Source organism: Pistacia vera, unplaced genomic scaffold (assembly GCF_008641045.1).
Source record: "Pistacia vera cultivar Batoury unplaced genomic scaffold, PisVer_v2 Contig63, whole genome shotgun sequence".
NCBI classification, from domain to species: Eukaryota; Viridiplantae; Streptophyta; class Magnoliopsida; order Sapindales; family Anacardiaceae; genus Pistacia; species Pistacia vera.
The window spans coordinates 339,023-409,766 of record NW_022196479.1 but is presented as its reverse complement, the minus strand read 5'-3'; the positions used below and the strand labels follow the sequence as shown (position 1 = coordinate 409,766).

Sequence of the window (70,744 nt, the reverse complement as noted above, 5' to 3'; positions counted from 1 at the left end):
AATATTAATCTCCAAAACGCATAGATGGATTAATTGCATGCATGATGATGATAAGCAGTAACAGTGTCCGTCTTCATCTCACGTTGTCTCTTCTTTTATTCATGTTTAGCCCCAGTTTTCCTACAGTGGCCCTCTAATTAGGTTTAAACTTTTCTCTTTTGGTTTGCTTGTAACATATTTTAGTTGGCTAACTAAATACTTTATAGGGGAGATGCATCCCAGTTTCTCATCATATTTTTGGGGATAAAAACAGTCTGCGTCCAGATTCTTTGAAGCCATTCAAAATTGATGGCTGGGTAGCTTTGGTGATGAAAACTAGTGTATCTTCCTCTTTTCAATAAAAACTCTCTCTTGAACCAGAAAAAAAAAAAAAAAATAGCTAGCTGATGTCATGTTAGAAATTGGGTGTCAATAATCATACACATTAATTTTCAGCATTTCTTAATGCACGAAAAGTTAAGCTAACCGAAAGATTCTTCAATTTAGTTTAAAATTTTGTCCTATTTTAAATATTTTTGATGCATCAGTTTAAGTTATAAATGCCGAGTATGGATAGATGTAGGAATATATAATATAAATCATAAAATGGAAATTTTATAATAATATTATATAACTAGGATTACCATAATATACTCTGAAAATTAAATGGTTATTATCAAAGGAACCGGAAAATTTGGTTTGTATAATAATAACAATGCCGGTTGTTAAGTTAATCAAATAAAACAAGTTACTTATTCTTTGTTATATTTTCAACTTTTTTATTTTTAAACTAGAGTTAATTACACATACGTCTCTTTAGATTTCAATGTTTCTGAATGCATAGAAAAAATCATTAGATTAACATAAACACCCCACTCCCTTAATTTTCATTAAGGCTCCATTAGGGTTATTATCATTACACCACCTTCAACATAAAAAATTAACACTTGCACCCATAGTTAGCCACTTTTAGCTCCTATCATCAAGTTTTGGCGTTAAATTATTTGAGAGAAAAGAGACTGCAAAGAAAAAAATATATATAAAACTGAAAAAAAAAAATTAAAAGTATATTTTAAAAAATATAACTTTTTGTAGGCTGAAATTCAATAATAATTTTTTTTCAAAGAAAAAAGAATCGTCGTCCCGAATATCTATGATCGTCTTACACCTCTTTTAAAGTTTATTATTATTTTGAAATAATTAATATATGATTTAGTAATCTGATGTAAATGCCTATTATACCCTTCCCTCAATTAACTTTAAAACAAAAAAATCGCCGACACACCTAATGATCTTTTCTACGCACCCATGAAAGGTTGACGCTTCAGGGGAGGTTTATATAATTAACTATTTAAACTACAATTATTTTAAGTGTCCAGAAAACTTAATATTTTGTTGTTGATATATAGGTTACTGATTCTAAATATTTTGTTTTTTTGGGGGGGTGTTTTATCATGAACCAATTATGCAGGTAATGAAAGTTAAGCTCAACCAAATCAATCATAGACTTAGAGCCCCAGTACTTGTTGGTTGTTGCTATGTCCGCAAATTAATATCATATAAAATCGAATTAGGTAGGGTCGATCTTCAACTTATCAGTAAATTAATCATAAAGTAATGTAAATGAACATATAAAACAATAAATGACTAATTAGCCTAAGCTCAAACTAATCATTGTGTATAACCACCTTGACGTGCCCCAAAAATGGTATATTAATTTAAGTTATAACTCAATTTGTATGGCTTGGCATTATTCTGTAATCTGTACCGCCTTGGTAGTCACATGAATAAAAGACAAAACAAGAACGATATATAAATTTTCTATTAGATTGAAGATGATCTATAATATATATGACATCCATCAGCTTATAAATGCTCAAATAATTAAAATAATAAGCTTCACCTTGTATACATCTATACACTTAAACAACTACACGTATTTGCATCCCGTTGATGTAATTACTAGGCATCTCAAAGACACTTTTTTTTTCTTGCTATAGCTTATTGGAAAGAGAAGATGAAAAATTGGCTAATCAGGAGACCAAAATTTTGGCTTTCTTCCAGTGGTTGGTGTCACAGCTATGCTAGACACTTTCGCTTGAGTACCATGAATAGTTCAACCCTATTATCACATTTTTCTTCCAATATGGTGAAGATATTCTCTTCAAACTTTGTGTTAAAATAATTGAATACTTGATCTGCAAGCTCGTTTCCAAAGTGCTGCTGAATAACTCCTTCATAAACAGCTCGTACTTGTGAGACACCAAACTGAATAGACACTGCTATGTCCTTCATTGGAATAATAAACAGGCTTGTTTTCTCGATGGTAAATTTTCCATTTCTTTGTATGACTGCCTCAAACTCTTCAGGAGATGGATAGTATATAGGGAAGTTGAAGGAGTCTACTTTTTCTTCACTAATTAATCCCTGCATTGTTAATACAAAGAACTTTAATTTACTTTTGGATTTAAAACAAAAGTCAACGGTGATGACTTACAGATAAGAATAGAGATTTGAACTTAAAGAAGACCACTAAATACATATAAATAGAACTGGTCAATTTATTTTTACCATCTTCGCCATGTCATTGAGGCATGATCCCAGCAAATCATAAAGTTTACCCTTGAAAGTGTTAGAGAAATGGACTCCATTTGGTAAAGTAGATCGTAGAATGATCAATAACCCTCCAGGTACAAGTTCTTCTGCTCTTGCATTCAGAAATGACTCCATATCAATTTTGAACTGACCAAAATATGCCTCCACAACTTCTTTCACAAAGCCTGTGCACTGTATATTACCTTTATTCCATGCAGGAGATTTCCTATTCACAATTTCTTCTGGAACCTTGGATAGCCAGTGCAGAGCACTGGAGGAGTGTGAAATATGCAGAAAGGATTTGGGAAACAAGCGGCCATGAAAAGAACCTGGCACTCCAGCAGCAAAGTATTTTCTCGAGGGAGGAAGGGTCCTGAAGAGAGTGTTAAAGTCATTGTTGGAGTGATCATTAAAGAAGACTTGGAATTCTACGGCTGAAGGTTGGTGTTCAGCATTGTTTAATTTTTTCTCAACAGCATCTATGATGTTTTCCATGGCAATGAAAGTGTTAGGTCCAACAGAGCAACCAAAATCAGCTATTCGAAAATCGTTGGAAGTACCAAATTGGAGTATCTTCATGTCAAGCTTTTCAGATATTGCCTCACTCACCAATTCGTTAGCACCATCCACTACTCCCCTCTGTAGCCAATATAATTTGTGTCACTTATATCAAGAAATGCTTATATGAAACGGTTTTATCACATCGTCATACTAATCAAACAATTTCATTGAAATTAATTAGTCAAATATTCACATATATGAAATAGATTCTTTTCAACTATAACCACCATCATGGTTTACCAATAATCACTTCTATGGTGAGTGTTCCTAAAAGACTATCACTTATGTAATCAATCATATGTGGATGACCTCAACACATCCACATACATAAACAACTATAAAGCACTGGTTGATAGATAGGAAAACATTTTCAAAGAAACTATTGAACAAGATTTTAGAGTACATAATATCTTATAACAAATATGCAGGATAAAAATTAATGGACAAAGGTATTGAAAGTTATTAGCGGTATATCAACCTAAATTAAAGGAGCACACACATCAGACAAATTACAAGAAACAATTAATTGCACAGGCTTCATGTTAGCAAGCCAAAAGAAGATACCTGAATCTGAGAATTTTTAGTATAGCTTAGAGGGCCATCTGCACCCACCATGGGATATGATTTGGACAAAACATTGGCATCCTCATTAGCCATTTCTGTTTATCTCTCCCCAAAGGTAGAAATAATCTTTGTCTTTAAGGCTAACTTTCTAGTTCAAACGTTGGTCTTCTCACACAAAATAGAACTGCAGCTTATATATTCCTAGAAAGAGTGAAAAGGAATGAAAAAAGGTGCTCTTAGTCTTAGTCATGATTAGAGTTTAGAACCACGAACAGTTGAAGAAGTGATGGAGAGAAAGCATACTTTGGGATAAGGGTAATTAAGCTTGCCGTTGAAGACTATCTGTGCCACAACCTACATTAATAGTTAAATTGTAATAACCAATAAACCACTAATAAAACCACTAACAATCAAGAGAAACATACCGAATTGCTAGCATTTATAGGAATATGTCTATATGCTCTTTGCTTGTGTACTTATGCATAATAATTCTTAATTCGATTGAGTTCGTACTTAATTTAAATATATGAAAATAGGTTACTCTTTAGAAAACTCTTTATTTAGCATAATACAAAATCAAGTGCAACTTCTATAGTTCTCTCAGGCATTTCATCGAACAATTTAAGAGCTAAAACATCAAATGAGTGAGCAAATTTCGAAATAAAATTTGATTATAAACCTAAGGTAGAAATAAATGTTTAATCACCTTCAGGTACAAAACAAAAAGGAATCTTACGAAAATTAAATATTAAAAAAACACCTCAGACAGTTAAACTTTGCAAGAAAAAAAAAAAACTGAAAAAATAAACAAGTCAGCATAAGTTTCTGTTTGGTTCCCAAGAAAACAAAAGAAAAACAGAAGATAAATTCATAAAAATCTTGGGTAGCTTTTTCAACTGCTCACTAGAAAAAAATTAAAATACAACTGATGTCCTGAAGGACCAAAACGGATGTATATACACACACAACAAACAAAAGGTATTACTAGAATAAATATTATCAAACATTATTTAATAATCAAAGATGTTGAAATCAAATCAATTTATGTTTCTTACCTTGAACGATGTGAACCGCCGTTCCCCGGCGTCGACAAGTTGAACGATAACGAGACTCAAATGATTTTGAAACAAGTATGTTTAAATTTTAATACACTAATGGCTAATGTTAAATGACCCCTGTATGGATGACCTGACCTCAGCCCACAGGGGTGGCTACTGTCATTGACCCATTTAATATTATCCCAAATTTAGAAAATAGTAAAGGTTTAGCAAAATGACAAGTTTTCACCCTCGCTTTATAAATTGTAATTTTCTACTTTTAAATCTGAAATAAAAATAAAAATATTTAAAATAACCCTTCACATTTAAAATTTCTTTCATAAGCATCCTCTCTCTAAAATTTCTTTCATGTGGCCAAATTTAGCCTTCACATGGGCCAAAAGTAGTGGCTAAATGGCTGCTTCTTGGCCACCGCATGTTGGCTTGTGTCGCAAGTCATAGGTTGTGAGAGAAATTTGAGATGTAGAGGATTATATAAAAAATTTTATTTTTATTTTAGATTTAATATGGTAAAAATGACCACTTTACCTTGACCGTTACATTTAAACAATTTTATGTTAATTTAAAGATATGAATCTGGAATTTATGAAACCAAGGGTGAAAACTTGCCATTTCGCTAAACCTTGGGTGGGAACATGTCGTTTACTCTTGTCCCTTATGGTTTTTGTTACTATCACATTTAACCTTATAACTTTTAAAATTGCCTTGATCATGTGAATTTTCCTAGGGCAGTTTTGTATATTTCCTACGGTAATTTTGCCCTAAGAACTAATCAAGTGTATTTTTGCCTAGTTCTTACCGGGACTTTTTGCCTTTGAGAACACCCCTTTATTTCCAAGCACATTTTAGAGCCCTGGAAAATTGTTGATCGGAAATGAGACTTGTTTGATGACTGAGTTTAGAATTCCTTTAATGAAATTTGTTTAGCTTTTACGTGATGACTTGTTTGATACATTTTGTTTAGAGAAATAGAAAATTGGGTTGTTTTGATGAATTTTTTTTTCTTTTTCGGATTTTGAATTTCATTAAATTTGATCTTTTATGAATATTAATTACTTTGGAAAATAATTAATTCTTTAGAAAATTAATAAAAAGGTTAAAATAGGTATTTCAATAGTCAATGTCGGTCACATAATAAATCAACAAAAGCTGCATGCCTTCTTATATATACGCCAGTGACTAAAGCACGCAACTAAAACTATTTAAAGATATCGATATCCCATTGATTCAATTACAAATTAGGCCGCCTCAAAGATTTGTTTTTTTTTGTAGGTTTTGGGGACACTGAGAGGAAAAGAAAATGGGTGATGAAGAGACCAAATTTTTTGCAGAATCCAATCCCATGGTTGGTGGAGATGGAGCTCAAAGCTATGCTAACAATTCTTGCTACAATGTATTTCTTATATATGCTAGCACTTAAAACCATGCATATATTTATGTTATTATTATTTCATTGTATATTTACATCTTAATTTCTGCTAACTTATTGTTAACGTACTTGGTTATTATAAAAAAAAAAAAAAAAGGTTGTCATATAGGTTTATTGCTATAGAGGTCGATAGTTGATGCTTCAAGGGAAATGGTAGCTGAGGCGGTAGCTGATAAGCTCAACTCAAGGAGCCTGGGATTTGACTCTTCCAAAATTATTAAATGAAGCTCAAAACGGTGGCGTTTGAGGAAGTGAGAGTTTTAATCTTGGCCATTGTTTGTTCAAGAGATCTTATGGCTACCATTTGTCCAAGAAAGTCAAAGCTATATAAGAGACAAAAAATTGTAGATTTGTATTTTTTCTCCATCTCTCTCTTTACGATCAACATAGTGCTCTGCAAGGGTTTCTAATTGAGTACAAATTTCTTGTAATCAGACTTAGATTTCTATAAATCTTGGGTTGAAGGTCGAGCTTCCTTCAAGGGTAGAAAATCTAGGTTTTGATTTCTCTTGTGAATAAAGGTTATAGTTAGGATTTAGGGATTGATTGTGTAAGGATTTAGAGTTGATTCGTTCTTGTAATCTTCTAATCTCTTAGTGCAGTGAGCCCTAAAAGTTCTTGGAGCTCAACGTGGATGTAGCTTATTCCCAATTTTGGAATAAGTGAACCATGGTAAACTACTTGGTGTTTTTGATTGTGTATTCTTGCTTCTTTGGTGTGTGATTTAGATTCTTTGAAATGTGTTTGATGTTTGTTTTGGCAGATTGAGTTCTAATTTTAACTTAACAGTGGTATTAGAGCAAGGTCTAGGGTTTCTTGAAATCTAGGGTTTGTCTTTTTGGTTTGTGAGTCTCAATTGCAACCTAAGGTTAGAAATTCCTAAAATCAACAATTCAATCTCTTGAAAAGGGTCAAAAATCGTTTTCAATTTCTAGGGTTTCTCTCGGTAAAATCCCAAATCAAACACTAAGTCTTTAGAATGACTACCACACGTGTTGAGATCACCCAATATGATAGGAAGATCAATTTTAATAGTTGGAAGAAGAAAATGAAGGCATTGCTATCTCACAATAAGGTAGCAATTGCACTGGAGAAGGACGTAACAAAGTGGATAGAGGAAAAATTGAAGAAGAAAGCTGAGGTGGATGAGGAAGCCGACAACCTCATCATCATGAATCTCTCCAACAGCGTCTTAAGGAAGGTAGATGGCTTTGAAATGCCTATCAAGCTCTGGGGTAAGCTTGAATCTCTTTATGCTTTGCAATCAGCACCTAATCTTGCATATCTTAAAGGTGTTTTATTTGCTTACAAGATGGATAATTCTAGGACAATGGATGAGAATTTTGATGAGTTCTTGAAAATGACCTTAGCGCTTAAGGGTACAAATCAAGAACTCGGAGATTCCAATTTAGCCATGATACTGTTAAATTCGCTAATCGAGGAATATCAGGTTATAAAAAATGCATTACAATACACTAGAACTGTCCCTAGTCTAGATTTAATAATCTCAGGATTAAAGGCTAGGGAACTAGAACTTAGAGTACAAAAAAATGAGTGGTAACGTTCTGTTTGTGAAGGGAAAAGGGGGAGTCAAACATGTTGGGTAGTAACACACAATTTGAAAATGGCCCTAGGAATAAAAAGAAGGATAAAACAGTCGCAAAGCAAAAGGGGAGACTAGAAAGTGTTTCTTTTGTAACAAAACAGGACACTTAAAGAAAAATTGTTTTGCTTGGATAAGAAACAAAAGCAAGGAAATATAGAGAGCAACCTAGCTTCCACTAAAAACAATATTGAAGAGTCAGAGGTCCTCACTGTCTCTAAATCAGATAATGTAAATGAATGGGTACTAGATTCAGGTTGCTCATTCCACATGAGTCCTAACAAAAACTGATTCCAGGACTTTGAGGCTAATGAACTAGAAACTGTATTTATGGGAAACATTAATGCCTCCAAAGTCTAGGGAATTGGTAGTATAACCTTAAGGCTTGAAAATGGAAAAAACATTAAATTAACTAAGGTTAGATACATTCCAGAATTAAAGAGGAATTTGGTCTCTCTAGGAACACTAGATGAGTCTGGGTGTTCTTATCAAGCTGAGAATGGGTGCCTAAATGTCTATAGGAATAAAAACATAGTCCTTAGGGGAGTGAAAAGAAATGGATTGTACATTTTATGTGGGAAGCATGATTTTGAATGCTATAATACTGCTTTGCTTTCTACTAACTTGACTGTTCTAGAGAAGTGGCATCTTAGGATGGGCCACATGAGTCAGACGGGCTTGGACATCCTAAGCAAAAAGGGACTGTTTGGTAAGGACTCCATTGAAACTCTTAACTTTTGTGAAACATGTGTAATGGGTAAGCAACATAGACTAAGTTTCCAAAAGGGAACTCACCTTGTTGAAAATTGTTTAGATTACTTGCATGTTGATTTATGGGGGCCTGAAAGGGTAACATCCATTGGGGGCAATAGTTATTTCCTTTCTATAGTTGATGACTACAGTAGGAAAGTGTGGGTTTACTTGCTTAGGATTAAGGATAAGGCTTTAGGCAAGTTTAAGAGCTGGAAACTATTGATAGAGAACCAAACTGACCGAAAGATCAAAGCCCTTAGAACTGATAATGGGTTAGAATTCTGCAATTTAGAGTTTGATAACTACTATAGTGATCATGGTATTATGAGACACTGAACAGTTAGGAAAACTCCTCAGCCAAATGGAGTTGCTAAGAGGACGAATAGATCCCTATTAGAAAAGTTAAGATGTTTGTTGTTTACATCTGGCCTACCTAAAACCTTTTAGGGGAAAGCCTTAAACACTGCTGCATACTAAGTCAATAAGAGTCCCTCAAGTGCCATAGAATTTATGAACCCCAAAGAAAAGTGGTCAAATAGGAAACTCAACTTAGGTCACTTAAGGGCTTTTGGATGTGCAGCATATGCTCACACCACTGATGGAAAATTAGACCCAAGATCCTTGAGGTGTGTGTTTCTAGGTTATTAAGAAGGAATCAAAGGGTATAGGTTGTGGGAGAGGAGTGCACCTGGAGTGAGGATTATAATTAGTAGGGATGTAATATTCAATGAGAATCTTTTTCCTTGCAAATCTGTTGATAATGGTGCAGATACTTCAAGTAGTAACCACATAAGTCAAGAACCACTAGAGAATGTTCAAATTGAGGTGGAGCCTCTAATAACCCAACCTGAATAGGAAAATCTAGGAACTAAAAATGTCGCACCAGATCTGAATCTTGACTATGAAGAGGAACATGTTGAAAATCCTGAGGTTTCTCAACATGATTCACTAGCCCAATACCAACTGGCCCGAGATAGAACTAGAAGAGAGATCAGGCCACCAGCAAGGTTCTCTTATGTTTAGCTCATTTACATAGCCTTGGTGGTTGGGGTTGAATTGCAAAGGGCAAAACCCTGTCACCTATGAAGAGGCAATCAGATCCAAGGACAGAAGCAAATGGCAGACTGCAATGGAGGAGGAAATGCACTATCTAAAGGTAAATGGAACCTGGTCATTGGTGCCAAATCCCAAAGACTAGCAATAATTGAGTGTCGATGGTTATTCAAGGTAAAAGAAGGTATATCTCTCTCTGATCCTCTTAGTTATAAGGCAAGATTGGTAGCCAAAGGCTACACACAAAGGGAAGGAATAGATTTCAATGAAATCTTTTCTCCCGTTGTGAAATATAAGACCATAAGACTTATGTTGTTTGTTGTTGCATGCCATGATTTGGAAGTAGAACAACTTGATGTTAAAACTGCGTTTTTACATGCAAATTTAGAAGAAAAAATCTGCATGAAGCAACCTATTGGTTTTGTGGATAAAAGACTTCCAAATCATGTATGTTTGTTACACAAGTCCCTTATATGGTTTAAAACAGTCCTTTAGGCAATGGTACAAAAGATTTGATGCCTTTATCATGAATATTGGTTTTAATAGGAGTCAATATGATAATTGTTTCTATTATGCCTTGAATGATAACATGCCTTTGTATCTTCTTTTGTATTTGGATGATATGCTTCTAATTATCAAGTCTAAGTCTAAAATAGATGAATTAAAGGAAAAACTCAATTTTGAGTTTGATATGAAGGACTTAGGGTGTACTAAAAGGATTTTAGGGACGATTATAACCAGAAACAGAAAGTGTAATGAGCTGAAAATACATCAAAGTGCTTATTTGTAAAAACTGGTTTCTAAATTTGGTATGGCTAAGTCTAAGAGTGTAAATCTACCTTTAGCTAGTCATTTTATGCTAAGTAAGTCTCCTAAATCAGATTCTGATTTGTTAAAAATGGAAAATGTTCCCTATGCTAATGTAATAGGACCAGTCATGTATGTTATGATTAGCACAAGACCTGACCTTGCTTTTGCCATCTCACTACTCAGTAGATTCATGTCTAACCCAAAGGTAGAACATTGATCTACCCTAAAATGGTTGTTGCAATATATAAATTGCACAACTCATTTTGGTTTAGAATATTCCAAAAGATGTGAGTCACTTGATCTTGTGGGTTTTGTAGACTCTGATTTTGCAGGTGACAAGGATTCAAGGAAGTCAACTACTTCCTATTTCTTCACTTTGGGTGGAAATTGTGTGACTTGGAAGTCCCAGCTCCAACCTATTATGGCATTGTCTTCGACAAAAGCTGAATATATGGCATTGGCAGAAGTATTCAAGGAAGCATTGTGGCTGCAAGGACTTCTAACAGAGGTGAAATTGATAGATGGGGCAGTGACTGTATTTTGTGACAGTCAAAGTGCAATACATCCAAGTAAAAATCTTGTCTACCATGAGAGGACCAAGCACATGAACGTGAGGTTTCATTTTGTCAGGGATTTAGTGGCGCAAGGAGTGATAAATCTGAAGAAGGTAGCAACAAAGGATAATCCAACAGATATAGGGACAAAGGTGGTGACACCTGCCAAGTTCAAGCATTGCTTGAACATGTTGTCTGCAAAGTAGAGCAGCAACTGAGCTGTGAAGAGAACTTGGATAGGTAAGTTGCACTGATGAGATCTTGAAATTAAGGGTGTTCAAAAGTTAGATTAACTACTTTTTTGAACCGAACTAGTTTTTCGATTGGGAAAAATTCCCGAACTGAAACCAAACCGGTTTGGAGGAAAAACTGGTTTTTCAGTTAACCATTTTAAAAAAGCGGTTAACCAGTTTTGAACCGGTTTTCCCTTTTTTTTTAATAAAACTTTTATTTTTTCCTAAATTAAATTGTAAATATAAATAATACATATCCAAATAAAAATTAAACATTCATACATATCCATTGACCACTACGAACAATACATTAAAAATATTATTATTTTTTTATTTAATATATAATATAATATTTTTTTTTTTTTATTTTATATATATATATATATATATATATATATATATTTTTGTAAAACCAGTTCAAAAAACCGGTTTCGGTTAACTGCTTTTTATTTTTTCCCGAACCAGTAACCGAACCAGAAATTCAGTTTTTTGAATTTTTCTAACTGTAACTGAACCGTTTTTTCGGTTAACCGGTTTTTCGGTTTGGTTATCGGTTCGGTTCGGTTTTTGCATTTTTTTGAACACCCCTACTTGAAATTGGTGAGTTTTGAGCTTCAAGGTGGAGATTGTTAAATAAAGCTCAAAACGGTGGCATTTGAGGAAGTGGGAGTTTTAATCTTGGTCATTGCTTGTTAAAGAGATCTGATGGCTACATGTGTCCAAGAAAGTCAAAGCTATATAAAAGGCAAAAAATTCCAGATTTGTATTTTTTCTCTAGCTCTCTCTTTACAGTCAACATAGTGCTCTACAAGGGTTTCTAATTGAGTCCAAATTTCTTGCAATCAGTCTTAGATTTTTGTAAATCTTAGGTTGAAGATCGAGCTTCTTTCAAGGGTAGAGAATCTAGGTTTTGATTTCTCTTGTGATTAAAGGTTACAGTTAGGATTTGGGGATTGATTGTGTAAAGATTTAGAGTTGATTCATTCTTGGAATCTGTAAACTTTTAATCTCTTAGTGCAGTGAGCCTCAAAAGTTATTGGAGCTCAACATGAATGTAGCTTATTCCGAATTTTGGAATAAGTGAACCACGGTATCCTTGGTGTTCTTGATTGTGTGTGATTTAGATTCTTTGGAATGTGTTTGATGTTTGTTATGGCAGATTGAGTTCCAATTTTAGCTTAACAAAAACATTTAGAATAGTGGATTTTGGATGCTCCACTGGACCTAACACCTTCATCGCCGTGTAAAACAGTATAAAAGCTGCTGAGCAAAAATACATTGCCGAGCACCAAAACCCTTCCAACTCTAGAATTCCAAATCTTTTTCAACGATCACTATGACAATGGACTTCAATACTCTTTTCAAAACCCTTTCTCCCTCACGAAAATACTTCGCGACGGGTGTGCCAGGTTCTTTCCATAGCCGCTGCTTGTTTCCCAAGTCCACTCTACATTTTGTGTACTCCTCCTATATATGCGTTGCATTGGCTCTCGAAGGTTCCAAAAGAAATTTTAGATAGTAAATCTCCTGCATGGAATAAAGGCAGTATAAGTGTACAAGGTTTCTGAAAGAAGTCAATGAAGCATATTCAACTCAATTAAAAAATACATGGAGTCTCAAGAACTTGTTCTTGAAGGCTTGATGTTCATTGCACTACCTATTTTACCAAGTTTAATGTCTAAGACTATTACGGGTAAATTTCATGACTTGCTAGGATCTTGCCTCATTGACTTGGCCAAGATGATAAGAATTATATATGCCATTTAATTAAGAAAACTTTGAAACAACCAATGTCTTCTGTAATTAACTAACTAACCTTATCTGGGGGTTGCTGCCGGGATTAATTAGCAAAGAAAAAGTTGACTCCTTCAACCTCCCTCTATACTTACCAACATCTAAGGCGTTTGAGGCCATTATACAGAAAAATGCATTATTCACTATCGAGAGAACAACACATATTTTCTCCCACGTTTAAAAACACAACAGTGTTTGTCAAAAGTTCTACGCAGCTTAGAGTTGTCTTTGAGGGACTCATCAAGAAGCATTAAAATATTGGTATGAATTATGAAATCCCATATTTGTTGTAGTTATAACTTCTATTATTTTTATATACTATAGCCATATTATTTATGTAAATGTAATAGAATTTTTGTTTAATACACAGTATTGCCGTGATGAAATTTTTGTCTCCTAAAAGATTTTGGTATCAAATATTTGATAACCTAATCGTCAATACACGGTTAGGTTTAAATAAATTTTGATAGTAATGGTTAATACTTGAATATTTGAATATTTGAGTTTCACAATCACATGAATTCAGCGAGGCCTTAAAATATATTTATCCATAAGCATCATTTAAAGAATCAAATCTCAATTTGGTGAAAAAGAGCATATAAACTAACGCAATTAAAAATATATTGTCATCCCATAATTGAAGTAATTAGAAATTAGACAACTAGCATCAAACACATTTGTTTTTGTCGGTTCTGAAAAGACTGAGAGAAAGAAAAAAAGGTGCTCAAGAGACAAAAAATTTGACAGATAATCCTAGGCCATGGTTGATGGAGATGGAGATGGAGCTCAAAAGTCAATGCTATGCTAAAAAATTTAAATAAATTATTTTACCATTTATAGAAAAATATTAAATTTTGAACTGCACTCATTTGTTTTTAAGCGTGCTAAACAATTTTTTTGTTGGCTTTTAATTAAACTCACGCACAGCAAATAGAGAAACAAATATTCTTGTGTTTAAACTAACTGAAACAGGATATAAATCTGCTTAATAAAATACAAATCTAATTCCCTTTTCATAGACATGTAAAGGGAGAAGACTTCATAACTTACATAACTTGAATAACTTATTAAGATAAAACCATAAAACTAAACATCGGTTTATTTTAGTTTAGTAGTTGTAACTCAACTGAAAAACAAATGTCTATTTGAACAAATCTGATCGCATAACTTCCTTAGCAAATTGCCCAAAACTGATCGCAACATAACACATATCACATGACACTCATTGTGGTGACACTTTTCATCACCGCAGTGAACTCCTGTCGTTGCAGCGGTCGGTCTTCAACTTCACGCTTGTCATCTTCTTGGCACAACATTCCCTTTCTTATGCCAAGGCATCTTCAACTTTTACCAGAAGATTCATACTTCAACACTCCTCCTTGAATCTTTTGGTAGAAACTTCAAAGCATGTTTATTTATTTTATTCTCTTACCCCTCCTTACTTCTAAGATGTAAGACTCACAAATACAACCAAACACTTTTACATGCTTTAAGTGTTGGTTCTTTCTACCTCTAAATTTCAATTGGAGTCCTGAAAGCATGTTCTTCTGCAACAAATACAATCGAACACTTACATGCTTAGGTGTCGGTTTCTTCTCCCTCCAAATTTCTTATTGGAGTTTTGAAAGCATGTTCTTCTTTAACAAATACAACCGAACACTTACATGTTTGGGTTTCAGTTTCTTCTCCTAAAAGCATGTTTTCATTAACAAATTCAACTAAACACTATAAATGCTTGAGTGTTGGTTTTTCTACTCCAAGCCTAAAATAATAACTCTTCATTTTCAGCAACACTAGCCTGTAGTTGTTAATGCTGGTTAGATTGTTGTTGCTATTGTTCTCTCTACTTTCGGTAACAAAACTTCTCTTTATGAATGGTTATGTTGCTGAATCTACACTTCAGGGGTGGTGGAGTCTTCCTCTTAAACCAACATTCAGCCTCTAATTGGTTATCCTTCTTGCAATTTCTACAAGAGTATTGATTTATGTCCTACTTCTTGTCTTTCATATCTCACTAACCTGTAGTTTTGCTTGCAAAGCACTTTCTACAAAACCTTCTTCTCTAATTTGTCTTCGTTGTTCTTGAGCTTGTAAAGTATTCATTAACTCAGAAAAAGTGATTGCTGACATGTCCTTTGTCTCCTCCAACGCCAAGATTTTGGACTTATATTTCTTAAGCAACATCACTAGGATTTTCTTTACAAATACTTCTATTTGGCAACTCTTCTCCAAGACGTCTAATGCGGTTCACTATCACTTGTAGTTTATCAAAATACTCCTTTACAGTTTCAGAACCCTTTATTCTTTGAAGTTTAAACTCTCTTCTGAGATTCAGTACTACATACTCCTTGCCCTTGCATTTCCTTGAAAATCATCTCTGAGATAATTTCAAATCTAATATGTTGTGTCCAAGTTCATAATCTTGGTGAACAATGCCTCTAATACTACTGACTATATACAAGTCTTTGCTTTGTGCTTTTTCATAATTCTCTCCTTCTGTGCCTTCATTTGCTGCACAGTTGGGTTGTCTGGTAATTGTTCAACTTCATAATCTTCTTTAATAGCCTCCCAAAGATCAACAACTTGCAAAAAAGAAGTCACCTTAATTGCCCATGGCTGATATTGATCACCTTTGAAAACTAGTGGAGCAATTGGAGAAAAAAAATTTGAAGTCATTGCTTATACTCACATAGATCCCTCAAGACCCTTAACGACTCTGATACCAATTTGTTGGCTTTTAAATAAACTCACACACAGCAAATCGAGAAACAAATATTCTTTGCATTCAAACTAACTGAAACAAAATACAAATATGCTTAATAAAATACATCTCTAATTCCCTTTTTATAGATGTAGACAGTAAAATCTATGATTACAATTGAGAGGTCGAATCTAGTGATGCAAGCCACTGGTAGTCTGATGGACCTACAGGGAGAACAATGAAGGTTGTGGAGGCTTGGGATGGAATAATGCTGGAGTAATGTTATGGTTTGAGAGAGAAAATGCTAAAGTTAAAGGGCGATTTCTCCATCAATAATGAGAGGGTTTGCCTCTGTTTATATTGTGAACCCAGAGGGTTAGAATCCTAATGGGATTCTGAGTCCTACCTCATGAAGGAATTCCTCCTTAGGAAGGAATATAAATCCTTGCCTTTATCGGATCAGGCTCAACAATTTTGGTAAGATTCTAGATCTCACCAGAATAGGAAGTAGAATTGGATTTTGATTCTCTATTTATTAGACTATTGTGGGCTAATGGGTCAGAATCCAATTAAGCTTAATTTGCAGGGTAGCCCAACTTATAGAGAGGGTAGTTCACAAAGTAGGTTTAATTGTGGGCCCAACTAGAATTAGGCTAAGGCCTTGGTCCGTAACTTGTTTATTTTTTTATTGGGCCTCATCAAGTCCAATACGATTTTTGGCCCATACAGTTTTTCCCCCACTCTCTATGTTAAAGGGTATTTAGCTTAGAGAGTAGATTCATTCACCCGTAGTGTAATGCGAAAAAGTCATTATCCTCTCGGAGAGGGTTTTATTCAAAGCACTCGTCATTGTCATGAGACGCAACCCATTCAACTTGATTCGTATGAGACCACTCAGCTTGGCTCACAATGTTGGATGGAGAGGGATAACCGAACAAGATTGCTCGGATATTTGAACGTCTCCGTAGAGTTTTTTGTGGCATATTCATCCTAGATCAAATGGTGTTGCAGAGCTGAAAAGTGTGAAAAAGCAACACTATAGCACATGATTTTACAATGGTTGGAACAATCGGTTCTGCTCGGTCAGGCAGAGCCGAGCCAAATGTTGTGGCTTTAAGATAATACCGGGTGATCTATATAGGACAAAAAAGACATGGATGCCTTTGCTCGGCTTTGCTTGCTTGGGAAGGGGTGATAACCGAATGAAAGGTGGTTTTGTTGTCCTCTTTATTAATCGTTAGGCAGAGCTGAGTGGACAACCAAATTGGGTAATTTATTCTAGAACTCTTAGGGGAGTCGTGCCGAATGAAGGGTGAGCCTATCATTTTTGTTGGAAATCCGTTTAGGCAGGGATTTAAAAAGATTAAATTTTTAAAATTTCTCAAAGGTTGCCACATGTCACTATTTTGACTAGATTTGCATATATTGTGTGTCAAATAACCTTTTCTTTTTAAAATCTTCTCCTTATAAACTCATTTTGTCTTTCTTTTCACTTACTTTACATTTGGCGAGAAATCTTCCTTTCCCTTCATCTTTACGTGCGAGATTTTCAGCCGCTATTTTCAAGATAATTTCTTATCTTTTCTTCATCTAGTTGTTGCCTTTTCATCTCTATTTGGTGATTTCAATGAGTCTCAACTGGTTTCAATCAGTTTTGAGAGATTTTTGGAGGGGAAGAGCAGATTTCTGGAACATTTGTGATTTTACGAGCGGTCACAAAAGTTTGGCGATTTCTAGAAAATTTGTGATTTTTGTTGAAATCGTTCTTGGGAAATGAATAGATTTAGTGATTCAGTTTTGGTGAAAATGACAAGTTTGGAGATATTTGGGAGTCCTGTTTGGCTCCTTCCTGTGTAATCTACACAACTGAGCCGAGACATGTTAAACTGGTTTGTTATCTCTAATGTCTACGATTTGAGTCTAATTGTTTAGAGAGTGGCAGAGCTAAACAGGTTGGGTCTTGCAAAGTGGGGATAGTGACAACATTTGTAGTGTCGTTTGTGATTTAGGGGCTGATTTAAATAGGGCTGAGCTAAATTCTTATTGGTTGTATTTGGAGACCAAATTGAGTGACAATGTCCAGGGGTGATGAGTACGAGAGGGCTCCCACCAATGTCATGCTCCCCAAAAGTGATAAGCTGGCTCCAATAGAAGGTGTGAGTATAGCCTTCCATGTGGGGCATATGCTTAGAGATCCAAGTTCCAAACTAAGCAGCGGTGACTCAAGAAGTGTGGATTTAGGTGATGGCTCCAAATCTAAGAATGAACCTAAGATTGATCATGCTATTGTGGGTGATACGCCATTTACTAGTGGTGGCGATGGGGATGAGCCGAGCCGTCCTAGAGGTGGTATGTTGAATGATAATCCACCATCCAGACTTTTCAAGGAAGAGGTGCCGAATCTCAAGTATCTCTACAAGATACTTGAGTCTATAGAGATTAGGGCTCCCACTAGATAGGAGAGAGTGGATTGGTCCGTGCTGGGTTGGATCAGTATGTATGAGCAAACTCTTATTGAGGGAATGTGGTTTCCAATACCGAGATTGGTGCCGGAGGAGCTAAACCATTATTTGATTGCTCCCAACCAGTTGATGTCGAATGTGTGGAGACTGATGCTGTCACTAGAGTGCTTATGCATGGGATTAAAAATAGAATTTGGAGTGATGGATTTGCTTTATACCTATTACATTAAAGAGTATAACAAAGAGAGGGGTATATATCTTTTTATGTTGCGGCATGGTTGCAAACACTTGGTTACGGGGCTCAAGACTTACGATAAAAAGTGGAAGGACGTTTACTTCTTTGTAAGGGGGGGTTGGTCTTTGGGGAAGTGGCGTCGAGGAAATTCCCTTCTTTTGGCAAGCAACGGGTAAGTATCCTTTGAGGTTTTTTGATATTTATTGGCATGCTGAATCTCATTGTTCCTTCATTTGTAGATTTGTCTTACAACCAAGCTTTGTTAGGGCTGCTTGCTGAGGAGAAGAGTAGAGCCATACTTGAGCTTCCTGAGTGGGAGAGAGATCATCGCTACGTGCTAACGAAGTTGAATCTGAGGTGGAGCCACTTGTGGAGATACATTATGGAAATACAAGGTATCTCATTTCCACCTTGGGGGCTATTGTTGTATACCTTGTTGGTTTGATACTGCAATTTCCTTATCTTTGGTAAGTCATCTCTCCACCCTCTAACTCCTGAGGAATTCTCCCTTGCAAAGCAGAGAATGAAAGGGACCTTCCAAGTGCCAAGCGCTAAGGAATTACGAGAGAAGCATCTGGCCGAGAAGAGAAAGAAAAGGAAGAGGTTGAAGTCAGTTGCAGGTTCGTCTACTGCCAATGAGGTTGTCTTGTTCAGCTCTGGACCATCGTTTACTCAAAGGGTGGAGCCATCTCAAAAGGTTATGATTCTTGACAATGAGGAGGCGTTAAAGATAGTCATACCTTCAACCGCCTCAGCTTACTCTGACACATCCTTTGTCAGTGGGGTGATAGATTCGTTGTTGTTGCCAGAGGATGAGTGCCGATTGAGCAAGATTGGTATCCCCTAAACAACTGACTGGTTTTCTACTTGTTTGTTCCAGGTACTTGTCTCTTCTTTTGTTTTGCCACTTTTTCTTTTAGTTTTATGTAACTTACTTGAGCCGATTGCTTTGGTTGTAAGTAGTTGCTGGCAAGATGCACTTGAAGAAATTGGCGTCCGCTTAGGAGAACCGGAACCATGATATGGCCAATATGAACTCTTAGCTTAGGAAACAGTTGGTCAAGGTAGGAGAAAAAGAGAAATTGTTACGTGAGAGTCGAGCCAATGTCACGCCTCAACTACAACATGCCCAAGTTGAGTTGGAGTCTGGCAGGCGAAATGGGAAATTTAGAGAGCTGCCTTGTTGAAGAGGCTAGAATCTATGGCCACTAAAGCTATATTAAAGACCCACGCCGAGTTAATGGAGGATTTCAAGCCGAGCAAGCAGAATGAATGGGATCTAGAAAAGAAGATCAAGATGTATAAGTCCTTCCTAGCAAATCTAGAGGAAGGTGTCCAACGGGGGAAGGGTGGTACCGAGCCAGTAGTATAGCAGGATGATTCAGTTGGTTTGGAGACTTAGCTGGAGGGGCAGAGGGATGAGCCGCGTGATTCTAAGAATCAACTGTCGCAGCTTGAGGATGAGTCGGTTATTTATGAGACTCATGAGGTGGTTATTTATGAGACTCAGCCATCAGTGGATGAGACAGGGTCGAGTGGTAGGAGTGATGCGGATGTATTGCTCTAGATTCCTTTGTACTTATGTTTTGACTTTATGATTTTGTATTTGAAGTGCTGAGTGCACTAGATGATGTATTCGGTCTTTTGAGACTTACTTTTGACTTACATGATGACATTTCTTCAGTTGTTTCCATTTTGCATGTTGATATTTTTCTAAGTGTTTTCATATGTTTTGTTTATGTGATTTAGTCAAGTGTGGCACTAAACGTGTGTGAAGGGTATGACCCTTATTGCCCTTAAGGCGATTTTTCATAAACACATATTTAAGACGCTCATCTTTACTGAATAATACCTCATACATCCATTTATTAATGAATAAAAAGAACATAGACCTACCCTAGGGCGGAGTTTATTTGAATGAAACCAAAGGGAGTGCACAGACGCACCCTGTCCCCCGTTCAATAGAATTTCTAAGTCTACGGGTTGTGGAGTAGAGCCGAGTGCTATCAGAAGTGATAAGCTTTCAGGTGGATCGCATTCCAACTATTGGTGATGTTCTTTTCTTCCAGTGTTTGCAATTGGTAAGCTATTTTCCCAACAACCTTAGTGATCTTGTAGGGCCTTTTCCATGCCGACTCCCAACTCCTTTGTATTTTGGAACACTCAGCGTAAAACTCAATCGCTGACTTTGAAGATCTTCGCTCGGATGTTCTTATTATAATGTCGAGCCACCTTTTGCTGATAGTTGGCGCTGCAGACGAGGGCTTGGTCTCTTAGTTTGTCAATGGTGTCGAGGTTGTGTACAATTGCTTATTATTGGTATCCACGTCTGTCCACTATAGCCAAGCCAAAGCGACAAACACCTTTGCTGAGATCATGGCTTCTAAGCCGTAGGCTAGAAAGAATGGTGTTTCGCCTGTGGAGGACTGGGTTGTGGTGCGATATGACCATAACACCCTAGGGAGTTCATCTGCCCATGCTCCCTTAGCTTTTTAGTGTCTTTTCTTCAAGGTTTGGAGAATGGTCTTGTTAGATGATTTGGCTTGACTGTTTGCCTAGGGATATCATGGTGTGGAAAAGCTTAACTTGATCCCCCACATTCTGCAAAAGTCTTACAAGTTGGAGCTGATGAATTGGGAGCCATTGTCGATACTATCTCTTTTGGCAGGCCGAACCGATAGATGATGTTCTTCCATACAAAGCTTTTTACTTCACAGTCCCTAACTTAGGCAAAGGCTTCTGCTTTCATCTATTTGGTGAAGTAGTCAGTGACCACGAGCATATAAACTCTTCGGCCCGGTGCGTTGGGAGTTTACCTACGATGTCCATCCCTTATTTTATGAATGGCCAAGGGGTGATGATGGAGTTAAGCTGTTTCGGAGGGAGGTGTGACACCTTTGTGAAGCTTTGGTAGTATCGCAATTCTTAGAGTACTTGGTCGAGTCAGAACGCATTGTTGGCTAATAGTAGCTTGCTATCAATGCTCTGTTTACGAGGCTACGTCACCTAGCATGGTTGCCACACTTGCCTTCATGTAGTTAAGCGAGTACATACTTTGCTTCCTCGGGGGTAATGTATTTGAGATATGGTCCTGAGAAAGATCTCATGAGTAAGCCACCCTCGTGGATAGTGAACCAAACCGCCTTGGCTTTCAGCCGTCGAACTTCGTTCTTTTCTGGTAGTAGTTCATCATTCTCCAAGTAGTGGAAGATGGGTGTTATCCATAACTTATTTGAATTGACTAGCAAGACCTTGGTTATGCTGGTCCCTATGGCTGGTGTTTGGAGGTGAACCAATGGGATGCTCATTGGCAGGGGTGTTTTCAGAGCCAAGCTGAGGTTTGTTAAGGCATCCGCGTGTGTGTTCTCGATCCTTGGGATTTGAGAGATGGTGATTTCCTTGAAAGATTATTGGAGCTCTTTGGCTAAGTTGAGATATGAGGACATTTTGGCGTCTCATGCTTGGTAAGAGCTGTGTAACTGATTCACCACTAGTTACGAATCAGACCTGACTTCCAACTTCTTAATTCCTATTTCTTTGGCGAGGGAAAGGTTAGCAATCAATGTTTCATATTCAGCCTCGTTGTTCGTTGCTTTGAAGTCGCACCATATGGCTTGCTGCAAAGTATCCCCTTTAAGGGAAGTAAAGACTAGTCCCAAGCCGCTATCATTGATGTTGCTTGAGCCATTTACTAAAAGGGTCCACTTGGATGGTGTGTGGCCTGTCAAACATAGGAGCTCTTTTTTCGCCTAAACAGAAGTGTTAAGTGCGAAATCGGCAATGAAGTCAGCTAGCACTTGGGACTTGATTGCGGTGCGAGGTTTGTAGGAGACATCAAACTCACTTAGCTCTACTACCCATTGAATGAGCCAACCCGAGAGATCTGGCTTGTGAAGTATCTTCTTAAGGGGGTAAGAAATCAGGACCATGATCCCGTGGCATTGGAAGTATGACCTTAGCTTCCATGTGGCGGTGATTAAAGCGAGCGCTAGTTTTTCAAGCTTACTATACCGTATCTTGGCATTAAGCAGAGACTTACTAGTGTAGTAGACCAACCTCCTCTTGAATCAATACGATAGATATTGCAAATTCTGACATGGCTAAGTAGGTGAAGAGTCATTCCCATGTTTTCGATTTGGAGAGTAAAAGAGGTGATGTTAAGTACTTCTTCGAGTAGGCCAGTGCTTCTTCACAAGTTGAAGTCCATTCGAACCTCTTTGATTTTTTTAGGGCGACGAAGAAGAGGTGGCACTTCTCCACCAATTTAAATATAAATCAGCTCAGCACAACAACCCTCCCAATGAGTCGTTGGACATCTTTAATACAAGTGGGAGATGAAATGTTGAGGACTACCTTGATTTAGTCGGGGTTGGCTTCGGAGCCTTGCTGTGCACCATGTAACCGAGGAAGTTGCCAGATGAGACACCGAATAAGCATTTGGCTAGGTTCAGTTTCATGTTGTACTTCCGTAGCACCTCGAAGGCTTGCCTGAGGCGATCAAGGTGTTGTTCAGCAACTAAGGATTTCATCAACATATCGTCGACATATACTTCCATAGAGTCTCCAAGGTATTTAGCAAATATTTTATTCACGAGGTGTTGGTAAGTGGCGCCGGCATTTTTTAGGCCGAACAACATTACTTTGTAACAGTAAGTGTCTCTTTCAGTTATGAAGGCGATATTTTCCTGATCATCTAGGTGCATCAGTATCTAGTTGTAGCCCAAGAAGGCATCCATGAAGCTTAGTAGTTCATGTTTGGCGGTGACATCCACTAACATATCTATGTGGGGGAGTGGGAATGAGTCATTGGGGCAAGCTTTGTTCAAGTTAGTGAAGTCGATGCAGACTCTCCACTTCCCATTCTTCTTTCTAACAACCATTACGTTTGCCAACCAATTGGGATACTGAAACTCCCGAACTGAGTTGTTGCTTAGCAGCTTCTCTACTTCTTCATTGATCACCTTATTCCTCTCAGGAGCAAACTTTCTTCTCTTCTGTTTCACAGGGGGTGGTTCGAGTTAGTGCTTAATTTATGGACAATAGCGTCTGGGTTGATCCCGGTCATATCTATATAGGACCAAACAAAGCAGTCTTGGTTCTGTTTGAGGAAGTCCACCAACTTCCCTTGGATGTCGGCCTGGAGCTGTGCCCCAATTTGAGTTTTGCGATCTGGATAGTCGGGGTGCATTTGGATGTCGTCCAGCTCTTCCATAGCTAGCTGGTCTGGCTTGGCTCCTACGTACCGAGCAGGACTGTAATTGCTACATGGTCCCTCGCTTTGCCTTGAAGGCGTTTTGATAACAATCCCTGGAAGCCTTCTGGTCACCCCTGATTTCTTTTACTCCCTATTTGGTGGAGAACATGATTATTTGGTAAAAGGTGGAAAAGATGGATCGTATGCCATGGATCCATAGGTGCCCCATTATGACATTGTATGGAGAGGGTGCATCTACTATCATGAAGGTAGTTTAGAGGTTGATTCCCTTGGCATAGACCGGCAAAGCTATCTCCTCGAGAGTGTGTTTCTGCTCCAAACTGAATCCAACAAAGAGTGTTGGGTGGTGGTTGATGTTGGAGTCATCTAGGCCCATAACTTTGAATGCATCTAAGAACAGGATGTTAGTGAAGGAGCCAGGATCCACTAGTATTCTCTTGACGATGATATTGGCTACCTTGAGGGTGATAACGAGAGCATCGTGATAGGGATTGAGGAGTGATGTTGCTTCATCGTCGATGAACTCTATGCTAAGGTTTGTTGGTTTCTGTGAAGGTTGCTACGATAGGTGATATACTTGGTTGGCTGTGGATCTGGCATGGCGATTTGCTGTGGAGTAGGTTACTTCACTTACTTCTGATCCGCTAGAGATCACGTTGCACATTTCTTCAGTCGGTAGTGCCTTTGGTGGAGGCGTTATTTGTTGATCCTTGTTTGCTATTGTGTTCTTGCCTTTCTTGGTTAAAAAGTTTCGAAGGTGGCCCCTTTTTAGTAATTCCATGACTTCCAGATGGAGGGTTATGCATTCGGCAGTGACATGTCTGTGATCTCCGTGGAACTCACACCATTTGGTAGTGTCTCACTTGATCTCGCTATATTTCAGCTTTGCTGACCACCTAACTACCTTCCCTATTTCTTTCATCACTACGACTACCTCTGCTGGCTTGATGTTTAGGTTGTAATCAGGCATCTTGTACCTTTGGAGTTAATCAAGTGCCTTCTTGCTATGCCGAGCTGTGTGACGATCATTGAGGTATCTGTTGCCTTGCATAAGCCCTCTCTTTACTTGATACAGCTCAGTCAGATGCCATTCTTTGCGTCTCTCTGCTCAACGATTGTGGAGTTCAACTTTGCTTTGTGGACTTCATCTTCTTCCCACCTTATTTCTACCCAAGCGCGGGCCATCACATCTTCCATTGTATTGCAGTTGAACTTGGTAAGTTCCTTGAATAGCTTATCATCTGGGAATAGTCATTTTCTGAAGGCGTCTACCGCAGTCTCTTGATTACAATAAGGAATGGAGACTTTCTCTCGGTTGAAATGCCCCACATATTCTCGAAGCGGCTCATTACAATGTTGACAAATCCTATAAAGGTCATCAAACAGCTTTTCGAGCTTTTTGCTACTGGCAAATTGCTCCACGAAGGTATCTATGAGTTGAGTGAATGACGTCATGGAGTTATTAGGGAGATTGATATACCATTGAAGTGCTGGTCCCATGAGGTTGGAGCCAAAATTCTTGCACATGCATGCTTCGCAAAGATCATGAGGTATGGCGACGATGAACATTCTTTGTTTGTAGGAGGCTGTGTGGTCATCTGGGTCGGTGGTTCTATCGTAGAGCTTCATGTTAGGAAAAATGAATTTGCGCAGTATCTCTACGAGCGCTATGACGTTACGAAGGGTGAATCAGCATAACTTTGGGGTTGTCTCTTCTTGAGGGGTGCAGGTACGCCTGGGATACGTTGGATCATGGCTTCCATCTCGGCTAGCCGATTGGCCAAAGTTTGTTCCAAGGGAGTAGGCATGGGGTTACATAGGTTGTTCAGGAGTTCGGGGAATACATTGGGATTTATGTGTATGGTCGAGTCAAGCCAAGCTGATTGGTTTGTGGCGTCGACATTTGGATGGATTGGATGTGTTTGTGGAAGGGTGAGATGGATCTCTAGCTGTTGTAGCAGGGTAGTTTGGGAGAGCCTTTCGGTAGCCGAATGGGTGATAGGTGGGGTATTGTCATCTTGGGTCGGCTCAGCTAGGGGCATTGTGGTTGGAGCCGAGCGAAAGGATGGACCCATGAGGGTGCCATGATCCAGGGTGGAAAATAGTTTTCTGGGGTGAATGGGAAGCTGAGAAGAAGATGCATTATATTGATTCACAGACCAATCTAGAGAGTAAAATTAGGTTACCTTATCTTGGAGGGCTTGGTTCTCAACGCAGATGGCGGCATTTTGTGCTTCCAAGGCTTGGTATTTGTCGTTGCTCTCCTATACTAATGCGGTGAGGGTCGCGATCTGAGTCGCGACATTAAGCGTTGGGGTTTCGATGTTATTGGTCATGATGGCTGGACGGAAGTTAAGGAATGGATTGAGCAAGTCATTCTAAATCGGATGATTGTCAGGGCCCCATGGTGGGCACCAAACTGTAGAAGGCAAAATCTACGATTACAATTGCGGGGTTGAATCTAGTGATGCGAGCCATTGGCAGTCTAATGGACCTGCAGGGAGAACAGCGAAGGTTGTGGATGCTTGGGCCGGAATAATATTAGGGTTTGAGAGCGAAAATGCTAGAGCTAAAGGGCGATTTCTCCATCAATAATGAGAGGGTTTGCCTCTGTTTGAACCTGGAGGGTTAGAATCCTAATGGGATTCTGAGTCCTGCCTCGTGGGGGAATTCCTCCTTAGGAAGGGATATAATTCCTTGCCTTTATCAAATTAGGCTCACCAATTTGGGTAAGATTCTAGATCCCACCAGAAGAGGAAACAGAATCGGATTCTGATTCTTTGTTTATTGGACTGTTGTGGGCTAATGGGCCGGAACTCAATTAAGCTTAATTTGCATGGTAGCCCAACTCATTGAGTGGGTAGTTCGCAAAGTAGGTTCAAGCATGGGCCCAACCAGAATTGGGCTAAGACCTTGGGCCGTAACTTGTTTATTTTGTTATTGGGCCTCGTTGGGTCCAATATGATTTTTAGCCATACAACAGACATGTAAAAGGATAAGACTTCATAACTTACATAACTTGAATAACTTACTAAGATAAAACCATCAAACTAAACATCAGTTTATTTTAGTTTAACAGTTGTAACTCAATTGAAAAACAACTTCTTGTCTGAAAAAATCCAATGGCGTTACTTTCTTAGCAGATTGCCCAAAACTGATCGCAACACAACACACATCACATGATGCTCGCTATGGCGACAATTTTCATCATCGCAACAAACTTCTTTCGCTGCAGCGGTCAGTCTTCAACTTCAAACTTGCCATCTTCTTGCCGCAACATTCCTTTTCTTATGCCAAGGCATCTTCAACTTCTAACAAAAGATTCATACTTCAACATTTTTATCTTTTCTTTGATATGTAAAATCTTCTGATTTTCTTTTTTAATTTTACAAACCTATTTTTCTAGTTTTTATTAATTTTATTAGTTTTTTTATTTTTAAACTGTGAAATCAAACTTAATTTTTCAACTTCTTTTAAATCTTTTACATTTTATTTTTAAATTTAGACTTCAAAAACTAAAACTAAATAAATAATTAGGGGTATTTAAGTCTTTTGTTTTTTCATTAAAGTTAACTACGATCAGATTAAAACATCCCTAAATTTAATGATTTGAAACTTGTGTCTATTTTCTATCATTTCATGAATATGTTTTACATAAATTAATAATATCCTCTTAAGTTTCATTAAATTTGGAAATTTTTTAGGGTTTGGACATACATAGCCAATCCAATTATCACAAATTCCCAAAATTTATAGGTTTTATTAAAGAGTAAACAACTTTTTCCCACCCTAATAATAGCTTAATGACACTTTTCAACCACAGACTTTTAAAATATCACTTTACTACCCAAATTTATGTTCCGTTTCCGATTTTGGCATCGCGACCCCACACCACTACCATTCTCTTCCCCATCATCACTCACTAAAACCTCTCAAATCCTACTACTGCTAACCCCACCAATCGCTAACAATCAAGCGATTAGGGATTGCGCAACCGCCCTTCCCAAGTCAAATTCCAATTAATCTCAATTACCAAAATCCAACATTCCACCATCAAAAGACTCATTGGTCTCCTCTCTTTAAAAACCCCAACAGTTTGGACCAAATTTGCTCTCTATTCACCTTTAAATTATAAATTTGAGTAGTAAAGTGGTATTTTAAAAGTCTGTGGGTGGAAAAGTATCATTAAGCCATTATTTGGATGGGAAAAAGGTCGTTAACTCTTTATTTAAAGTACAAATCTAGCTATAAAATCTAGTGATTTGCCAATTACACCCTTAATGGAACAATGAATTATATAATCCTATTACAAAAAGTTAAATTATGCTAGACTATACAAGACACAATAGTATAAGATTCAATAGTATGGTTTGACAGTCTAATTAAAGCGTGCTAGATGGTACTAGATTTGGTACTATAGTGCATTCTGACTATTTTTGTTTTTGTTATTTTTCATGAAGCGTCGTTAGGTTAAGTTATGTGATTTTATGGCTAAATTTGTTCTTTAAACAAAACCTTGACATTTTGGGAATCAAAACTAGTGATGATGGTTACATATGGGAATATTTGAATTTTTTATGAAGATTAATTTTTATGGAAAATAATTAATTTTTTTCTATAATGATTTAAAAGGGAGTAAAAGTAAATATATCAATAAACAATGCTAGTCAAATTATAAATCAAATGGATAAATACTAATAGTAAGTGACATGTTTGTTAATTAGGGGTATTTTGGTATTCTTATCTTTTATGTCAAATATAACAAATTTGAGCAGTTAAGTGACGTGTTTCAAACTAAACCACAAATGTAGTAGGTTACCTCAAGATGGTTCGAATCTAAGAAGTTAATAAAGAGAGTAAACTTTTTTTACCGCTAGATCAACTCCATGGGGTTAAGTAACACTTTTATTGATATTTAGATTTTGTGGTCCTTTTTGTTTAAAAAAAGGTGGTCCGAAATTGAAAATATCCCTATTCAATTAAGGATGTAATTGATTTTTTTTTTATTTAATTGAATACTGTCAATACCCACAGATTTGTACTTTAAAAAACTTGGATTTTGAAGATTTGATAACCTAATCGCTAATATAGATAGAAATTGAAACAAATAATAAAATTCATAAAAATGGTTAATATAATATTTGAATATTTGAGTGTCATAATCACATGCACTCAGCGAGGCCTTAAATTTAAATGAAGGGGCGTTGTCATCCATTTTCTTTATATTTTCCAGGGTATGAATGCATATATAAACATATCTTACAGATCAACTTTTGGAACTTGTAGTTTTCAGAGAATCAATTCTGATTTCCTGGAACTTGAATATAAACTACACCTTTTGTATATAAACTGACGCAACTGAGGATATTGTTATCCCATTGAACTAATCAGAAATTAGGCAAGGACATTTGTTTTTGTGGCTTTGGGGGAGAGAGACGAGAAAATGGGTGATCTTGAAACAAAAAATTTGGCAGAATCCCATGCCATGGTTGGTGGATATGGAGCTCAAAGCTATGCTAAAAATTCTTCCTACCAGGTAATTCTTATATATGCATGGTAACACAAACCCTGCATATGTTTACGTTATTAATATTTGATTATATACTTACATCTTAACTTATTTCAACTAAATTGTTGATTTCTTTATATCGTAGCTTTATTTATTTTCGCTTGGTAGCTAAATATACATTACTCAACTATTTTCTCCATAAAACACATTAAAATTGGTCCTTACCTATACATAGAGTAAACGACTTTTTCCCACCAAAGGTTTGCCTTAATAGTGACACTTTTCCACCCAAAAAGTTTCAAAATACCACTTTTTCACCCAACGTTTATATTCCGTTAATACCTAAAATATATTTTACTTTCTCAATCGGCGTTCGGCTAGTTACTGGGAGCCAAGGTAAAAGAGTTTATATAGAGCGGAGGTCGGTGGATCGAGTGGTGGTGACCAATTGAATATTCTCCGTCGAAATCAGTCAGAAATCAGCTAAGAATATGAAACTCTAGCTTTGTTATGGTCAACAATCAACAAAAAGCAGGTGTCAGAATGAGAGAGGTTTTGTAGAGAAAAGATCGGAGGTTCAAATGGTAGTGACGGAGATAATTTTTGCTGTCAAAATCAGTTTTGTGTAGTAACTGAACATTAACTTTGGGTGAGAAAGTGATATTTCTAAATTTTTTTGTTGAGAAAGTGTCATTAAAGCAAACCTTGGGTGAGAAAAAGTCATTTACTCCCTATATGTATACATAATTAAATTTCAGCATATATCTCATCAGTGCATGAAAGTTGAGCTGACGAAAAGATTATTCAATATAGCTTGTTAATTAAATAGGTTATTAACACTTATTTATAGTTAATAATTAATTATGTGTGTTAAATTTGCGATAACAGATATTATAGTTAATTAATTAATTTTGTTAGGTTTGTTAAGACTAATTAAGCTGATGTCATGTTAAAAATTGCGTGGTCAAACTGACCAAAAGATCCTTCAATCAATTTTTTTTTTAAATTAATTAATCATTATAAATAACTAATTTATTAACAACTAAAACCTATATTTTTAATTTCATTTAAAGGATCATTAAATATCTTCAGTAACTTTTATTATTTTGTGAGGCATAGGGTACATTTATCTAATCAATTTTTGACAAATGAGTTTATGGTATTCAGAGGGCAGTGGTGAATGCTGCAAAGGAAATGGTAAAAGACGCCATAGCTGATAAGCTTGACTTCAAAACCCTGGAATTTGATGCTTCCAACACGTTTAAAATCGCGGATTTGGGATGCTCCACTGGCTCTAACACCTTCATTGCCGTGCAAAACATTTTAGAATCTGTAGAGCAAAATTACCTTAACGAGCATCAAAACCCGTCAACTCTAGAATTCCAAGTCTTCTTTAATGATCACTACGATAATGACTTCAACACTCTCTTTAAAACCCTTCCTCCCTCCCGAAAATACTTTGCCACTGGTGTTCCAGGTTCTTTTTATAGCCACTTGTTTCCCAAGTCCACTCTTCATTTTGTATATTCCTCCTATGCATTGCACTGGCTCTCTAAGGTTCCAGAAGAAATTGTGGACAGTAAATCTCCTGCATGGAATAAAGGCAGTATTCAGTGTACAGGATTTGTGAAAGAGGTCGCCGAGGCGTATGCAGCGCAGTTCAAAAACGACATGGAGTGTTTTCTGAATGCTAGAGCTGAAGAACTTGTGGGCGGCGGGTTGATGGTGATTGTAATATCTACTTTACCAAATGGGATCCCTATGTCTAACACTGCTGAGGGTAAAATTTATGATTTGCTGGGATCTTGCCTTATTGACTTGGTCAAGATGGTAAGGATTTATATTATTTAGGAGAAGCTTTACTGCTCATATTTTTTTTTTCTTGGAAATAGTACTGAAGTATTATTTTTTAATGCAGGGATTGATTAGTGAAGAAAAAGTGGACTCCTTTAACTTCCCTTTATACTATCCAACCTGTGAGGAGTTGGAGGAGATTATACATAGAAATGGATTATTCAGCACTGAGAGAATGAAAGTATTCGCTCCCATTGTGCCAGGAGAAATGACATTCTCTGCTGAACGTTCTACCTCTCAGATTAGAGCGGTCTTTGAGGGACTCATGAAGGAGCATTTCGGGGGTGAGTTTATAGACCAGATATTCAACAATTTCACCGCAAAGCAGCTTGAGGAGACTTTCTTAAAATCTGGTGTTTTAAAAAACCATAACAAGATTGATCTATTCATAGCTCTCAAGCGCATTATGAACTGATTATTAGATCAACCATATATGCTCAAGAATGAGAATTTTATATGCCCAAGTATCTGAATTTCATATGGGACGATTCAATTCTTAATTTGTTTCAATACTATTTTGCCATCTTTAGTTCTTTACTATTTAACATTCAGTATTTATATTGTATTGGATATCTCCAACAAAATAATTTATATAGAACAGCCTTATCATCTCATGTGATTGACATGGTATGAGTATGACCATCCAATACAAATAGAGTTAGTTTTCATAATCACCGATCATGGTGGTAGTTATTAATGGATCATATATGATAATTAATGATCAATCATATTAATAGATGGATGAAAGAGAAAATTTGATATATATGTGACAACCAGTAATTCTAAGGTAATTCTAGATCCACAACCTTCTTTCACAACCTTCAACGTAACAGTTCGTAATTGGTCAACTCATAAATAGACTGACGGATTCATAGTAAGGAGGGAAGACCCATTTGCGAGCTAACAGACTCCAAGCTGTCACATCGGGGATTGTAAAATTAAGTTGTGGACATAGTATTACTCATGTGGAAACGTATGCCATTACTTGATTAGATGTAACTTGTAAGTATTTGTCTATTTCAAAATTGTTAAATTCAATGAAAAATTTTAAGGGCAGGTGATTTTGCATTATTACCCATACCTAATGGGGTTCTACTAAATCTGGCCAAACCTTGGGGGTTTCAAATTATCCCTTTAATTATTTATAGTATTTCATAATAAATCTTCTTGTAATTTCCTGCAATTTCATTTTTAAAATTTTCAGATAATTATCTAATTATTTTAAATATGTTTATCTACTGGAATAGAACATCATAAATATTTTATATAAACCACTATAAACTGTGTTGCCCTTAACAACAAAGAAGGGAATTGTTTATTTAAAGATTTATTTATTTTTTTAAATCTTTAGTTTGAAAACTAAAATAAGTCATTTTAGACTATGAGTTCTATTTTTTATCTTATGTTTATTTGTTTAATTAAATCATTCGAATCATGAGAAGAAAAAGGCTAAAAACAAATATTGTTATTTTATTTAATTATTTGTTTTATTTTTCCTTAAACTTTTAATCAAATTAAGATCTATATATTTACACAAATAAAAAAATAAAAAAGCCTAAATTTCAAAAAACGACATGCTAGACTATACAGTTTAGATCAGACGACACATGGTTACATGATTTAAATGATCTTATGTTAAATGATTTACCGTAACATTAAAAGTATATGATAGAGTAAACAACATATTCCCACATGAGGTTTAGCGAAATCCCAAGTTAATACCCCTGGTTGCATTTATTTCAGATTTCTACCGCTAAACTAACACTGTTAGTGATTGTCAAAGGTGGTCGGAAACGGTGAGTGAGGTCAGAAAGTGAAGGTATGGTTTTGTAAAAGAAGTTGTGAGGAGTCCAACAATGGTCTCAGAAGTGATTTTGAACTTCAGAATCGACCAAAAAAGCAAAAAATCATTGCTTGGACGTTGCTAACGTCAACCATTTTTGCTAACATGAGCCCATCTTCTGTCAAAGAAAGTGTTGTCATACTTTAGCGTGCTAACGTACGTCACATTACAATGAAAAGTTGAGTATCTATTAAAATAAAGGAAATAACTTTAAGGGTGAAAATTGGAATAAATAAAATCAAAGGTATTAACTTAGAATTTTGCTAAACCTTGGGTGAAAATGTATCATTTTCTCTATATGGTGTAGATCGGACGACGCTAGGTTACATGATTTAAATTTTAAATGACATTATTATTTGGAGGTATAAATATAATGAGTTGAGAATCCCAAATTTAGGTATTTGTATAAGTTGACTATTTTTTTTTTTTTTTTTCAGTAATACTAGGTTTACATCACCTTCTCACATCATGACGTGATAGATGACATGGCAGTGCCACATCAACAAAATGCCACGTCATTTCCTCCCAAATTCAAAAAAACCCAAAATTTCAATTCTCAATTTATCTAAAACAAACCCCAAATCAATCTCAATTTCCCCAAAATACAAACACTAAAATCTCATCCAAAATTTCAGCTCTCAATTTACCTAAAACAAACCCAAATCGAATCTCAGTTTCTCCAAAATACAAAAAATAAAATCTCTCTCCAATTTTCCTTTCAAGATTAGCGAACCTGATTCTTTTCGATGCTCACCACCATTTCCTTCTCTTTGTTTCCTCCAATTGCGTCCCCAACGAGCGCCGCACCTGTATGTGATTATTTCCCGCTTGTTGGGTTCCAAAACGTCGCATCTGTAAGGGTAGGCATTGTTTATATGATTTTAAGACCGAGTGTGTACCTTCTTAGGGGAATTAGAACGTTTAACCATTAGTGAAGAAGGTAGGGACTCAATAAAGAAAAGAAATCAATGTCAACATGAACTTTGGCACAGTAGCCAAAGGCTTTAGCTCTTGTAGCTTTATCAGTCTAAAAGGGAATTCCAATACCTTGAGATAATGACTTTAATTTTATTAAAGTTTTTCCCTTTTCCTTGCGTAAATTTGGTCAAAGTTTTTGGCTTTTCTAGTGAAAATAATTGATTTTTGATATGTGGGTATGCAGAACGGAAGTTAAAGGTTTGTTTTCTTCACTGTGATGCAAGGATTCAAACTTTGTCAGCCTACCCAAAACTGAAGTTCAGCTACTCTCCCCTAAGGTATTCTTAAGACCAATTGTATCATTTTAGCTGTTGACTATTATCTGGCATTAAGAGTAACTTTCCTCTTAGTGTAGTGTAACCATAACTCATCTCTCCGACGTGATCCCTGTAGCATCTCTCGGCTTATCCAAATTCCATTCATTTTCACAGGTTACTATTTTTTAAAGCTTAAGTTGTTTATCCTTTTGTTTTGCTCTTCGAAAATAGTTTAAAATGAAAGGTATTAGTTTTGGCATTCATAGTTTAAAATAAAAGAGTTGGGCAATGGATTGGGCATCTATTTTTGTTGTAAAATGAGATTTTATGCTGTATATGAAAAAAAATAAATGGGCAATGTGTTGGAAGGGAAGAGTGAATCATGACAATATAAAGATAATGTGTTTTTAGAGATTACGTGTTTTGGAATTTTGGTTTAATTTGCATGACAATTAAAAGGATAACAACAAAATAAAATGAACTTAAATAATTATCATAAGTGCACTATTGTTTTTAATGTAGCCCCTTTTTTTTTTTTTTTTTTTTTTGTTCTTGGTTGTAGCTCAAAAACCAATTGGTTGAAATTGTTGTTGACATGCTTTAATATAGGTTTTATTGTTTACAATAAAAGTTTTTGTATGTGTAGACTTCTTAATTAAGCACGCCACCGCTCCCAATCACAACCGTTTTACACATCCAGTGTCCCTTGCAACACGACCAATTCAAACCGCACCACTATCGCAAACACCCAGCGTTTGCCCACCACCACTTTAAAGATGGAGGAGTGTATTGTTTCTAGCTTTTCTTTTTTGTGTCTGGAATTTTATAAATTTAGTGTTAATTCTATCATGGTGGTCCAAGAAATTACTTGGTTGTGGTTGTTGCTTGTGTTGGGTTGGCTGGGGGGTTCGTTTGGGTGTTGGGCAGGAAAGGGTACAAGTAGGTGGATGGGTTGAGGGCTGCTATGAGTTGGGATAATCCTTTTTGGGAGGTTGGCTTTTTTTTTTTTCTGCTGCAGTGGGTGATGTGTCCCATGGCTGTTGGCAGTAGCTTGGTTTGGCCTGTTTCCCTTCACTTTTCGTGAGCTACTATTGAAGTTTTTAGTGGCTGGATTGGGTTTTTGCTTGCTACAACTGCTTGTTTTGTTTGTCTGGTTTTTTTTTTTTTTTTTTAAGATCTGGCTTCGTTGAAGTCTTGTGCTTAGGCTTCCTTGTTTGTTGTTTTGTATGCATTATTGTTGATCATGTCTGTTGACATATTAAGTGTTTAATTTGGACTTTTGCTTCAGTTTGCTTGACAATTAAAAGGATAACAAGAAAATGGAATGATACTGATTCTGATCAAAACAGCAAGTTCATTGGAGGAGAGTACTGATACTGATCAAAACAACCAGCTCATCACTTTATTTTCTTGCTACTGTAATGTATGTTGTGTACAAGTTTTTATAATTAATGTTGTAATGTATGTTGTGTACAAGTTTTTATAACGCAACATTGAGGTTCTATTTCATTATTGGATGAATTTTTATCTTGGATGTACTTTTTATTTTAAGTTTCATGACAAAAAAATCCAGCAGGTAATTGAAGTCTTATTATGGTGGAAATAAGAGATTATGAATGCATCATTTAAAGTTTGTAACACTTGTTTTGAATCGTCTCTAACTCTCCTATGAATGATCACTTACTGTCTTGAGTTAAAAAAATCTCCATAAATTTATGACAAGTTACTAAGTGCTTTTGTTTATTGCAAATCAAACCACAAAACATAATATAGTAAGTATTACCACAATTTCATAGAATTCTTTGCATAATTTAGCTTATTTTATGCATTTAAAAGGGTCTAAAGTCGTTTCAGAATTTTCTCTATGATGCTCAAAACAAATTGCCTTTAAATATGCTTCAAAACATGGAAGAAACTCTGCTTCAAAGTTCAAACCACTCAATCAAGCAACAAAATTGAGATAAAAAGGTAAAGAATAAAGAGCGTCAATTTATTTTCAAATAAAAAAATGAATTCATTGATAAAGGTCCCTTTAATCTGTAAAGAGACAAGCTACACTTCTGAAATAAAGAAAGAATAACTAAAGTACAATCAACAAAGATGCATTTTTTATTCTCTCCTTAGTACAAGAAAACAAAAGGAAGTTTTTCGTAACATTCAAAATTCACTCCTTCAAATCATGCACTTGGAGGCTTGTACAATTTCTCAACCATCTTCCTATACTCTGAGAACAACCCTAAACAAGCAAGGGACGCCGCCTAACAAAAGAAAGTAAGGGAGCCAGAATGTACACCCTTTACACACCCCTTAAACAGCCAAAAGAAACCATTTAGGGATGGAAAACCAAAAAAGTCTTTATACAGCCAAGAGAACAACATTAGCCACAACACAAGACCCCAAAAATCATCCGGAGCAGGAGCATAAAATTGCCCATAAAACGGCAGCAAAAAATCAACTGGAGAAGTGAATCAACCATAGCCCCACGCTGCAAACCACAACAGCAACATCCAATCAACAATACAGCAGCAAGAATAGACAACCAACAACAAAAAAGCAACAAGAACAGCCCCTTACTGGTAAAAAAAAACTATAGCAGTAATGGAGAAACAGAGTCTACAACAACGCACAAAGACCCCAGCGCCAACTGCCTCAATGCAGCCCTCACCTCCTCCCACAAAGCCAACCTTCAAGCCAACCACCCTAGCACCAAAAACACCCCCCAACTGCCAATCCCTCTCACCAACCACACAAACCACACACAACCCTAAGAGATGGGTCTACAATAGCCACAACACAAGACCCCAAACCAAAAAGTCAACCCACGCACCAGAAGAGAAAAAAAAATTGAAACAAGATCCTTTCCTCCAGAAACATCTCTGCCAAATGCACCATGCAACAGACTAGAAACAAGCCCCGCACCCTTCCACTGCCCACCCACCATCCGTACCAATTGGGGAGCAACTTAAAATTTTAATCAAGTTACTTGTCTTAGTGAAAACGTAACTTTCCATTTATGGGTTGTTAATTTTCTCTTCATCAAATAGAAAATTAGAAGTTAATAAGAAAAAGGAAATTATATATCAGTGTTCTTACCGTTAAGGCCATCAGTTCAAACTGCAATCTATTCAATCAAACATATAAAAATGAACAACTAGAAAATCCCAAAAATCCTAAAGGAACTTATAGAAATAAGCAATCAAAACAACTTAAAAACCTAATTCAAGAACTCAAAGATTCACCTTTGAAAGGGATAGGTTAGTGGTGGTGGAAGATAGAGTTGTCTCAAGAACATTTGTAACCTTAGGCAAGAGTTACTTTGGGGCCTTCTAATAATATAATCATATATTAAAAAAATTATATCAAATTTATTATTCTTGCCTTTTGAGATGCAAAATCACTAGGAGAGGTGGACGATGACCGACAGGCTAACAGGGTCAGGTTTGGTGGGGGGTTTTGGAGAACAGATGTTGGAGAAGCAATGGGTGGTGAAATGGGTGATTTCCAATGCCAGGATTGATCGGAAAGGCTTGAGAAGTCGTGGCCTAAAAGGTATTGGTGGCCGGCAATTAGCGGCGTAAACAGATGAAGTATGATAGGGGTTTTGATGAGAGGCTTGAGGGGAGGAAGATGGTGGTGTCGGGGAAGGCTAATAACGTCGGGTACATGCCGAAAAAGTCAAAAATGGATGTCGCACGTGATAGAGTTAGGTTGCAAGATTCGTAAAAAATTAGCCAAATCGAGGGCTATTAAGGCTGGGAAAACACTTGGTAAATGATAAAGTAATGATTTTGGTGAGAAAATCTACTAGAATCAGCTCCAAACGGCCGGCGGCGAAAGAGGGGTGGAGATGATTTATGTGAATGTCGAATTGTGGGATTGAATTGGGGATGAGTAATTTGAGACATGTAAATGACCATTTTAGCTATTCATTTTTACAAGAAATTCAATATGTTAATTTAAGGGTGTAAATTATAATATATGAAACTAAAGGTACAAACTTGCAAATTTGTCAAACTTTGGGTGGGAATATATGTAAAAAGTTTATAATAAATTTGGGCATCTGGGTTTTTGTTTTTTTTTTTTTTTTTTTTTTTTTTTTTGCTCTTGAGCCAGGCTGAAAAAGAAATTATACACTATTTATTTTTGCATATATTTAAAAAAATTGGACCATTTTTACCCTATTTTGGGGGGCCCTAGCAGGTGCCTCACCCGCCTACCCCTGAGCCGGCCTTGGGTGGAAGATGATAGATTGGTGGCCCGAAATGTGTGGGTTTGTAAAGGATAGCCTGTGGTGGTGGAAGAGGAGTCGCAAATGACAGTGTTGAGTTCAATTTCCATTCTGGGGTTTCAACTGGATTTTGGGAGAGAAATTATTTTTTCTTAGGAAGAGGAGTTGCGCATGACAGTGGTGGAAGACTGATTGTAGGGAAATTTTGAGAGAGATTTCTAATTTAGGGTAAGAAGAGAGTTTGAGTTTTGATTTTGTTTTGAGAGAGAGATTATTTTAGGGGGAATTCAAATTTTTTCTTTTTTTAATAATTTGAAGGGAAGTGATGTGGTATTTTGTTGACGTGGTATTGTCACATCATGAGATGTGAAAAGATGGTGTAAACCTAGTATTATTATTATTATTATTTGTGTGTGTGTGTGTGTCCATTGGCCACGAGATGGGCTGTTTTTTGGAATTCTTTCTTGATAATACCCAACATCGTCATAACTGACGACGCGCCTCGCAAAACCCTCCAATCCAATCTTTCAACTTTAGCCCTTCTGTAAAATTTCTCTCTCAATTTTTTTTCTATTCAAATGGCTGGATTCCGATTGCCCCCGGAAGATTCTGAGCTTTTTCAGCCGCAGCAGCAGACCCGACCCACGCCCGATCTGGTCTCCGATGATGAGCGCTCAGTTGCGGCGGACTCCTGGTCTATAAAGAGTGAATATGGAAGCACTCTTGACGATGATCAGCGCCATGCCGACGCCGCCGAGGCACTCTCCTCCGGCAACTTCCGTGCTTCCTCTGATTACAAGTAATGCATTTCTTCACTTATTTTATATTTGGTTTACCGAGATAAACGATTTAGGTAACTATAGGGAAATGAATTAGGGTTTTTGGTTTTGTGTTTTTTTTTTTTTTCTTTTTTCCCCTTCTTTAGTGTGAAATGACCTGATGGGAATGTGAAATGTAAGTTTTGCTTATTCTATTTTCATGTTCTTTGAGTAGATAAGCTTAAATTAATGGTAAATAATGTATTTTTGAGATGAATGCTTGAGTCTGCTGAATTTTTTTTTTAAGCGGTTAAGTTGCTTAAATTCTACAATTGGAGAAGGAGCTAAACATAAAGTTTTCTAACGGAAACCTTTAATTTGGTTATTGAATTTTGATTTTAATGTGTTGTGTGTATTCAGTTCTGATAAGGAGGAGCCAGATCCAGATGGAATTACATCAATGCTAGGTCGTCAAAGTTACTGGGATGCTGCATATGCAGATGAGTTGGCAAATTTTCGTGAACATGGCCATTCTGGTGAAGTTTGGTAAGTGGTGATTTAATTATGTAGTCTAGAACTTTTCTGAAGTTATATAAGTATGCTGTACTGATTCTGTCGCCACATTTAATAATTAATAATTTGAGCCTGCTTTGAAGAGGTAAGTTACTGCAAGTAAGAACTTGTCCAAAATAATACAATCTTTATTGTGACAATCATGCATTGGGTGCCATTGGAAGTTGTTATGAAATAATACTGTCTTGTTTCTGGTCTTCAAGGGAACAGTCAAGGGTTTACTCATCATATTGGATGATACATTTGTTTGGCCTTCTCCAAGTAGAGCTTCTAGGAGTCGATCCTTTAGAATTAAAGTTTACATTACATATCTTTTTTTTTTTTTTTTTTTTTTTTTTATAATCTTGGATGTCTAACTACTGGATGCTTACTATGGCTTAAAATTTATTGATTTCTATATCTTTATTATTTAGTGACTTGTCTAAACTAATATTACACAATACCTTCAAAAGGTTATACTTCATTTTCCTGAATCTCGATAATGTTATTCTCAACCAGCATGACTAAGAGTGTTTTTGGCATCACTGAAAATGCTGTCAACTGGTCAAAAGTACTTTTTCAATTTTCTTTTTAATAATTTTTAGCTGAAATAAACTAAGTGCTTTTTGAGATTAAAAAACAAAAACATTTGAAGTGCTATTTATAGAAGCACTTGATTGGTGTTTTCCAGAAAGTACCTTCTACAAAAGCTCTTGTGAACATAATCTTAATAGTTATGGTGGCCGGAAGCATAGAACCGAAGGTTCAAGTTGATACCTTACGGAAATATATCAAGTTTTAAAATAAATCATAAAGTACATTTTTTCTGGGTTCAAGTAATTATGTATTGAATGTTGCTGAAGCTGTCATCTTCTTAAATCTTGATATAATGCATAAATTGGACATGTCACTTAGTTTTTTTGGTAACTCGAATGCTATATTGGTACGTTGCAGGAACTGCAAAAATATAAATAATGTGCTGAACTAGTTTAAGTTAAATTCTGTAAAATCAAGTTTGTACTGTAGAAGTGAGCTTTTATTGAATATTTTCACTTGTTTTTGTTTTGACAATTGGAGTATAACCACCTTCTGTATTTTAGAAATATATATATATATATATATATATATATATATATACCTTCCTTTGAACTTCTACACAGTGGATGATGACCACAAAAATATTTTATAAACTCCGGTAAAAAAGAATGGAGCTTCAAAATCTGAGAATTTTTTCTCAGTATTCATCAGTACTATGTTTTTTGTAATATCTTTGTGATTGTTTTCTCCTTTTTTATTAGGTTTGGAGCTGATGTCATGGATGTTGTTGCTTCTTGGACGAAAAGTTTGTGCATTGAAATATCTCTAGGTCGCATGCCGAATCCTGGTGATGATTTTAAGTCTGAGCCTGTCGAAGAGAGTGATAAGTACCTGTCTGGTTGGAGTATACTTGATGTTGGGACTGGCAATGGTCTGCTCCTTCAAGAACTTGCTAAGCAGGGGTACACTCTGAGATTTTGCCTATAGTTCTGGTATTATGTGCTATATTAATCTAAGAAATTTAAAATTTAATTTAGTATTTTAATTGCAAATATATCTTCATCTACATCATGTTCCTTCTTTCTTTATATGGGAACTTAATACACATATGTTGTATGGTTCAGAAGAATATGGCAGGAGTTTTAAGATATGAGATAACGAGTTATCATCTAGGATATAATTTGGTTTGTACATGGATGCATATTATCTTATGCATTGCACTAATGAAGTAAACATGAGTAAATGAATGTGTAAAGGCTTGAAATGAGGCATTTTAAAAGTTCACATATCCCTATATTTTATTTGATGCTCTGTGTATGTTTGGAGATCTGGGTAAATATAATCTGAAAATTTCCTTATGTGAGACCCAGGGGAGTTAATAAGCATCTTATGATGTTATGGAGATTTTTGAATTTAAAATAACACATTAATTGCCTCCATGGTAACTTGGGTTTGATTAATAAAATAGAATCTTTTCCACACTGGTGTGGCTGGAACCTAAAAAATTACTGTACCATTAATTTGAATTATGTTCCAATTTTTAAGAGTATTGAAACAGAAGTTGGTTATGGTTGGGGAAAGTGAGGAGGGGCTTTGATAAAGCTTTCTTTGAAAAAAGTTGCAAGATGCTGTTATGTCTTTGAAGAATTATTAGATTTAAGGTTGACTTTTTATACTGTTGACCAGAAGAATTCTTTATTGTCAATGTTATCACATCCTTATTTATGCAATTTTTTCTAGTTGTGGGTAGATTGTGACATAGAAAGCCAACTATTGTTCTTGATGGTATAATAACATAAAACTATAGAAGCCCAAACTTTAGTAGTATAGTCTTGTTTGGAATTCATACTAAAGACACCAAACCAAAGAATATGACTTTCTCTTACTTCAGTTGTTATTTGTATTTGTTTAGTGGTTTCCTTCTCCTTTCATTTGGGAGACCATGAAACAACTAAGCAACTTTTCACCACATATGTAGATTTTGGAATCCCCAGCTTCTATGTAAAACTCATTTTCTTGTAGGAGTTGGAAATTGAACATACGTTTAGTCTAAGTCTTTCCTTGCATATGTGGGGCGGTATACTATTATATTAGCAGTTAGCCCTGGGGTTCAACTCCCCTTGGGACTACATACTTGGGATATATTTTGACTAGCAAGATTGTAGGATGTGACATAGTCCTCATCTTAAAACTCAATGAATTCGTAACAAAAGGTTGGGAGAGTTTTGGTGTACAAATAAAATAAAGTAACATAGTGGTTGGTTTAAGAATCAAATGTTTGATTTGCATCAAGATGGTTAAAGGGATGGTTGAGCTCATGGACCTTTTTAAAGTTTCATGAATTGTGAAGATGACATAGAATGGCTACCATGGAAACTTCCAGTCTACAGTGGGATGATACCATTACCATGTTTCATTTAGTACAAGTAGGATATTTTTTTGGACTAAATGGTTTAGTGGCAAAAATTTTCCTGCCTTAACTTGTAACTATTAGTCTTATGGGTGTTTTGGTCATTTAATTTTTTGTTAGAACGGGCCACAATGTAGAATATAAATAGCATGGTTGGAGAGAAAGTATCCTATTAAAAATGTTAATTAAAAAAACTGAAATTCAGTCTTATTGTTGCATTTGCTGGAAATGATATTGTTCTAATTTTAAGACATCTTGTGTTCTAATATTCAGGTTCACTGATCTAACTGGAGTTGATTATAGTGAAGATGCAATCAACCTGGCTCAAAGCATTTCTAATCGTGATGGCTTTTCTAATATTAATTTCTTGGTAATGATGAAATTGATAATATTTTTGGACTTGGTTATGACCTACTTCATCTTTAATTCTGCATGAAATCATTTTACATTTGATGTATATCATGGTGATTTATTTATCTAGAAGTGATTGCCTGCCCTGTAAAATGTATAATTGTTCTGGTTTTGTGCGTACTGCTTTACAGACTTGCACTAATATTATAAGATACCCATGTACGTACATGCAGACATGCATAAACACACATTCTGTGAAAACTTGGGTTTCTTGTAAAGTTCTGATTCTTCGTTTCTTACTGCAGTAATTTTTATTAGTGAAGGTAATTTCTTCTTTCTTATTATATTTATGATTTTAAAACAAGAAAAAGAAAAACAGAGCATCTTGTTGGTGAAAAAAAATTGCTTGAGGTGACTATCCATATATTTTTCTTTCACAGTAAATATTGTCATTTCTCAGAAGATATAATAATGCTCGTGTAGTATCACAGACTAGAAGATAACTTCCTAGTAGATCTGGGTTAAGTGTAGAGAGTAATAGGATGCTGACCTTATGGGTTATATAGGACAAACTTATAATATCTGATGTTTTTCAAGTGAGTTCAGTGGTCTTAAACCTGTTGGGTGGTATTCATGAACTGTTTGAATGGGTTCAACGACTATCCATTTTCAGAAATTATAGGAACATCGGTGTTTTATTAACCTTAATTTAATAATCATATGTGCAATAGACGCTTTATTTAAATTTCAACTCTTGTTACTTTGGTTTTCAGGTTGATGATGTTCTCGAAACAAAGCTTGAGAGACAATTTAGGCTTGTCATGGATAAAGGGACTTTAGATGCCATTGGATTGCATCCTGATGGACCCCTCAAAAGGTAACAATATCATCATCTTCCACTTGGTGATGGGCAAATAACTGATTGCTAATTAGCTAACCCTCTCTGTTGTCCCAAAACTTTCAATCTTGCCGTTACTGCTATAATTCACTGAAAAGTGAAAATTATAATAATGTTTTCTTCTCTCAGGATCATGTATTGGGATTCAGTTTCTAAGTTGGTGGCTCCTGGTGGAATATTGGTAAGTACCTGAGCCGATTTCTGAATTCTATTATCTTGGTATTGTCTACTACATTTCTCACTTGTTCTGGTTATTGTGTTGGTGGTGATAGGTGATCACATCATGTAACAGTACAAAAGATGAGTTGATACAAGAAGTGCTAAATTTAAACCAAAGAAAGATTGATGTATCCCAGGAACCTGATAACTCAAAAGAACAAGAAGCAAATAGAGAGCCTCCATTTCGATATCTGAATCATGTTCGCACGTACCCAACATTCATGTTCGGTGGAGTAGAGGGATCGCGTGTTGCCACTGTGGCATTTCTTCGGAACTGAGAATCAATTAATCATTGTGTTATGGTGGGTTGTAGTTTTAGGCTTTGTTTTGTTATGGATTGAGTTGGAAGTGTGTGTGCAGAACGGGTGGAACCGTGGAAGTTAACAGTGATGTGTTTGAAAAATGATGAAATTCATTGAATCCTTTGCTATTAAGAACATGCCATTTATTTTCTTCTTTATTCTGTAACATACTGTTTTTTATTCCAGTTCTCATGCATTATATAATTTTAAGTCAACTAAATTCTAAACAAGAAAATATGTAGCAAAAAAAAATTACTTAATCATGCATCATTAGTATTTTAATTATTCTGTCAACAAGGTTTACAACATTATCTTTAGTGAAACTGTGTGCTGTTTCTGAACATAAATATTAGTTTATTTTATTTTATTTACTTCATCAATAATCATAAAAGTAAGAATAATACCCAATCAAGGTTTGGAAAATTAGTTGAGGTGTGTATAAACTGGACACTCTTGATCATGTGCAAAAAAAAAAAAAAAATTTCAAAAATTATTTATTTACATGATAGGTCACAGGAGAGTAGTGCTATCTCTAATGGAAGGCAATCTGGTTATAAATAAATAAATATGTGAGCATCATAAATTATCTCAACATTTTTTATTACAAAATAATTTTGGTTTTATTTTGCACTTGCTGAATTTTTTTTTATTTTCCTTAAGGCGTTACCAAAATGACTTATTAATAACAATTTAGAACCCAATCAAATTATTATCCCAATTTTAATATTAGGCCAAATTGCCCAATTCATGTAAGTTAACAGCTAAGTTTTGTTCAAATAACCCCACTACTTGAGACAAAATTGATGTCTTAACTTCATAATATATTATACAATTTGGAGATGAAAACAAAATTTTGGAGACTTTTTAACAAACTCATTTGGTAATAAAATAAACTTATGTTTACTGAGTCTCTTCATCTTCAAAGATAATATTTTAAAGGGCTAAGTTCGAAGAATTGAAAGACAAAGTATATGTAGATATCACTATTTTAATGTAATGTATATTCTAAGCTATTTGGGGTCAACAATTAATAAATGAAATATCAAAAGATATATTTTTGTCACATCGAAAAAGATATATGATCTGTTTTTATATAAATTATCATATAAAATTAAAAGAACGCGTAAATTCAATCCTAATTCCTTAAGTAAGAAGGTATACAGCTATTATATAATATGAACAAAAAATGAAGAACTTGAAAATAATGAATGACATTCTGAAAATATATATCAATACAACTTAATTATCATAGAAAATAATGAATGAAATTGTGATTCTCGGAGTTACAAAAGATTATACATTGTATACAAGTCAACAGAAAAAACTGTAATTTTTCATGACCTAGAGAAATCATTGATTGAGATGAACTAAGATGGAAACAAGGCAAAGGAAAAGTGTGCCACCAATACAAGTGAAGCCAATAGTGCCACCAATCAATCCCACAAGCTCAAAAATCTCTCTCATATCCTTGTGTTTTTTGAGTTTTTTATCATACCCAGATGCATAATTCCATCCATTTTCACATCTGCAACACCTCTCTAATCTCTCCTTCATCACGACTTCCTCTATCCTCTCTTTTAGAATACTCAAATTAGCATCAACAATGCTAACCCTTCTTCCTGTCAAAACAAATTATATATTAATCTCCCTGTGTCAAATGCATGAATGAACAAGAGACTTGAATACTTGAAACATATAGTTAATTAAATATATGTACATACCTTCATCTCTAAAGCTCTGAGCTTTGACTTGCAGGGATTGATGAGAATGGCGCTTGAGAGATATCGGTTTGGTTAGAGCATTGAAATAAGGTATTGAAGAAGCCATTTGAAGATTTTCTATGAAGGGTTTTCCCTTTTCTTGTAATAGAAGTTCTCTTTCTCTTGGCCTGCCTGCTGTTTTGGTGGTCTTTTATACGGGAGAAGAGGTGGTTTCTGTGGTCAAAGAAACCTGGAAAGAAAACAAAATATGGAAACTAGGTAGATGGGTTCTATAAAGAATGTGAAGGGCATTCTATAAATCAAAGGCAGGCAAATGAATGTAAGGACGTCGGCTGTGAGGAACATTTGGAATAGAAAGAGGACAGTTTGATCAATTAATTATTCTAATCTCCGTTGAATGCTTGGTTTTGGTCAAATATTAGGGTAAAGAGATACAGCCACAAATGAACTCGTGTATTACGAGATTTTAAGTTAATATTATAATATAATTAAGTAATAGATGTGTAACAAAGTGGATGAAGATGAATATGATAGGGTGGTGAAAGAAGAGACATTTTGTACTTGTTTATAAGAAAAAAAATTGGAAAGGAGGAATTTAATTAACAGAAGCTGTCGTGTGTGCATCATTGTGTTGAACAAATATGAACTGGACTTGAGATTAAATAATTAAGAGCTAAATTTTAATTGTCAGACTAATTAATTAAAAGGTTAGAACTTAATAATTTTATATAAGTGGCCTTGTATAAATTTCATTACTTGATGAATTCTTTCTGATTTGATTTTATGTCACTTGAGAATATAATACATAGAATAATGTTAGACCCTTTAATAATTGGTAATTATTGAGACTTTGGATGGAAGCAAGAATTAATAAAGAGTCGTATATATTAAGGTAAACACAACATATAGATGTCTTCCAAGTAAAGCTACATATGTATAATTGATTGAACTATTGGCTAACTGGAGGTGAGTTTAAACTATTACTGCAAATAATTTTCTTGAAAAACAAGAAGCTAAGGATGTTTGGGGAAATGGTGTACATACAAGATAAAGTTCATTTATTGATTTCTTAACTAAATTAAATAAATACGTAAAATAATGAGAATTAAAAGAGTTAATTTTGTAATTTAAGTTGGATTATAAAAGCTGTTTTCAAGGCCCGGGAAGGCAAAAGAGGCAAAACCCAAAGGTTTTATTGGGAAGATCCATTAACAATTGCCCTTTACTAAGTATCAAATTATGGCATTACAATTAAGTATCAAAGTTACTGGAAGTATCATGCTTGAGTAAGGAAACTGAGAAGAAAATGAGATAAAAAATAAATAAAAAAAGAGCAAGAAAATGAGAAAAACTGATAAAAAAAACAAAAAAAGATAAGAAAATGTGATTGAAAGTACCGAAGAAGAGATGGGAGAAAAAGAAACGAAAAAAAAGGTTTTTTATTTTTTTTTTCTGTTATTTTATTTGAAAATATTTTTAATCAATGTTAATTTACTAAGTTACCCTTCGCTCCAACAGATCAGTTTAACAATCCGTAAAAAATGAGGGTTGTCTATGTAATAACGAAACCAACGGATGCTCACTGATTAAGTGAAACCTATGTTATAAGAGTAATGCTGCAGTTACCGAATGATGCACACCAAATTTGTGCACCGAATGACATGAGACAATCCTAACCGTTGATTCATTATAAGTTAATATTAATCAACGGTCATGATTTTGTCACGTCATTCGATGTATGGATTCAATGTGTAATTTTCGATAACTCTATCATTTTCCATGTTATAATTATATTAATTTGTGTTTGATTACATTTTTCCTTGCAGGTTTAGATAAATTGAACCATTTTTTGCTATCATAAAATGTAAGATTACTTATTTAATTATTTAATCTAATTTTCATAATCTTGATTAAACTAATTATTTTCGTTAACATGTAACAACAACTACCATGATTCATGCCATTATCAATTCAATAATTTATACTATTATAACCACTTTCCATATTATTATAAAGTCACCATCATTATGGAACCCATTTGCCTCAATATTATCAAATCACTCATATCCATTTTACTTGTTTATTTATTTATTTTATACATAGGATTCTTCTAAGCCACATTCATTCATTGTGGAAGCATGGTTCGAAGCCTTCTTTTTTTTAATAATTGCGGTATATGTGTCAGCTTAGGCAAACTTTAACTAATCCTTCGGGATCTTAAAATTGGTAGGACTGTTCAACGAGGTGAGCTACTCGCGAGTCAGCTAGGCTCAAGTATGGCTCGTTAACGGCATGCCTCGTCTGGAATCAAGCCAGCTCAGCTCGTTAGGCTTGCGAGTTGAGCTAGGCTCGAATTATTAGGGGCGTTTTAGGTTTTATAAAGTATGAGGGATTAAACTAAAATTTTTAAAACAAAAAGATTGTAAAAATGACAAAGAAACCTCGATGTTAAAATCCCTAAAAACACAACTAAAACCCTTTGCTATAAAACCAAACCAAATCAAACTATTTCAGGCAAGTTGTTGCCATCCGAGTTGGTGGAGAATGCAAGGAAAACAAGGAGAAAGAAAGGAAGATAAAGTAAGAGAAACAAGAACCATTAGAGAGAGAGAGAAGAGAAGAGAAAGCAAAGAGTAATAAGTAACAAAAATAGGAGAAAGAGAATACCTTTTGAGTTGGTGGAGAGACCAAGGAAACAAGGAGAAAGAAAGAAAGAAAGAAAGGAAGATACAATAAGAGAAACGGGAGCCATTGGAGAGAGAGAGAGAGAAAAGAAGAAAAAGCAAATGAGTAATAAATGAGAGAGAGAGAAGAAGAGAAATGAAAGAGAAATAAATTAGAGGGAGAAAATCTACTCCCAATTTAAAAAAAAAAAAATTTGCATGCTTTTTACTAACTCGTGAGCTCATTCAACCGGCTCGCGAGCTAGGCTCGAAATTCTCTTCTTCTTTCACGAGCAAACCCGAGTTAGAAAATTAGTGACTCGACTCGGCTCAGCTTGAAAACAGCCCTAAAAACTATTGACCACGATCGTGTAAAAGCTCTAGTGACTACATTTATTAACAACCAAGGAGGGACTTAAATTTAGAACCTTTTGAATAATACATTTAAGAGTCTCTATTGAATCATTCGGCCACTCAAAAATAGTTCAGTCCGGGCTTCTTTATAGCAAATTGTACTAAAGATTGTTTATTGTAAACTATACATGTCAATAATATTAATTGAGATTGAATGAAAAAAAAAAAAAAATTTTTTTTTTTTTTTTTTATTTTTTTTTTTTTTTTTTTTTTTTTTTTAGTTTTTATAATTGGTTAATGAAACTAACATTTCGGTCTTCTCCAAAATAATTTTTTAAGACTAATTGAACCTCACAATCAATAAAACAGATATATTAACGGGGAAACAAACTTTGTGCCACCAACTAAAAAAATTTGTTTTAATTTCTTAAACCATTTATGGTTGAACTTACAAAAACATTAACAATACTTTAAACAGAAAAAGTTAGACTCAAATTGATTGGGATTTTTAAGTTATATTTAAGGAGTAATTAGTGCACCCAACTTTTTCAATACAGGATCTATATATTATTTTTCAAAACCTATGGACCTTACTGTTACCACTGATAAACCTGAGGTGTATTAAAAAAGCCCATTTGCCATAGTCATAAGATTACCATCTTTATAATTTTATTAACCATTCAGTTCATGTATTTTGTTAAGTAAAAGAACAAGGTACCAATTTGATACGAGATAATATCAATTTATGTCGAAATAATGTATTAATATCAAGCGTTATTATCGCTTATCTCAAGTTACCCCACTTTGGTCAAATTAACAAGTAAAACAACCAATCTGATGTGATAAAGTCATTTGAAATAATTGAATTTAAAAAAAAAAAGAAAAAAAGAGAAATTCAATTGTGTCTAGGGGTGTTCAAAACTGGTTAACCGATTTTGTAAACTGAACTAGTTTTTCGGTTTAGGAATTTTCTTTAACAGAAATTGAACCAGTTAAGAGGAAAATCGGTTTTTCAGTTAACCAAAAAATCAGTTAACTGGTTAACAGGGGTGGATTAAACCCCTTTGAGGGTAGGCCCAGATTTGAAAAAAAAAAAATTATTAATATACAGGCAATAAAAAATTGTTAATTAACATATATACTCAACCCACCTTCAGATTTTTAAAAAATAAGAACTATTATACATACTGTGTATCTAGGTCTACAAAAAAACTTATTATTAATTTATATATATTCCAAGCCCACATCATATTAAAAGTTTAAAATTCTTTTCAGTATTTTTCTTCATAGCTTTACCTGTTTTTTATGATTTTATCCCCCAATTCTTTACTCTCTCTTTCTCATGTTATTCGTTCTTAAAATTTTTGAAGACTAAAATTGTTAAATTTTTACTACTCAAGGTGTCATAATTAGCTCCGTTTTCTGTTTTATCGATTTTAGGTATGTGTATTGTTCATTTCAATTTAGTTTATTTAAGGATTGAATCATTTTTTTTTTTCGAGGTTTTTTATTCTAATTTGAGAGAAAAATATATTAATCTTGTGAGTTTATTTTGTATTTTTTGTCTAAGAATGAATCTGCTTTCTCAAATTAAAACCTTAACTATATTTTAAAGGACATTATTCTCCACCCTTCACTCACCACTTTTCTATATTTTAAACGTCACCGTTCAGTTGTTCAAAATTATTAAAGAAATTTGAGTTACTATCTATGTTTATACTAAAAAAAATTCCTCTCTTTTATTAATTCATATTAAAAGTCAACGTAATATTGACTTGATTTAAGTTTTGGTTGACTTTAGCTTAATTAGGCTAGGTTTGATCAATGCTATGAAAATTTATATTGTAATATTTGAAAGCCAAAAATTAAAATATTAAAAGAATATTTTGTTCAAGGTTTACTCAACACTTTTACTCAAAATTTTGCTTCTCATAGATTTATTCAAATAAAAAAAATATTGTGTTATTGTATATTCTTTTTTCTCAGGTTCTTAATATTGTATTATTTTTTTAATTAAGGTTTAGTGATTTTCTAATGTTTTCACTAGTTATTTGGCAAATAATGACGGAGCTGCGGAGGCCCCCCCTTGACAAAAATCTTGGATCTACCACTGCTGGCTAACCGGTTTTGAACAAATTTTAATTTGATATTTTATATATTTTTTAATTTAATATTTTTATAATAAACCGGATTATTTTATTTTTTATTTTAATTTAATATTTTTTATCATAAAGCGTATCCCATATTCTACCAAACTAGTAACCAAACCGAAAATTCAGTTTTTTAATTTCTTTGAACCGAAACCGAACCAGTTTTTTAGTTAATCAGAAATTCGGTTTGGTTCGGTTTCTACATTTTTTTGAACGCCCTTAATTGTGTCAATGATTCATTATTATTCACGAGAAGCCGTCAACACTAGAATACGTATTATAGTTACTACTCTTTGATATGCATCATGTCAAAGTATCCATCAATACAATATTCACTAAAAGTCAATATTGAAAAATATCGTCAAATTTTATTGTCGATATGTTACAAGTGATAATGCACCATTGACACCATAAAACTCATCATCCTTTGATCTAAAGTACATGGCACAAATTTCTCCTCTAAACGGGTTGAGATTTTTCAAACATGTGGAGCTTTGCAGAGAAGATGAAACCTTGGGGGAGGTTCTAGAAAAAAAACCCTAAAATGTCAATTTCAATCAACGGTGGTTTGTTGTTAAAACTGACATAGAACTGGAGTGGGCTTTTACCCTGAAATGGGCCGAGCTTTTGAATTGTTGATTTGGTAAAATTTAGGGCTGATGGGAAGTCACGTGGCGTGTTATTTTTGGTTGGATGGATAATTGTTGAAACAGAAGATCTCTACCCGATAAATACAACGCTAACCCTAGCCATTGCAATCGCCTCTCTGCCCTCTTTCATTCTTTCCGTGGCCAACACTTCCAAACCAGTAAGTATCTTTTCTTTAATCTTATGAACATTGCGTTTGGTTGAATGGACTGTAATTGGAATTCTGATTCATATTTCAGTTGAAATTTTTATTTTTATTTTATTTTTTTAATCGTAAACTTTGGATTAGATAGCTCATATTTATATATTTGGAACTGAATCTGTGTGTTCTTGATATGCTTGTTAACTATATGAGATCGGTTTTGTAATACTAATTGTTTTTGATAGATGAGATTAAGGTTCATTAGAGATTATTGAATGCTTCATTTGAGATGGGTTTATTGGAAGAAATATCCCCTTGAATTCTACTCAAGGTTTTGCCCGATTACAGGGAGATCCCATCAGTTTGGTAAATAAGAGGGAAACCTACTTATTTCCAAATTTGGGCAATCTCTGTGTCACTGTGACAAATCTGAGGGGATGTGAATGAAATTTTTGGTATTTTTTTCTTCCTGCAAAAGTATTTTTCTGTTACTCTGATTAAAATTGAGATGTTTTAATTTGTTGAAAGACATGATATAGATTTTGTTTTTTGCATTGCATTTTTTATATGCTGATTTCATGGACCTTTCCTGTTAATAAATTTGTGGCAATTTAAGTGTTCTTTTAACCTTCTGCATGGTCCTGACTTCTCTTGGTATTGCTTGTTCAGGAAACTTACGGGTGTTTGTGATATTTACAAATCTTTGAGGTGAAGCACGTCATCAGTGAAGTTTCTTTTATGTCCATACAGGCCATTTCCTGTTTGGGATCGGTTGGGTTGCTTGGAGAGTATTGCCCTTGTTCCAGAATAAAGATCAGACCCTTGTCTGATAGAATTGGCTGTATGCATCTCGTGTCATTTCAGGAGTACCCAGAAAAATTTTATGGTTGCAGCTGGTTGCGACCTTTCCTGACTGCTGAAGATCAGTCTTCTCTCGTTCAAGAAGCTTTAGAAGGCAACAGTGCTGCTGCACACGCTTGGACTGCCAGCATTTACTCATTTTGACATCTTGAATTTTTTTTTTAATTGGGATCAAGATGGCTTTGCTGAACATAGGAGCTGATAATAGAGATGATGCCTTCTACAGGTATAAGATGCCTAAAATGATTACCAAAATAGAGGGACGTGGAAATGGCATCAAGACAAATATAGTCAACATGGTTGATATTGCAAAGGCTTTGGCTAGGCCACCCTCCTACACCACAAAATACTTCGGTTGTGAGCTTGGTGCTCAATCTAAATTTGATGAGAAGACTGGTACTTCTCTTGTTAATGGGTCTCATGACACTGCTAAGCTTGCCGGACTTCTTGAGAATTTCATTAAGAAATATGTCCAGTGTTATGGTTGTGGAAACCCAGAAACCGAGGTAATGATCACAAAAAATCAGATGATCCAATTGAAATGTGCTGCTTGTGGATTTTTGTCGGATGTGGATATGCGAGACAAGCTCACCACTTTCATCGTGAAGAACCCACCAGAAACAAAGAAGGCATCAAAAGATAAGAAGGCATTACGGAGAGCTGAGAAGGAGCGACTCAAGGAAGGTGAGGCTGCTGATGAGGAACTGAAGAAACTTAAGAAAGAGGTGAAGAAGAAGGGTTCTTCTTCAAAGGATGGTACAACAAAATCCAGCTCCACAAAGAAGAAAGGAAATAATTCTGATGAGGATCGCATATCACCAGCACACAGTCAGGTTGATGAGAAGGAAGAGGTTGATGGAGATGATGACGATGATGTTCAGTGGCAAACTGATACATCACTTGAGGCTGCTCGTCTACGTATTCAAGAGCAACTGAGTGCTGCGACAGCTGATATGGTCATGCTTTCTACAGATGAGTCAGAAAAGAAGGCTAAGGCAGCCCAAAAAGCAGTTGGTAGTCCAAAAAGTTCTATACTGCGTGCTGGGCAAACCAAGGCTGAGAATGGGAATTTATGCTCCAATGAAAATCTTGTTAATGAGCTGAAAGCAAAAATACAGAAAGGTCTTACTGGGAAGCAACTGCAATCAATTATTGGATCTCTCTCTGGATCTGCTCAGGAAAAAATGACTGCTCTGTTTGAGGCGCTTTTTGATGGTGTTGAGAAAGGATTCACAAAGGAGGTGGTCAAGAAGAAGAACTTCCTTGCTGCTGCTCTTGCTCAGGAAGAGGGATCACAGTTGCATCTGCTCCGAGCAATTGAGGCATTCTGTGGCAAGTCAAGATCGTTGTTGAAGGAAGTGGCATTGGTTTTGAAGGCTCTCTATGATGCTGATCTATTAGAGGAAGAGCACATGGTGCAGTGGTATCAAGAGGGGCTTCAAGGAGGCAATAAGGACTCTCAGATTTGGAAGAATGCTAAGCCCTTTATCGAGTGGCTGCAGAGTGCTGAGTCTGAATCTGAGGAGGAATGAGCATATCTCTACTAATAATGTTATGTAAGCTTTTTTCTAGCAGTTGTCTATGTTACTGGTCTATTAAGACAAGTAATGAGTCGTTTTTGTTGTTTAATTTTCCTTAAGATTCTATGAACTGAATAATTTTATGGAGTGTTACTATTATAGAGTGTTATTATGCGCTATAGCAGCGATAACTATTTTGTTTGCTTGTATAAAATAAAAAATGATAAAACTGTTTTCTTTACTTCTGTTGTTTTGCGGTTTCTACTTTCTACAATTCTACTTTACTGTTGTCATTGTGTGAAACAAATCGTAGTCTGCTGTCCTGTTATCAGGTCTAGTTTCTTGTGCAAATAACCCTTGTGCTTATGCTCTTTTTTTTTTTTTTTTTTGGGTAAGTTCTTTTTTTTAAAGATTTGGTATGGAAAGTCCATTATTTTCTCATCAAGGATCATGACATTAAGATGTTGGAATAGGAATATAACGAAAGATGGTGAACATAAGAAATTAAGAAAAACAGGATATATGGCATTGGATTAGCGTCAGGAGTCAGGACTTCACGTATTTGCCATATGTGTATTATTTTCTTTTTCAATTGTCAGATGATAGATCTTTTAGAATGATTAATTATATGACAATTTTATTACTTTCACCTTAAATGATGTGGGTATAAAAAAATCTCTTATATATAACAGGTTTCTCAGAAAAATCTCTTTTGTAGTTTTTGGAGTTTTCTTTTTTAAAATGTCACTTTTCAAAGGGCTTTTCACTTGGATCAAATTGATGCATTATAAGCGAAATACCTCCCTTTAACAACGAGAAAGTTAAATAAGGAGTATATTAGTCAGATTGCAATTTTTAAACATAAATACATGAAACTTTATAAAGTGACATTTTTTTTTTTAGTTTCATCCTCTGAAATGGGCTTTTTGTTTTCTTCTTTTTCCCCTAAACCCTGTTGTAAAATTGTATCTCAGTCTCACTAGTCATAGTGATAACGTCTTAATTAGATAAAAACAGGCCATGTTATTTTGCTTGAAGGCCAGGGACCATCCAACAATTATTACTTACAGTGAGAAAATGACTAATTTTCCTTTTTATATCTGCAGTTTGCAGGTGCATCTTCCACTTTCTATTATCTTGTCTCTCACTGTTGGTATACAATCTGTGAAAAATATTGTGAACAAATTGACTTGACACTTCTGGTGTCATTGTTACTAAATTTATTTTAGATTAAATCCTGGTATATTAATGCAACATCCCAATCAGCTCAGATTCTTTGTATTTTCTATTTTTTTTCTTTTTTCTATTTTGCAAGAGTTACATACACTGCTAAATACCCTTGTAACTATACATATATACTTAACAGAATTCATAAAATATACATCTCAGTATGTCAATTGATTTCTCAACTATTTTCATCTAAAGATCCAGGGATGATTGCCCTTTAAACTATAGTCCACCAAAGCCTCACCATTTGCAGCAACCTTATGAGGATCTTCCGCTGCCACAACTTTCTGTACACTATACCCTGCTACTTAATTCTTCCAATGTGACTTGGTTGTCACAACAATCATTGAACATGAATAAGACGTGGCCGAGTATGCTGCAGTCGTGGCAACTCATTTTCTTCATCTGTTGCACCAAGCGATAATCGAGTTTCCTAGTGCACAGAAAATAAATGTTAAAAAAGAATTAATTCGAGTGTTTTCAGTAGTATCAATGACAATAATAATCTAAGATCATCTTCAAGCAGTAAATAGCTCGGGGAGTATAATTGTTGAATTATATTCGGAAAATAGTATGTATATCAAAGGCCTTCTAGAGGCAGTATAAATGCCAACTATATTTTTGCCCAACTGATTAAAAATAGGGAGTAGATTTGTTGAGTTACCATTTCTGATCTCATTCAAACAATAATGGAAAGTCAAGTCAAAGAACACTAAAGAACACTCAATCGAATGATGTAAAATATCACAATGCGATTTAATAGTCAATTAAGATCCAGAAAGATCCTCTAGTTTCAATTAAAATTCAGAAAGGCCACTACTTCATAGTATGAGGTCAAAACAGCAATAAGAAAGGACATGCGCATATAATATTCAGAACTATAAATAGGTCGGAAGCAAATGTGAAATGTTAATACTTGATGCTACATCTAACTGGTGTAAGTAAATTATATCCAATCATCAAATCCATAACTAACCTGCTGGTTTCGACGACGTTGGATGACAGTGAATGCCTTAACCATGATATAGATAAGCAACAGAATCCCAATGGTTCTCAACATCATTAACTGCAACATAAAGCACAAAGTTATTTCTCTGGACCAGCCACAAAACCTGCATTAAAATCTTTTCACTTCCCATCAATCCCCCCAATTATATTGTTCTTTTCCAAAACGTAAGCCAGCCAGTCTCACCATTAACAATGTCAAGGAATATTCTCCAGCCCCACTAATTATGATCGGAAGAGTATGCCGTAACACCAGAAGAACCATGAACTGTAAAAACATATCAACAAACTATTTTTAATAGAAAAGGCAGAAAAAACAATCATTGTGAAACATAGACAAGATGCATGGTGCCTACATAAATGTGCAATTCGATTAAGGGGCAAACTTATCACATAAATTATAACTAGAAATAATGTAATACTGTAATGTTTACTTTTAATAAAACTCTAATATCAAATTCCCATGATCAGGTAACCAATTACAATAAGGTTTAAAACTCTCAGCAGAGTCTGACTTAAGAATAAAACATAGATGATATGATATAGAACTCAGAGGTCAGTATGACTAATGTTCACAAGCTCAAGGAATGCACTAAAACCTGCGGCAACCAGACAACATTTTTTTCTCCAAATCAATCAACTTTTATTCGGCTTTATTAAGTTTTAGTTTCAACTTTCAGAGACCAATCAAATTCAATTTGATTTCATTATCTCTCAGAGATGCAACCATCAACCATGCATAACATATATATATATATATAGAGAGAGAGAGAGAGAGAGAGAGACAGAGACAGAGAGAGAGACATATACAATTATAGCAATAATACGGCAGCATAAAAGGCTTCTAGAACTGGGTGTGTAATACTCATCAAAGTTAGAATCCAGAAATTCACGATCAGCAGTAACCATGGATATAAACTGAGGGTTATGCAGGTCCCTTCTTGAAATCTCCCAATTTGCCCTAAAATTATAATCCCCAAAAGGTTATATGACTTCAAAAAGGAAAATCATTTTTGTTAATAAAAAATGAAACTCTACATTGACAAACCTTCATTCAAAGGTTAAAACTATACCTGAAGTTATCACCATAGTGGAAGAGAGGAGGAGGTGCTGTATAGCCAGGTTTATATTGCTGCACACTCAAAACGAAAAGCTAATAACTATGTTGTCCCAAACTGACTTGAACATAATTCATTAAAAATTATTGATTTACAGATCAAAAACAGACTTAATGTAAGAATGGCAGACCTCACGGCAAATCTCACAGATAGTATCACCCTTCTCATTGCACCACCTCTGAACACAATTGCGGTGAGCATACTGCAAAAGTCAAGAAATTATAGGATACCAGTAATCTCAGAGGAGATATATGAAATGCCAGAACCATGTAGGCCAAAAAAGGGAAGATGAAGAGAATATTGTTATCTATGTGTCCTTCTCTTAGACAGTTGAGCTAAAATTCAATAATGGAAATGAGTTCACAATTGCTGAAGGCAACTTCACGTGATCATATATGCCCATATTCAGGGGTGTCCTATTTATTACAGTACAGGGAAAACACAAACGAAAACCTTGAATACTCCTGCTTGAAGCTTGCCACAACACAGGCTGTTCAAAAGTTGATGCCCAAATTGTTCTGGATTTATTTCATTATGATCAATAAAGATCGAATTTTAGCTCAGAGAATGTGAGAGAAAAAAAAGGGGTGTGAGCCGGGTAAAGAACCATCATGTCCCTACTAATGGAACCAAGTTCAGAAAGAAGATGCTTTGAATCCTTTGAAGTCACATTCAGTTTCCCTAGAACTTAAGACATTGACCAATAATATGTCATGATTGGATGGATGGTTTCTTCATATAACGGCAAGCACAGGGATACCATCTGCTTACAATAAGTTACAAAGTGGTCACTGCCTGATAAAATAATTTGTAAGAAGTGAAGAAAATAGTTCATGATACAGTCCTTCTAACTTTGGAGTTATTACATTGATAAACAGCACATCCTTTTACAGGAACCTATTTTCAGATTTTCTAGTATATGGTTATAACTTACAGCCAATATTAGTATCGTGTGTAGGGGAAAGTTCAAAAGGATCAGAAGCATGATAAAATTTTCGGGGATTTGAATAAAAAACACCATAAAAAATATAAAATTTTAGAGATGGTTTGTCAGGGGCAAAGACATATCAACACTGCATTTCAGACCCCCTGATTTCAAGTTTAGAAGATTTTACTTGACTTACATTTTATGGTTGATTAAATCAATCTGATTCGTAAACCAGGTAAGATTTGAAATCATGTTTTAAGCAAAACTTTTCAACTCAAACAAGGTCAGATTCATTTGAATACAAAGTTTTCCAGTTAAAACTTGGACCCACTCTTTATTTAATCATATTACTTTGACTTAAATGAAATTGCATGGAATTTTCAAGTTTTAATCATCGTGCATATAGTGAAATCATCAAAATTATTAATAAACAGCTTTATGTCTAGAAAAACCTACACAACCACCATAAATTTCAAGTTTTAACAGCTTACACTGCAGTGAAATTTTCCATAAAGAACCAATTACACAAATACAAAAACAGACCTTTAAGCTGCCACAGCAAGAGCAAGGAATTTCCATGTTTGAGTCTTGATCCTCGTCATGGCAAATCCTACACTCTACCAGTTTACTTGGGGATGAACCAATATCTTTATCCACTCTGTGAGAAGAAAGTTTAGCCATGCTATCTTTGTTTGCCAAGGCTGCAGCTTGCTGCAACCGGTTGTTGCTCTCGATAGCAGCTTCAATGGTTGATTCAGTTAGCAACCGATCCATCAGCAACACAAAGTGATCCCCCATCCTTCAGATTAGACAAAGAAATAGCTTATAAAAGTTAAAGAAGCACAATAGAAGTAAACAAAAGCCAACCCTGGTATACTTTACCAAAAATCCAAAATAAAATATCAACAGCCAAAAAGAGAAGAAACGGACCAACTAAACCAACTAAAAACAAACGAGTTAAGAGTACCTTTGTGACAGTTAAAAAAATAAAAAAAGATGATGAATCTGCATTAAAAATTAAAGCTTTTTGACAAGAGAAAATACATTGAAGAGCACCAAAATTATGGAACTAAAATTTCCAGAATAGTTGGTACTCAAACTTCAATTCAATTATTTTGCATAATAAATTTAAAAAAAAATGTTCATGATCATAGTGATTCTTAAAACAAAAAAAAAAGATTTCCCTCTTGTTTCTCGGCAGGCAAACAAAATTTTGAAAATTAAAGGACCACCTTTAAACAAATGTTCTGTGAAAAATTGAAAAACAAAGCGGCAATGAAATACATTTAGTATAGAGATTAGAAGTTAAACCCATAGTCAAAAGAAGATATAGTTAGCAGTAAATGGAGCACTACTCTAGCTTCGTCAAGAACAATATAAGCATCAAAAAAAGAAAAGAGAAACCTTAGATAAATGAGGGCGAACAATGTAAAAGTAAAGATAAAGGTCAAAAGCAGAGGCAACTTTAACCAGAAATGGAAAGATATATTAGCTTGCTTTGATATCCGAAATCCCAGAAAGCAAAAGCCATCAAATAAAAAAATTAATTTAAAAAAATAAGGTAAAAGACCCTGTTCATAAAGCTGAAACACAAGAGCAAACCCACATTTTTAAAACGAAAGTGGCGTAAAATACAATAACAAAAAGCTAGAGATAGTGATAGATACAGAAAATAACAAAAACCCAGATTTAACAAACGAAAACAATAGAGCAATGGGGAACAAAACGAATCACGATTTCTAAATTAAAAATGTATTACAAATCATATGAGGTAAAACCCTGAAGTCCAGTACGTTGCCGGGACCTGGTAACAGAGCGTTTAAATCCCCGAATTTAAAAAATGGAAAACCCAGAAGAAAACGACCAGAAAGTGACGGAAAAAAAGACCCAGATTCAGGAACAGAAGTGAAATAAAGATGACAATGCAGATACAGAGAGGCAGAAAGAGAGCGAAAAATGAATCACCTAGAGAAATATTGAGTGAATGCATTAGTAAATATTCAAACAGTTGAAATGTATGATTGATGGAATGACAGGTGAAGAAATTTCTGAAATGACAGAAGGAATAAGATATAGAGAAAGAGAGAGAGAGAGAGAGAGAAGGCTTACGAGAATAGAAATGGGATTTTCTGAAAGAGAAGAAAAGCAACAATCTTTGCGTTCCTTTGGTTGAATGTTTTGTGAAGAGGAAGCAAGAGATTGAGTGTGGTGCCTGTTATAGAAATCCAATTTTCATTTTCATTTAAAAACAATACAAAGAAAAGCTAATCCAAACTAAAGAAAGATGGTACGCAGAGACGATGCCAGGTTGAGAAAAACAGAGAATCTTGTAACGACCATGCCCACGAACAAGAACACCCCACCGTCACGATTTTTCTGTTTTACTGCAACCCGTTTTTGTCGTTTTTATCAATTTCTCGTACCCCTATTGCGATCTTTTACATTTCTGTTTGCAATTGAAAGTCCTTTTACATTGTAATATAAAAATTAAATTTCATGCTTTTTTTATTATTATTATTATTAAATGTCTCTTTTTTCCTTTAAATAAACCAAAAAAGATAACAAAATCATTTCATAGATATAGAATAGTTTTATAGTTTTAAATTACTAAAATTGGTTTTCATATAAAAATAATATAGCAAAAATATTTAAAATAATATGAATATAAATTTTGAGCTTTAAAGACTTTAAATAACTGTAAATAGTTTCTATGAAATCCCCATATTTTTTAGCTTCTTCCTTTAGATGGAAGCAACTTATACGATCATCCATTAACCTTTCTTGAGTTGCATCAAAACATCAAGGTTGTTACACAAAAACTCAACAATCAAAGATATTCAATAACACAACAATAAAAGATATCTAGTTCCATAGACATGATGTGTGTGGCTCCGTTTGGTTCATTATTGGGTAGTTTTTAGAATAATCTTTTGAAAAAAGTTAAATTGGGTGGGTATTATGATGTAGAATTTTAAAAATTAACCTAAATATCCCCTATATTTATTTATTTACTAAACAGCCCTAAATAAAATGTTCAAAATTAACAATCCACCCCCAAAAACACGGACAGCCGGCCACCACCACCAGAGGGTGGCCGGAGTTGCCGTATCAGGGTATAACCGGCATGATATTGCCAGTCGTGCGTCGGTATGGACTTTTCCGGCTAGATCCACCTTAGATTCGGCCAGAAAAGGCTAGACCTGCAACTAGTCTGGCAATTGACGGTCAGATCTGGCCGCATTTGGTCATTAACAATGGCCAAAGATACGGTCGTCATTGATGGTCAACGACGACCATATCTTGGCAGTCGTTGACGACTGTCTACAGCCAAAGATTTGGCCGTTGACGACCAGATCTTTGACCATTGGATCTGGCCAAAAAAAGGCTACATCAGCGCACTACCGGCCAGATTCAGCAGATAATGCGTCATTACACCAGATTCCGGGCAGTTTTCAGCAGTGATAGTCGGAATCTGGTAAATTTGGGTTACTAGGGTGTTTTTGTCAACTTTCAAAATTTTCTTTGGGGGTTGTTTAGTTAAATTAACAAATTTAGAGGGATCAATAGAAGTTGAATAATTTAGAAAACTATTTTCAAAAGAGGTGAAATAAAGTTAACTTTTTTGGGAAAACTTTTGGGAAAACTAGAAAAGTTTTCCCAATATGTGAACCAAACGAAGCATGTGTGATTATGAATGATTCGCTTGGAATGAGTTAGGAAACGATAATGGGATGATAAGAAACGATTTTTAAAGTGGTTCGACAAATATGAATCAAGCATACGTCTATTGCTATGTTATTGATTTGTATATGTTTTACATACAAAGTGATCACAAAGGAAAGCGAAGTTACGCACTCCCTAAGTGTGTTTCTTGCTCTATATGTGAATCAACCCCTTTAAAATGAAGATGGAGTCTCCCTTTTATACACCCTCTGACAACGGTTGTTAGTAATTGTTACAGGATAAATTACATACATAATCTCTCATAAATCGGATTTGAGTCAACCACTGTTGTACTTAAGTCTAAACACGCATGCTTAATCTTGATAGACTTGTCATCTGCTCTGTAAGCAACATGTGGGGCATACTCAACCATCAGATCCTGGTTTGGAGTAAGGACACGTGGCATAACTATGGTCGTCTGAAAAGTCATGCACAACACAAAAAATCTTGAAAAGAGTTTTGAACGTTTAATAAGACTTTTTTAATTATAAGATAATCTCATTTAAACAAATTCTTATTATACTAAAAAAGGTATTTTCAGTTATTAATCAAATTAATTATGATTTGAAAATTTTAATTTATAAATAATAAATAATTCGAACATAATTTAATTTCATGATGTGTGATTAAATGTAACTCTAGTATAATTTGTAATTTCATATGTGAATTACTATTATCATGTCGGTCATTTTTTTTTTCTTTTTTTATTTAAAAAAAAGAGTTATAAAGTGTTTTATTAAAAAAAAAAAAACATATTAAGACTATTCAAAGAATTTAAATTAAAATAATTCTTTGGTCGAATATTAAAAGTTCCTGCATAAAATATAATTTTGAAACAAGTTAAACTAACCCCACATCATGAATATGATTTAAATTGAAAGAGACATTTAATCCCAAATCTTGATGTTAATTACACTAAAACAATAATAAATTAAATCTATTTAGGGAAATATTGAAAATGAAGAATAAAATCCCTCAATATAGATCTTTCATAGAATGAGAAAGAAAGGGACCCTTTGGCACATGAGTGGTAGTAATTCCTGGAAGCCCATTAAATGAAATTGGCCCCCATTAGTGGAGGCCCATAACCATAACTTTCTTTAGTCATTTTCAAAAGCCACCGTTGGTTTATTGTCTCAATAAAGTCACATACATTATCTTATCTCACCAATCACATCATGCTTCTTCTCCTTTTATATTAATTTTTTTAGTGAGATTGGTGTCGGTCCATAGTTTAAACAATAAATTTAGAGTGAATTATTAGATCTGTCAAACTACCTTGTAGACATAAAAATCTACCTATACGGAAGGAGGGTCTGATCCCGCGAGATTGAGGCCACTAGCGATCTGCTGTACCTGCATACGTAGAGAAACACACGCGTGAAGCGAACGGGAAACACCGGGGTGGTGTTTGCCACAGGCACTCCGACGCTCAAGTCAGCAAGGCTGAAAGGCTAATATAGTGAGGGCTAGGAAGTAAAAGGTTACCGGAAGTCTAGTCGGGGACTGTGACTACGGCGGTGATGTAAAGCTCTCAAGTAGGAGCTTCGGGTGTGAAGGTGTAATGTCCTGTCCCCTGTGAGAGGGCTGGCCTCTGCTTATATAGTGACTATCTCCCAATCCTAGTGGGAGTAGGAGTCCTAATGTGACTCTGATGCCAACCCTAGAAGAATTAGGGTCGTGGTAAGCTGTCTTACCAGTGTCTGGATAGGAAAATGATTCTGATCAGAAAAGTAACTTCGAGTAAGAAAGTGTTCTGAACAGGAAAGCGACTTCGAGTAGGAGATTGATCAGGAACAGGAATATGATCAGTGCGCCGTGGACTCGGAACTTGCCTACAGGCCCATAAAGTGAACTCGAACTGGGAGTCCCATGCCCAGAGGGTTTGGGTCGGCCGTATCTCGTATCAAATGGGACTGATCTGGCTTGGGCCTCTTTAGGACTAGGCCCGGTCTTTTCTTCACTAGTGGTCCTGCTTTCTTATTTGGGCCAAGGACGATTTTTGGCCTTAACAGTTTGTCCCCCACTCTCTGAGTTAAAAGTATTTTAAGTCAGAGAGTATGTAGCGCTCGAGACGAGCTCGGTCTTCCTTCGTGGAAGAACGATCATCGGCGTGGACGATCTGGCCGTTGCGGGTGATCTTTGGTTTGGACATCGTTCGGGATCCACTCTTGACCCAGAGTATGCCATCGTTGCGGTGAGCCTGATCGGTGCGACAAGTCGAAGGGACAGAAATAGATCAATGCTCATGCGGTCGTTCGGTATATCCGTTAGACAAGCAAGGTGAGTTAAGACGGGGTATTCACTCATCTTGCCGGGTCGAACGAGTTAATAAACATGCCAAAATGGCTTCACTCGGTCGGGATGTTGGAGCCATCGACTAGGTGGTATCTTGACCATAGGTTGTCCGTTCGTCCGCTACAGAGGGATGAATGGGTGAAGTCTTCTGTCTTATTCTGAGGGCTCGAACCGGGCTGTTCCATACTGACTGATCGATCGGTCGGGCCTTTCGGGATAGAAAAGCGTGGGGCATTTTGAGTGCCTTTAGGGGTCAAGGCTAAGTCAGTCAGGAGGGCCGAGCGATCGAATAGAAAGGTATGCAAGTTGACCACTGGCTGTCCTTTCTTCTGCTATGGAAGGGTGACGGGACAAGGCCTCCTACCTTTCGAATGTAGAGAGTTCGGACAGGGTCGTTCCGGCTGGTCAACCAGGCTTGAGTAGTGTGCTGGATCGGTTGGCATGACAGGGCGATTGAATACGGCTCTCGTACGGCATCATGATCTCCTAGGTGCCATAGATGCTTGCCATGTGTTCAGTGGGGATCGACCCATTATTTTCGAGGCGGGAAAACGAAGAGTTGCTGACTACCTGCCAATCGCGAGGCGCCACGTGTCCTCATCTGGCAGATTTCCCTTAAAAAAGGAACTAGCAGGCCGTTTGTCTCCCATTTGCTTCTTTTTTTTTCTCTGTTTTTCTGCAGAACAACAAATCTTTTTTTTTTCTTTTTGCGTTTTCAGTTTCTTTTCAACTACGACAGTTTCTCACGGTAGACTTTGGCTCCCTTACGGTAAATATTTCATTTTCGTGATGTTTTTGCGTTTCTTTGTCTATTTTGGTAGATTTTGCTATGTTTTTGGAAGATAGATTGAAGTTCTTGAGTCTTCGAGTAGTTTCGATGGGTTTTGGGGAGTTTAGAATATAGATTTTTGGAATAGGCATGAATTTTGGTATTCCTAGTGGTTTTCCGGCAAGCTGGTTGGTTTTTTCGGTATTTTTCTGGGTGTTTTGGGTGGAGTCTGGGAAGGCAAAGTAGAGTTTAGTGTGAGTTCGTTCGGTCGATCTAACTGACCGAATAGGGTGCCATCTTGGTGGAGTTGTAGGAGAGTTAGGTCGTCCGGCCCATCCAACCAGGTGGAGAGGGGCGCGCGGAGTGGAGTGAAGAGGTGGTCGGTCGTCCAGACCGAGCGGGTGATTTTGAGTTGCTAGATCGGTGAGCAAGGGCGATTAGAATTTAAGTAGACCTTGAGGACCAGTCGGTCGCCCAAGGCGAGCGGGGATATTTTGATCAGGGATTGGCTGGGTCGGTCACCCAGGGTGAGCCAAGGAAGGCTAGAATCAAGAGCCGGGTCGGTCGACCAGGAGGGTTAACCAAGGTTTAGGTTAAACTATTTCCGGGTAGGTAGACCGGTACTGAGGGGCTAGTGACAACTTTATTTCTGATCTTGATCAGTCGGTGTCTCGGGTCAGGTGGTTGACACTTAGCATTTTTGGCAGTTAGGAGCAAGGCTTGGGTTGATCTATCGTGTACGACGATCAAGCCAACATGTCAAATTCTGAATCGGCTAGTTCGAGCGGGATTGTGGCAGACCCAGGGGATGAGTATGAGCGTGTCCCAACTATAGTGATGATGCCTGAGGGGGGTGTTCTAGTGGGCGTGTCGACTGGAGTTAGTATAGCCGCTCTAGGGTCGAGTGAGGCTGGGCTGAGTGGCTCAAGCAGGCATGGGAGAAGTGGGGAAGACTCCGAAAGAGTTGGTAGTCCATCTTCTTCCGGAAGTGGCTCTAAGGAAGAGCCGAGCCAACAAGGCAGCAGGATTTTAACTAGAGACTATCCGCCTGTGCTGAAAGATAGTGATATGTGGCGCATCCGGACCTTGTATCACATTCCAAGTTCGGTTGATATCCGAATGTCGCGGTCGTATGAGCGGGTTGACTAGGAGGCAAAGGACTGGATCAGTGTTTATGAGAAGTGGTTTCATGACAAGTTGAGGTTGCCTGTGCCCCGCCTTGTCTAGGAGGTGCTGAACCACTTCATGATTGCCCCCTCTCAGCTTATGCCGAATGCTTGGAGATTGCTGATGGCCTTGGAAGACCTCTGTGTTTGGAACCAAGTGAGGTTCGGGCTGCACGAACTGCTATATTCGTATTTCTTGAAGGAGAACGACAAAGAGAAGGGTCGTTATCTGTTGAACTTGAGGCATAATCGGTCTCACTTGGTGACCGACTTACGGTCCAGTGATAAAAACTGGAAGGATCAATACTTCTACCTGAGGGGTCAGGCTGTTTTTGGGGAGAGAGGTCAGGGCAAGATCCCGATCGGCTGGCGAGCTACTGGTGAGAACTTAGTTGTTTTTTCTGTACTTTTGATTACTAAATCTTGATTGTGTTTTTTGTTTGCAGAGCTTGAGTTCAATCGGGCTGGGCAGAGCAGAGACGGCTTGGACGTAGCGACCCAGAGAGTGTTAGCCATCCCATTAGAGTAAAGGGATTGGCGAGTAGTGCTAGAAGAGTCCAACCTAAGGACCAGCATTCTTTGGGCCGGAGTAGAGGCGATACAGAGAGGTACTCCATTCCCCTCGTTGAAGCAGACTTGGGATGTACTTCTGAGTCGATACTGTAACCATATCATTTTTGGTGAGTCCGAGCTGAACCCACTAACCGTTGGAGAGTTTGCACTTGCAGAATCGCTGATGAAGAAGTTGACCATCCTGAGCATGAGCGAATCTATCGCCCGACATCGTGAGAAGAGAAGGAGGGAGTCTTTAGCCAGGGAAGACAGGGGAGCAGATGATGTGCTGGCGAAGCCACCGAGTCAGCAGCCTGTAGCTGGAGCCAGGTTGTCCCAGTCCACGGTTGTGGATGAAGAGGCCGGGACGATTACCATCACGCTTCTGGCTAATGCGTCGACTTACTCTGATGCGACTACCATGAGTAAGTTGGCTGACTCATTTTTGTTCCGGCGGACGAGGCACGTCTTAACTAGATGGGTGCAGTTGTTGCGGTTGATTAGGGGGTAGCCCACGCCGTTCAGGTATTACAGTAGTGTTTGGTGATTTTTGTTTCTCCGTCTCGTTCTGATTGCAATGTTTTGTTGTGCAGGTACTTACTAGCAGTCTTCACCTAAGGAAGTCTATCGTGGCGCAGGAGAAACGTATACAGGATGTATCCAAGGCCAACACCAGCCTGCGCCAGAAGGAGGTGGCGGCCTGGAAGGCCGAGTAAGAGTTTCAGCAGTGTCTGAAGGATAGTGAGCATGAGGTCGAGAGATTGAGGCGTGAGTTGGCCGAGAGAACCGCAGAGGTCGAATCTCTTAGGGAGTAGTGCATCTCCATTGTTGATGATGATATCATTAAGGCCCGAGGTGAGCTCATGCTGGAGTTCAAGGAAGGATGGACCTCTCATTGGGATCCAGATGAAGACATCCTGCTCATGCAGGAGTTGCTGGAAGAAGGAGGTGGTCATCTGGGGGGGGCAGGACGACGAGCAGGTGCCTGACCTTAGCCAGCCGAGGCCATCGGGTGTTGATGATGCGGGCGGCCAGGCTGTTGGGCTGAGCGCTGGCAGTGCGGACATGGTGACCAATTCGGCGATGGAGGAGGAGGCTCGTGCTGAGGATACTTAGCGTTTTTTTTTATTATGTATTTTGGGGCCTGCGATGCCCTTTTGTCTGGTGTGTGTGCCATTTTTGTATTCTGAACTGGGCCATTTGATGCTATATATATAACATTTGACCATTTTGACTTCTGGTGTTGTCTCCTTGGATGAATGAATTGATCGTTGCTTCTTTATTTGTAGGTGCACTACATTTTGTATGTTACTTTAGAGTGGCCTAGTGGTTAAGGCATGTAGGCCTTATGTTGGGCTAGGTTGGTGCTTTGCTTGTCAATGGTGTAAGGACCATTCATTTGGTCTGGTCGACCGAGTGTACATTTCCTTGGATGACCGAAGTTAAACTGTAGTTTAGTTCTTGGGTCGGATCGGGCTGACTGGGTGATGTGGATCATAAGTCGTGCTGAGTTTCGTAGACCGAGTAGGGCCAATACTAAGGTGTAACTCGCGAATCGGGTAGGGCCGATTAGAGGATGTCACCATGAATCGATCAGAGTCGATTCGACGGTGTAAGTACGTTTATCGGGCAGGGCCGATATGGAGATGTCATCGTGAATCGAGCATGGTTGATTCGAAGGTGTAAATACGTTTATCGGGCAGGGCTGATTTGAAGGTGTTAGTATGTTTATCGGCAGGGCTGATCTGAAGGTGTCATCGTGAATCGAGTAGGGTCGATTCGAAGGCATACATACGTTTATCGAGCAGGACCAATTTGGAGGTGTCAGTACGTTTATCGGTAGGACCGATCTGAAGGTGTCATCGTGAATTGAGTAGGGTCGATTCAAAGGTGTACGTATATTTATCGGGCAGGGCCGATTTGAAGGTGTTAGTACGTTTATCGGCAAGACCGTTCCAAAGGTGTCATCGTGAATCGAGCAGGGTCGATTTGAAGGCGTACGTACGTTTATCGGGTAGGGCCGATTTGAAGGTGTCAGTATGTTTATCGGCAGGGCCGATCTGAAGGTGTCATCGTGAATTGAGTAGGGTCGATTCGAAGGTATACATATGTTTATCGGGCAAGGCCGATTTGAAGGTGTTAGTATGTTTATCGGCAGGGCCGATCCGAAGGTGTCGTCATGAATCGAGCAGGGTCGATTCGAAGGCATATGTACGTTTATCGGGTAGGGCCGATTTGAAGGTGTCAGTACGTTTATCGGGCAGGACCGATTTGAAGGTGTTAGTAATTTATCGACTGGGGTCAGTTTGGAGACAAAAAACTTATGAATAGTACTTCATTAAATATCTGGCCATGAGGCCAACTGTCTAAGAGGAGGTGGATAGGCCCACTCATCTTTTTAAAAATGAAAAAGAAAGAAACAAAGTTCACCTAGTAGTAGTAGCGTTTGAGGTGAATGGCATTCCAACCGTTGTTGATGTCTTTGCCCTCGGGGGTCTGGAGTTTGTAGGCGTCCTTCCCTGCTGCTTTGATTATCTTGTAGGGACCTTCCCAGGTGGGACCGAGTTTGCCAGAGTTGATCTCCTTGGTGTTTTAGAAGACTCTGCGGAGGACCAAATCGCCTATCTTGAAAGTACAGATCCTCACATTGCGGTTATAATGTCGAGCAGCCTGTTGCTGGTAAACTGCATTGCAGATGCTCGCCCGTTCTCATAGCTCGTCCACGGTGTCTAGGTTCTGGAGAGGTTGTGACTGTTTGATTCCTCGTCCGCCCATTGGAGCCTGGTGGATGGAACTGATACTTCAGCTAGGATGACTGCTTCAGAACCGTATGTGAGGGAGAACGGGGTTTCGCCCGTTGATGAGTGAGCTGTGGTTTGGTACGACCAGAGGACTCCTGGTAGCTCGTCTACCCATGCGCCCTTAGTTTTCTGCAATCGCTTCTTCAATGTCTGAATGATGGTTTTGTTTGATGACTCGGCCTGGCCGTTAGACTGGGGGTTGCGGGGAGTTGAGAAGCTCAGTTTGATTTCCCACTTGTCACAATAATCCCTAAAGCCTGAGCTAATGAACTGGGCTCCATTATTGGTGACGATCTCTTTTGGTATCCCAAACCTACAGATGACATTCTTCCAGATGAAGGCTTTTACCTCTCGATCTTTGACTTGTGCGAAGGCTTCGGCTTCGATCCACTTGGTAAAGTAGTCTGTCACAGCCAACATGAAGACTCGTTGCCCGGGTGCAGTAGGTAGCTTTCCCACGATGTCCATTCCCCACTTCATGAATAGCCAAGGTGTGAGGATGGAATGGAGTCGCTCTGGTGAGAGGTGTGAGACATGGGCAAACCTCTGACAGCTGTCGCACTTCTTTACGTAAGCGGTCAAATCGGTGCGTATGGTCGGCTAGTAATATCCAGTGGTGATCACTCGATGTGCAAGACTGCGGCCCCCTGCGTGGTTCCCGCATTCGCCTTCATGAAGTTCGGCTAGCACACTTTGAGCTTCTTCTGGGCTTACGCATTTGAGATAAGGGCTAGAGAATGACTTTCTGAGGAGTTGGCCCTCATATATGGTGAATCTGGTGGCTCTTGCTTTCAGTCGGCGTG

At 36.5% G+C, this 70,744-nt stretch overlaps 6 protein-coding genes across 9 annotated transcripts; 3 read left to right on the top strand and 3 right to left on the bottom strand.

Annotated features, from left to right (window-relative positions):
• Window positions 1-1,800: 1,800 nt before the first annotated feature.
• Window positions 1,801-4,852, bottom strand: LOC116111184 (loganic acid O-methyltransferase-like). The gene is made up of 5 exons (XM_031397378.1): window positions 4,755-4,852; window positions 4,003-4,053; window positions 3,700-3,900; window positions 2,551-3,213; window positions 1,801-2,406 (listed from the first exon to the last, which is right to left on the bottom strand). The coding sequence occupies exons 3-5, from the start codon at window positions 3,790-3,792 to the stop codon at window positions 2,059-2,061; spliced, it is 1,104 nt and encodes a 367-aa protein (XP_031253238.1). The 5' UTR covers window positions 3,793-3,900; window positions 4,003-4,053; window positions 4,755-4,852; the 3' UTR covers window positions 1,801-2,058.
• Window positions 4,853-29,003: 24,151 nt separating this feature from the next.
• On the top strand, window positions 29,004-31,385 carry LOC116111188 (loganic acid O-methyltransferase-like). Its single transcript, XM_031397385.1, has 3 exons — window positions 29,004-29,135; window positions 30,276-30,938; window positions 31,027-31,385. Exons 1-3 carry the CDS (start codon window positions 29,043-29,045, stop codon window positions 31,375-31,377), a joined length of 1,107 nt encoding a protein of 368 aa, XP_031253245.1. The 5' UTR covers window positions 29,004-29,042; the 3' UTR covers window positions 31,378-31,385.
• Window positions 31,386-38,792: 7,407 nt separating this feature from the next.
• On the top strand, window positions 38,793-44,441 carry LOC116111242 (EEF1A lysine methyltransferase 2-like). Its single transcript, XM_031397438.1, has 7 exons — window positions 38,793-39,067; window positions 39,447-39,572; window positions 40,877-41,077; window positions 42,799-42,895; window positions 43,650-43,753; window positions 43,904-43,955; window positions 44,047-44,441. Exons 1-7 carry the CDS (start codon window positions 38,847-38,849, stop codon window positions 44,269-44,271), a joined length of 1,026 nt encoding a protein of 341 aa, XP_031253298.1. The 5' UTR covers window positions 38,793-38,846; the 3' UTR covers window positions 44,272-44,441.
• Window positions 44,442-45,571: 1,130 nt separating this feature from the next.
• Window positions 45,572-46,287, bottom strand: LOC116111189. The gene is made up of 2 exons (XM_031397386.1): window positions 46,017-46,287; window positions 45,572-45,914 (listed from the first exon to the last, which is right to left on the bottom strand). The coding sequence occupies exons 1-2, from the start codon at window positions 46,120-46,122 to the stop codon at window positions 45,646-45,648; spliced, it is 375 nt and encodes a 124-aa protein (XP_031253246.1). The 5' UTR covers window positions 46,123-46,287; the 3' UTR covers window positions 45,572-45,645.
• A 5,593-nt stretch (window positions 46,288-51,880) lies between these two features.
• On the top strand, window positions 51,881-54,515 carry LOC116111221 (eukaryotic translation initiation factor 5-like). Its single transcript, XM_031397421.1, has 2 exons — window positions 51,881-51,991; window positions 52,643-54,515. The coding sequence occupies exon 2, from the start codon at window positions 53,011-53,013 to the stop codon at window positions 54,364-54,366; it is 1,356 nt and encodes a 451-aa protein (XP_031253281.1). The 5' UTR covers window positions 51,881-51,991; window positions 52,643-53,010; the 3' UTR covers window positions 54,367-54,515.
• Window positions 54,516-55,616: 1,101 nt separating this feature from the next.
• Window positions 55,617-61,051, bottom strand: LOC116111219. Of its 4 annotated transcripts, XM_031397415.1 has the most exons (9): window positions 60,932-61,051; window positions 60,742-60,844; window positions 59,176-59,431; window positions 57,835-57,906; window positions 57,660-57,718; window positions 57,391-57,547; window positions 56,774-56,854; window positions 56,558-56,647; window positions 55,617-56,014 (listed from the first exon to the last, which is right to left on the bottom strand). In XM_031397415.1, exons 3-9 carry the CDS (start codon window positions 59,428-59,430, stop codon window positions 55,925-55,927), a joined length of 804 nt encoding a protein of 267 aa, XP_031253275.1. In that variant the 5' UTR covers window position 59,431; window positions 60,742-60,844; window positions 60,932-61,051; the 3' UTR covers window positions 55,617-55,924. The 4 variants fall into 4 exon arrangements, with proteins under 4 accessions (XP_031253275.1, XP_031253278.1, XP_031253276.1 ...); XM_031397418.1 differs by having other exon boundaries at window positions 57,397-57,547; window positions 60,742-61,026; XM_031397416.1 differs by lacking the exons at window positions 60,742-60,844; window positions 60,932-61,051 and adding an exon at window positions 60,598-60,670.
• Window positions 61,052-70,744: the final 9,693 nt, after the last annotated feature.

Bases quoted from the DNA above. Each gene is read 5' to 3' on its own strand.
- LOC116111221 (XM_031397421.1), top strand. From the start codon at position 53,011: ATGGCTTTGCTGAACATAGGAGCTGATAATAGAGATGATGCCTTCTAC.
- LOC116111242 (XM_031397438.1), top strand. From the start codon at position 38,847: ATGGCTGGATTCCGATTGCCCCCGGAAGATTCTGAGCTTTTTCAGCCG. The intron at 42,896-43,649 runs GTAATGATGAAA...TTTGGTTTTCAG, and splicing joins TTTCTAATATTAATTTCTTG to GTTGATGATGTTCTCGAAAC. The intron at 43,754-43,903 runs GTAACAATATCA...TTCTTCTCTCAG, and splicing joins CCTGATGGACCCCTCAAAAG to GATCATGTATTGGGATTCAG.
- LOC116111184 (XM_031397378.1), bottom strand. From the start codon at position 3,792: ATGGCTAATGAGGATGCCAATGTTTTGTCCAAATCATATCCCATGGTG. The intron at 3,214-3,699 runs GTATCTTCTTTT...TATTGGCTACAG, and splicing joins CTAAAAATTCTCAGATTCAG to AGGGGAGTAGTGGATGGTGC. The intron at 2,407-2,550 runs GTAAAAATAAAT...TTAACAATGCAG, and splicing joins TCAATGACATGGCGAAGATG to GGATTAATTAGTGAAGAAAA.
- LOC116111188 (XM_031397385.1), top strand. From the start codon at position 29,043: ATGGGTGATCTTGAAACAAAAAATTTGGCAGAATCCCATGCCATGGTT. The intron at 29,136-30,275 runs GTAATTCTTATA...TATGGTATTCAG, and splicing joins CTAAAAATTCTTCCTACCAG to AGGGCAGTGGTGAATGCTGC. The intron at 30,939-31,026 runs GTAAGGATTTAT...TTTTTAATGCAG, and splicing joins TTATTGACTTGGTCAAGATG to GGATTGATTAGTGAAGAAAA.
- LOC116111189 (XM_031397386.1), bottom strand. From the start codon at position 46,122: ATGGCTTCTTCAATACCTTATTTCAATGCTCTAACCAAACCGATATCT. The intron at 45,915-46,016 runs GTATGTACATAT...TTGTTTTGACAG, and splicing joins TCAGAGCTTTAGAGATGAAG to GAAGAAGGGTTAGCATTGTT.
- LOC116111219 (XM_031397415.1), bottom strand. From the start codon at position 59,430: ATGGGGGATCACTTTGTGTTGCTGATGGATCGGTTGCTAACTGAATCA. The intron at 57,719-57,834 runs GTCTGCCATTCT...TTGAGTGTGCAG, and splicing joins TCTGTGAGATTTGCCGTGAG to CAATATAAACCTGGCTATAC. The intron at 56,855-57,390 runs GTCTCTCTCTCT...ATGTTTTTACAG, and splicing joins TTATTGCTATAATTGTATAT to TTCATGGTTCTTCTGGTGTT.